Raw genomic sequence first — 72089 nt, forward strand, 5'->3', positions numbered from 1 at the left:
CCTATAGTTTCCACTTATTAAGTTATTGATCCCTCCTGAAGCAACACCCAAATCGATAGAAATTATAGGGAGTAGGGGCAAAAATCTTTCTTGTATTGTTTTACTTAGTAAGCTTCTCATTTATTTTAGTCCCCATTGAGCCCTGGATCTGGTTTTCATATTTGGCAGCTTCCGATATCTGGAGTAATTTGTATGATGTTCTTGGTGAGCAATGAGTTTGTCAAAACTCCCACAAATCTTCAGAAGTTCTTTTGTAGTAATTTTAGATGTTTTGGCACAGCCAATCAAGGTAGTCAACATCAAGATTCCAGTCAGACTCGGGAAATGGTCACAGGATCATAACTCATGGAATTGTAACACAAAGCACAAGATTTTAAAAGATTTATAAAATCCAAATATATGCATATAATATATGAATCTAAAATACTATAAATAAGAGGGAAAAAACCATTATAACACATGGAATACTTAATTAAACTTAAATTCGTAATTATAAATTCATAAGCATAATAAAGTCAGTAACTAAACTCCATACTCCAGACAGAACTGAAATGAGCAACAAAACAACTTAAAATATTGCACTGCAGCAGCAAAACAGCTTTAAACACCTTGTTTAGAGTTTAGACCTCTAACTCATAAAGACTAAAATAGATCATCCAAATTAACGGACACCATGCTGCCAAGGACACCAAAAAGCTTTGACATTGCCTCAGTTTGCAGTTCTTTGCTGTATTGAAAGAATTGCTCAAATATTCTTTAGTCAGCAGTCTTCTTTGGAGCTCATCTGGGATCAAGTAGTTTTTGTAGCTTCTATGAGGTGTTCTGCTAAACTGCTAATGGTCTTTTTAAGGTAGTGTCTTTGTTATATCTTCAGAGATTAGCATGCTCTGTTTCATGGTTCTTGATCTGTGCTGTCTTGGCATTTTTTTCCCTTTATTCTTTACTTTGTTGCCTTTTTTCCCCTTAAATATTTTTTATCCTTTACTATTGTATCTTTCTCTTCTCTCAATAAATTCTTTGTTTATTAAAAAAAAGGGTACTTTAGTGGTCCCATTTTTCCATGAAGAGATAGGCCTTATATTTTTCAGTTCAATTGTATAAACCAAAACCCAAATGGATGTGAACTATAGGGACTAAATTCATTTAAAATTGTCAACCTAACAACAAAATCCTTACTGTGTTTTAATATTATTGAGATCCTATATCGATTAAGATGTGGTCAATGTAATCCTTATAAGGTTCAAGCAGACTTCAACTTACAAGCTGGTTTTTGTAGGGTTGACTTAGACCCTAAATCTAAATTATAAATTTGTAATTCGATGTCAAAGCCCGGCCTAAATCCATTATAGGGTCAGCTGTATTTGTCTACATTCTAAATGTCTATTCCTAGGCATGAGGGGTGTTGTTACACAGGCACCCACATTTGTCCCAGCTCCACATGTCTAGTTTTGAGCGTGAAGGGGTGTATTTAGATCCCACATCAACTAGATATGTGACCAATATAGTCCTTATAAGGTTTGGACAGTCCTCAACTTAAAAAACTGGTTTTTGTAGTGTTTGGCAAGCCATCAGAATGGGTCAGCCCTGCTTGCTGGTTAGGGCTGCCTGCCCTTACAATGAAGTGTCTCACTCTAACACCATATGAAGAGCCTTTCTGGTACAAAAGAATTTAGTGTTTTAGAAGACTCAAAGTAACAATTATTTTGAAACACAGGGTGTAATTGATAGCTGTAAATAACATAACATGCCCAATCATCTAAACAGCTGAAGGTTACACTAAAGGAGGGTAAATAGTCAAAATATATGAATTGTCATTGTCAGGTGTTTGGGACTCTAAGCAGCAGCAATGAGACTCCATTGGGTTCATGGAAAACATCTGCTTAATTGCCAGCATTTGGTGTATAACTCTAGAAAGCATATACTTTTTCCTGTTACCAAATTCGTCACAAGGCACATCTAACTTCGTGAGGTGGCAAAATGGATCGGCTCCTCGTGCTGTTTGTGGTGCTGCCCTGGCCCATGCCTATGGCATCTTATGCAAGCCTTTTTGGTTCACGCAAGGCATGCCCTATCAATAGCTGGAAAAAATCCAAAATGTACAGCCATCTAACTTGTTAACTTTGTTGCTAATTGAGTTAACTTTGATGCTAATTGGGCTGAACAGTCGGAACATCAAAAAAAAAAAATACAAATCATCCGGTCTTCGGCGCCTTTTTCCATTAGACATGCAAACAGTTGCCGCCTTTCTTCCAATACACATGTAAGCTAAAGTATTGGCACATTTCTTCTGTTCCATTAGACACGCAACAATTGGTGCCTGTCTTCAGTTAGATATGCAAGCTAAGCTATTGGCACCTTTCTTATGTTAAACATGCAAGCTATCAAGCTACCCACGCCGCGCACATCAAGGCGCCAAAACCCCCTAAGGTCTCAAGCCAACCTTAGAGTGACCACCCTGCTTCCTGTTCTCAAAAAACCTACCTCCTCAATCATATACCTCAATTCCTTTTCACCACCACATATAACAACAAGTCTCTCTCAATTGAACCACACAAACAGCAAATCCAACCCTCACTCAACAGATTCAAAATGTGGCCATCTACCACGCCCTAATTTTTCTCATTTGGAGAAATTATCAACATTAACATCAACACAGAATCACGCACGCACACATGCAAAAAAGTGTCCCACAGGGACGCATGACAACAGACACAAACTTCAAAATCAAAAAATCTGAAAAACCTATGGGAAGTTGAAGTTGAACAAATCGAAAAAGAAACTGTAAATGGAGGGAAAAATAAAATAAAAAAGCGAATAATGCGGCAGTGGAGGTAGTTAAGGCATTGAAAATTGAGATCTGAGAAAGCGTAAAGAGAAAATGGAAAAGGAGAAGACTCACGGAAGCGGAAGAGGGGTGGCTAGAGTGGTGGATTGTGAAGGAGGGTTGAAGAGAGCATTGTTGTTTGTTCGTTCGATGCTGCTGCTATTATTATGCTAAGATGCTGCGTTGCGTTTTCCTTACCGCTCTATTCCCTTTGCCACGTAATTCCTTTTCTTTTCTCTCTTTCCTTCTTTCTTTACCATTTTCTCAAAATAATAACAAAAATAAGAACAATGTTTTTTCATTTTTTCATAATTTATTTTAAAATATTAAAATATAATTCATAAATAATTATTAGTTAAAAAGTTAAAAATCTCTAAAAACATTCTGGAAAGAAAAATTCTTAAAATAGTTTTAAGATAAAAATTTATATTTAATATTTAAGAATTGATTAAATATCAACATTTTTTTATAAAAGTTTTTTTAAAAAAGAGTTTAAGATAGATTTTTAAGAATTTTTTAACTTATTATATAACTTAATTTTTATATAATAATTATGAATTAAATTTTGATATCTTTAAAATAAATTATCAATAAATAAAATTAATATTACACTATAAAATAAATTATTTATCATAATATATACATAATTTATTATAAATTTTTATTAAATATAATAAATATTTAAGTTGTGAATAATACAGTTTAAAATACTAATATTTTGAAAGTTGAAGGAGAAAGACCAAGATAGAAGGATGAAGATTTAATTTCAGTTCTCAATATCTGTAATATTTTCTACGAATAAAATAAAATATTTAATATTTTAGAAGGCAAAAAGTGCAACAAATGTACACCTTACACATTTATATTCATATCTTCCTACAAATATGCTTTCCATACAATAATTCAACTAATTTTATTTTACAAATGATTAATAATTAACTAACATAATCAATCTCTATATTAAAAAATATAAACTAATATATTGTAAGAGAGTAATTTTAGAAATTTTTCTTCAACAAGATAGATTTTAAGGATTTTTTTAACTTTATATCTAATTTAATTTTTATTTTTTATAATTATTTATGAATTAAATTTTTTATATTTTATAATGAATTATCAATACATAAAAATAATATTATGCTATAATATAAACAGTCATCATAAATATAAAATATAATTTATATTTTAAAATAATTATTTATTCAAATTTTAAATATAATTTATTTATTTATATACATAATTTATTTTAATTTTTAATTTTTATAATAAATATTTAATTTGTGCGTTACACGTACTAAAATGCTAATTGTATATAATTACAAATTCTAAATATTAATATGAATAATATTAATCATTCATAAGACCATATTTTGAGAAGAATTAGAAGAAGAAAAATGTTAGGGAATAAAATTCCATAGCATGGATTAACAAGTTAAAATTATTTTCATATGTAAATTAATGGTTAAAACTCTATTTTGGTCCCTTATAATCTTTTTTTGTTTCAATTTAGTCCCTCATTAATTTTTTTGTCTCAATTTGGTCCCAAATTAATTAATTGGTTTCAATTTAGTCCTAAATTAATTAATTAGTTTCAATGTGGGACTTTCCGTCCAAATTGCTCTAAAGGTGTTAACTTTTGGCCACGTGGACGCCACGTAGATGCATACGTGGCATCCACGTGGATGAGAATTTTTTTGAAAACACCTGGACCCAGAATGGCCCGTTCTGAAACCGGAACGGGCCGTTCTGAGTGCACTTTTGGTGTGTTAATTTTGCATCCGGAACGGCCCGTTCCAAGTGCAAAATTAACACAACCAAAATGGCTCGTTCCAGTTTCAGAACGGGCCGTTCCGGTTTTATTTTATTTTTTTATATATAAAATATTAATAATTTTATAAAATATATATTATTAATTATATTTTAATTATGTTATTATATCCAATAAAATAAATATATTAATATTTTTTTTTATATTTTATTTTATTATGTTTATCTTATTAATTTTTATCATTTTATTCCTTTAATCTTAAATAAGTTGCAAAAAATTATAAAGTGATATTCCTTTTATCTTATTAATTATTATATTTTTTAATAAAATTAATTAAGAATATTGGTTTAATTGCATTTTTTATCCCTCAAGTATTACAATTGTACAGTTTTGTGATCTCCAAGATTTTAATTGCATAATTTTAGTCCTTAAAGAATTGCAATTGCGCGATTTTGGTCCTTCAATTTTTAATTGAACAATTTTAATCCCTCAAATATCATAATAGTATGATTTTTGTTTCTCCCATTAAAAATTAATAATTTTAATATATATATATATAATGTTTTAAAATTAAATAATTATTTATCTATTCAAATTAACGTATATTATAATTTTCGATATTATATCAATAATATTATTAATATATTTATAGATAAACTAATAATTTGATAAATATAACTTGTTATATATTAATATACTTTTACAAAAATATAAGTATATTAATTAGAAATATATATCTGATCTTATATATTTATATTTTTGTAAAAGTATATTAATATATATTAAGTTATATTTATCAAATTATTAGTTTATTTATAAAAAGGGTAAAAAATATTATTGATATTAATTTATCAGTAATATTAAAATACTAATAATATATAAATTTTATTTATTTAGTAATAGTAAATATATATCATTTGATACATTAAAAAAAATAATATACGTTAATTTAAATAAACAAACAATTATATAGTTTTAAAACATTATATATATATATATATTAAAATTATTAAATTATTAAATTTTTAATGAGAAAGACTAAAATTCCACAATTATGATATTTGAGAGATTAAAATTGTTCAATTAAAAATTGTGAGACTAAAATTACACAATTATAATCTTTTAAGGACTGAAATTACTCAATTAAAACCTTAGAGATCAAAATTGCATAATTATAATATCAAAAACACAATTAAGTAAAGAATATTTTATTCACAGTTCTGGAACGGGCCATTCTGAAACCAGAACGGCCCGTTCTAATTTCAGAACGGCCCGTTTTGAAAGTAGAACGGCCCGTTTTGCTTCACTGGTGGTGTTTTTGCAACCAGACGGCCGGTTCCGGTTTCAGAACGGGCCGTTCTGGGTCCAGGTGTTTTCAAAAAAATTCTCATCCACGTGGATGCCACGTATGCATCTACGTGGCGTCCACGTGGCCAAAAGTTAACACCGTTAAAGCAATTTGGACGGAAAGTCCCACATTGAAACCAATTAATTAATTTAGGACTAAATTGAAACCAATTAATTAATTTAGGACCAAATTGAGACAAAAAATTAATGAGGGACTAAATTGAAACAAAAAAAATTATAAGGGACCAAAATAGGGTTTTAACCTAAATTAATTTATCTATCAAATTCAAAAATTCAAAGCCAAACATAAAAATGAGAAGAAAAAAATTGGTAATGTAAGCAAACAAAAGAAAAGCACAAAATAACTAAAGTGGAATGTAGCTAGTGTGTATAGCATCTCCATGGAGCGTTAGGGAGATACTTGGAGGAGTTAATTCTAGAATCTCCAAGCCTTCATCTTCTACAAATCCCATTTTTGTTGAAATGTCAAAATGTGTTGTCTTCTACTAGGGACAGAATATTGGCAAGCCAACCAAAGAAAGAATTTAATGTTTTCAGACATTCTAGCCTTCCACAACCATCTCCAGGATTGGTGGTTGCTACTTTCATGGCTCTCTTCTATATTATCCCAAATGAGAGTATCTGGAGTGTTGTCGTTTAGGTGATATTTTCTTTCTTTCAACTCAATTACTATTTGATTTGGGAGGTGTGTATACAAATGGGAGAATTGCCATTTCCCATTATAGTATAATCTCTTATTCTATAGTTGGAATTAACAATATACACAGTCTACTTTGTTACAAAGTGGATCCATACCTGACCAATTAACAAAACATAGGGAGCTACCTACATCACCAATTTTATACGAATATCCCTCCTTAAAGTTTTATCAATAATATCACAATTTTTCTTTGGAATCTAGTTAATTTGCATACTGTAGGACAAGATTGCATTAAGCACTAAGGAGGCCAAAATTAGTCGACCAACTTTGTTTAACAATTTAATTTTCCATGAGGTGAGTTTAGACTAGAGCCTATCCACAATATGTAAGAAATTAGTATTCCAAATGCGACCCTTCCAAATTGGAAACCCAAGATATTTTCCCAAAGTGGTTGTACTTTCAATGATGATCAAGTGGATTTTGTTTTGCTTCCTTCTAATTATCCCTGTTGGGAACAAGGCTTAAAATTTAGCAAGATTAACATTGAGTCCTGAAACTTCATTGAACTTATTCAACAAATCTTGCAATATCTTAATTAGCTTGTGAGTTGGATGCCTTTTGGAATATAAGAACATCATCTGCATAAAAATAAGTGTGATTGTTACTTTCAAGGGCTCCCAAACTCTCATATTTACCTTCTTTTGGATAATAAGTGAGAGTTTTTCCATACACATAACATAGATACAAAGAGAGTGAGTCTCCTTGCCCTTATCCCTTTAAGGCTGAACTTGGGTAACCTCTTACTGCTCTAGAGAAGAGATAGGGTTGAAGATGTTACACATTCCATAATAAGCTTTATTGTATATTGGAAAAAATCCAAGTCCCACATCGACTAGAGATTAGACAATTGAATAGTATATAAGTGGAAAGCAACCCTCACCTTACAAGCCAGTTTTGTAGGGTTGAGTTAGGCTTAATCCACTATTCTAACATGGTATCAGAGCCGATGGTTCGACCAAGTGACTGGTGATCGGCTCAGACGAGTATTGGTTGGATCTAAGAGTGGGATCCTAAATGGAATTGGCAGGAGATCCAAGAGTATGATCATCCCTTGTACTGAAAGTCTCCCTAGAGGTGTGGAGGACGTGTGTCGTTGAAGTGCAACGATAGTGCAAGTAAGGCCACCATTAAATACTCGTGGACGAAAGAAAAAAAGCTTCTGCTTGAGGAGGAGTGTGACCATGTGGAAGGGATTCACACTTGAGGGGGAGTGTTGGAGTTCAAGTGTGAAGTGAAGTCCCACATTGGTTAGAGTTGGGCATGTTGAGTAATATATAAGTGAGAAAGACCCACCTACCTAATGCCTTAAGGTTTTAGGTTATGTTGTGGTGTCAAGCTCACTTGTGTGACTTACTCACTACTCACTATGTGGAATGCTCCCCAGTGTTCTAAACTCCCCAACATGTTAGAATAGTGGATTAAGCCTAACTCAACCCTACAAAACTGGCTTGTAAGGTGAGGGTTGCTTTCCACTTATATACTATTCAATTGTCTAATCTCTAGTCGATGTGCGACTTGGGTTTTTCCCAATACACCCCCTCACGTGAGGGTTGCTTTCCACTTATATACTATTCAATTGTCTAATCTCTAGTCGATGTGCGACTTGGGTTTTTCCCAATACACCCCCTCACGTCCAGCACTATTGGGCTTGGTACGTGAATAAATGGTGGGTGACCCTTTTTTTAATGATCTAGGATAGGCGGGAGTTGGGTTTTTCCCAATACACCCCCTCATACCTATGAGGCATGCATCAATGGTGGGTGACCCATTTTTAAAGTGGATCTAAATGGCTCTGATACCAATGTTGGGGAGTTTAGAACACTGGGGAGCATTCCACATAGTGAGTAGTGAGTAAGTCACACAAGTGAGCTTGACACCACAACATAACCTAAAACCTTAAAGCATTAGGTAGGTGGGTCTTTCTCACTTATATATTACTCAACATGCCCAACTCTAACCAATGTGGGACTTCACTTTACACTTGAACTCCAACATTGTAATAGGAGGAAATCCAAAGTCTACAAGGCATTCATGCAGATATGACTAGGCCATATTATATGTTTTTTCCAAATCAAGTTTATATGCTACCTCCCCCTTATGCTTCTTAGATTTATGCATGTTGTGCATGTTTTCTTGAAGGACTAAAGCATTGTCGGTAGTTCAATTCCCCTTCCTAGGAGAAAGTTGTTTTAGAAAGTAAATGATTGTTATTGCTAAAGTTAATATAAGAAAACAAAAAAATTTAAAATGAATAATATATAATTAAGACCAGCTAATGTTAAATGAAATAATTATAGACAAAAATTAATATAAAAATTAAAAATAAGAGTAAATTATGTTACATTCCCTAAGAAATTAAATTATTATATTGTCTTTTCATTTTGTGTTAAAATCATAGTTTTAAAAACGGATCAGTCATCAAATTGGTTTAGGGTACTAAGTCAGTAGGTTAAAGGTTGAACTGGTAGGTCATTAATTGAATCGTATGATTCGATTTTTATTAATTTTTTTTAAAAAAATATTTATATTAAATATATTTTATACTTATAAATTTCAATAAATTCGTATTCTATCTTAAATTTTAATTTTTATCTTATTTAAAATTATCTTTATTTTTATTTTGTATAAAGAAATACATAAAAAAAATTTGCATGTTAAACTATATGTTAATACAAATTAAAAATATAAATAATATGCATATATATAATATACTTGCAATTGATATCACTTATAGATATTATATTATTAAATATATAATTTAAAATTAATAATACTATAAAAATTATTTAACTTGCATATATTACAAACAAATACATTAGAACAAATGGTTATTGTTATGTTTGATAAAGTTTTTTACTAATGAAATAAAGTATCAAGTGATTTTCAAATTTGCAGACTTAGATCTATGTATTAAGAAGTTTAAATTTATATATATATAAGAAAGTAATATTGTAATCAAATGTAAGAATCTTTATCTTTTAAGAAATTTATATAAATATTCTTAAGAATCTTTATGAATTATGAGTAATCATATGGATTTTAGTCTTTTAAAAACTCCTTCCTTACCAAACGCTTCCTTAATTTCTCACATTTGGTTTATCATTTAAAAATATCACTTATAAAAAACATAGTTTTTCGAAAATGTTTTTTCTACATATTTTTCACTCGATTGTTTTCATAGGATTGTTTTCATAGGGACGATGAGAATCTAACATTCTTGAGTTAAAATGAATATTTTACTATGTAAAAAAATATTACATTATCTTGATTTGCCTAATTAATATAGTAAAAATATTTTAATTTTTAAATAATATTTATAAGTATTTTTAAAATTATTTATGACTAATCAAACACATTTAACCATTGATAAGAATCATGATTTTCATTATTTATGATTCTTATAATCCCTGATATATAAAAAATTCTTCTACAAACACCCTCAAAAGTAATTATAGTATATTTTAACCTTTTAATGTCTAAAACTATTATTATAACTAAAAAATTTACAATAAAATGAAAGAAAAAAACACCAAACAAACATGAAAAAGGCATGTTGCTAGGTTTTTTTTTTCTTTTACAGGTGACATGTTGTTAGTTGTTCTAACAACTTTAAACATGAAAAAGGCATGTTGCTAGTTTTGTTTTTCTTTTACCGGAGACATGTTACTAGTTGTTCTAACAACGTTGAAGATAATATTTCATTATTTGAAAGAAAAAGATGACTCAATAGAAAGAAAAGAAAAGAAAATTGATGTAACATTTGCGAATATTGGGGTCAAATATAACACTGTACACACCTTATATATTTTTAATTCATAAAATTTAAGATAAATTAGACTTTTAGTTTCTTTATTATATTAAATATGTAATTTAGATTTTCAGTTTTTAATTTTATAATTTTAATCCCTCAATTTTATAAAATCTATAATTTTAATTTTCTCACTATATATTCATTGTTAAGAGATAAATAATACAATAACTAATATTTAATAATATTTCAGCTAAATTATATTTTTATATAATTAATTTAATTTAAAAATTAAATTATTAAATTTTAATATAAAATATATAGACTTACTCTAAGTAGATATTACTTTATATATATATATATATATATATATATATTTTTTTTTTTTTTATTTTTTTTTTTTAAGATACTAATGTATTTGTTTTTATTTAATATTTTATTTATAATATAGAAAGAGAATTAGTCGCAAAATTTATAGAAATATATAATATTATTATTTATTAACCATTATAAATATAGTATTCTCAAAAACATCTTTTATTATGTTAAAGGAGTCAAATTCTTTTACTTTTAATCTTCTTGTGAGTAGTTGAATTTGCCAGATTAGTTAAAATTAGTTTTTCTAAATTATTTAGAATTTTGTGTTCCGATGCAAAAATAACAAAAGTAAAAAAAAATAAAAAAAAAATAGCGTATATACATATAAACATAGTGACTATGGCCTTAACTCTAGGTTGTTGTTGATTATTTGTGTTTCCCAAATACATTTCCCAAGAACACAAGATATTTTGTAGTACTTTATATTTATGGTGTAGTGTCTTATTCTTTTTTTTTTCTTTCCCTTTCAAATACTACATTGAGAGAAAATTGACATGTAGCAGGATAGTAAAATTCAATGAAAAAAATAAAACATTCTTTAATCGTACCACCTTCCATTTTGGCATTGTTACAAGTGTATACTATCATCCTATATTTGAGTGTCAATCCTGTTTATGATAGAAGGGAATGAACAATTAACTCTTGTGATCAAAAGGAGGGAAGTGCCACCATGATGTCACGAGAGGTCAAGTCAAAAACTAAAAGGGCTTAGATACCCCTAATAGAGTCCATCAATGGCCAAAATGTTTTGTTAGACACCCTTGTAGTGGTTAGGATTACACCACTCCTGCAATTCATGCCTCATTTGTCTGTAAACAACAAAATGATTTATACGTATGCATCAGTAGTTCACATGTAATGTTATTTTAAACAACAAAAAGATTTTATTCACTCCAAAAATGGGGTAAAGGTTGATCATTTTCAATTTGTTCACAATACTTTTGTATGTGTGACATTGCCCCAAATATTAAAATTATATGTTTTACCTCTTCCAAATCTTGATTTTCGAGCTGCGCGCCTTATACCATTTTCATTCCATTGTTCGTCTCTGTTGGCCTAAAAAATTTTCGGTAAAAATCAATATGTAATTTGATACAAATAGAATATTTTACATTTAAAGTAGCATAGTGAAGGTTATTTTCAACTATTATTCAAAAAAATAGTTCAAAATTTTGCATGCACATGCATGTCTTATACAAGAAATTATTACATGGTTTAAGACAATCATGTAGCTATGTTCTAGCTAATTTCTACAAGATATGTAACTAGCCTTTTCGATTTATGAGAAAAAGTTGACTAAATTCGGTTAAGTGTCACGTGCAGATTGTTTGCAACCATAGTCTTGGATCATGTTATAATATACATGTCAAGTGTTAGTTTCCACTATCCAAGCCTGAAACTTATGTCAGTTTGTGTTTGACAACTAGTGGCAATTTGAGTTTAATTTGACTAATGGTAACCTTGTGGTTTTGTATGATGAAGTGATCTAAAACATATGTTTATATTCACCTGAGGACTTCATATTTACCTGAGCATTTATCAGTTCTGCGGGGTCAAAATCCATTGTCACCCTTTGATTGGTTAAGTCATATGTGCCTTTTGCAAAGTGCGGATCCAATGCACTAATTTTACTTCTTGAGCCATCTGATAGTGTGGATGATGCATCTTGTTTTCTCCTTTTTGCCCATGTAAAGTCATTAGTAGATCCTGGGTGTACTGGTACACTATAGCCATTACCATTAGCAAGATTCATGATTTGGGAGGTCTCAGACATAGCATCCATTGTAGGCTTTGTGTGCATGGCTCCTCCTTTTCCCTTTGTAAGATGTGCATTTCCATCATCTCTACGAGCATTTTGAGGAATGTTCTGCATATCATTCAAAGAAGGTAAAATAAATATGTAAAAAAGTAGTGATGTTGTTTAGCATTCCATTGAAAACGGAGTACCTCTTTTGAAATTGATTTGCCAAAGTTATTTGGATCTTGCAAAACCTTAGGGACTCGTCTTTGCTGCCTTCTTGATGTTGCAACCTCTCTAATTTTACCTCCACTCTTTTTCCTGAGAGTAAATATTTAGACTTAATAATAGAAACAAGAAATGAAGTAGTTGATTTGATCAGAAGCTCATGATCAAATACACTATCCTATTTTAATAACTTGCTCGGTTCAGATGAACAAACATGGTCCAAGTTAATGGTTTGAATGAACATTCATAAGGATTAAAAAAAAAAAAAAAAAAAAATCAACTCTCATTGTTCTTCCATGTTTAGGCCCTGTAGATTAAGCAACCTATTTGATCCATAGAGTCATAGACCATAAGCACATGTTGGAACAACACAAAAGAGACTCAGGAATATGACTCAAAGGTAACTCCCGGGTGGGTAAATGTACACAATAGATCATTTGGTAAGGGAAAATAGTTTGTTTCCTAATTTTGAAAGTTTATATATAATAAAATTTTGTTTTCACCATTTCTTGTACAAACTTTTGAAAATAGGAAACTAAGTGAAAATAAGTTAATATTGTGACTAAGAGTGAAAACAGAAAATGGTATCTCAAAGTAAACAAGCCTATTCTCGCAAAGGAAAAGATTTTTTTCAAAATTTTAGACCATGACCCTTCATGTCACATGGTAGTAACCTTACAAAGCTACAATTGCATCAAGAATAGAATTAAAGTTGGAGAAAATTCAATTACATAGACAACCATCCCCATGGCAATTTTTAAGAATAAGAAAGGCCATAATAATTTACCTGGAAGAATCTTCCTGACATTTGACATCCATTTCTTTGCTAGGTGGATATTTTGGCAGGCTTGATGGGCTACAAGCATATGGCTTGACATTGAAATACTATAGAGGGAATACCATGAAAATAAAAATAAAAAAATCCAAGTTAATTATACATAATTGGACAACATTAAGCAAACGTCATAATAAAGTAACATCTTTAGAATAACAACTATGAAGTATATGCACAAAGATTAAACAAAGATCATAGCAAATTAACATGTTTAGAATAATAGTTATGAAGTATATGCATAGAACATCAATTCTCTATCACAATATAGGATCATATATAAGAGTCTTCTGAAAATGAAGGGTACAAAATACATTAAAAAAAATGGAATTTACCTCAGACATTAGGGCAGAGGAGGCTGTCCCCCTGTTGCTTGGGTCAATGGACAATAAAGTCTCAAGTAGGACTACAGCAATTACAGGAAAATCTGCACACCTCTCCCGTAAAGAGCTTTCATAATTAGTCTGAGGCTTAAACATTGTTGAATGAGGAAGCTTATTCTTTTTCCAGAACTCCTCAGGTGGAGAACCACACAACTTAAAAATTTTGTGTAATTGTTCAACCTGTAGACTCAAGAAAAAAACATATAATATGTCAAAGTACAGAAGTAAATTTCAAAATTAGTGAAGGAAATGAAACGGTGCATGGTTTGTGCTATTTTTATAGTTCTTAGTTGTCCTATTTATGCTTTTCCTAGGCAATAGTTGGTAGCACATTCAAACTAAACACATTTATTTTCCACCAAGAATTTCAAACTGAATGAAATATGCGTGCATGTCTACATTTGTAAATAGAAGTACTACACAACACAGATTAGATACATCAAGTATGAGGATTACCTCAGTTCTCCCCTTAAGGATAGGCTTCCCAAGAAAAAGTTCAGCAAATACACAACCAACACTCCACAGATCCACTGACACTCCATAGTTGGTCGATCCCATCAAGAGCTCAGGAGGACGATACCATAGAGTCACAACACGACTTGTCAAATGATGTTTGTTATTTGTGCTAATTGTATTTGCTAATCCAAAATCTCCTATCTTAAGAACACCTTCATTGTTCAATAAGATATTTGATACTTTGATGTCTCGATGCATGATACCACGCATATGACAATGCTCAAGTCCACTTAATAACTGCCTCATGTAACATTTTATCTGAGAAGGGAAAACAGTAAACATGCATGTAACATGAACATCAAATGTATATAAGTGGCCTATGCCTAACCAACTTTTTAACACCCAAAATTAAATAAAATTGAAAATAAAAATAAATAAATAATCCTTTGATCTATATAGTTTTATGAACTTTATGTTTTAGTCTCTATAGGTAAAGACATTCCGTTTTAATTCCTATAAATATCATTTTTGTTTCCTTTTAATTTTTGTCATCTATTATTATAGAGATAAAGGTAAAATTTGTGAAACTAATGATTAAAAAGAAACAAAATCGGTATGTATAATGACTGAATGTTTTAATTATAAGGATTAAAATATAAAGTTCATGAAACTATATGAACCAAAAGAGTATTTAAAAAAAAAAATAACACGAGCAAAGTTTTGTAGCATAACATGAATGTTATTGCCAAGTGCAGGTTTGGATAACCATTTTGAATGTACTTTTGGGTGCTAAATGGTAAACATACTTTTGTAGAACAATATTCTCTATATCTTTTATTATGAATGTACTTCTAGAAGGGGTGCAATGATTATCCAAACATGCACTTGACCCTTATACACACAAAGTTTATAGCTTTAATGACACTAATTTATCATAAATGAGATGCTAACAAACCTGTGATTCAGAGAACACAATATCAGGACGTGATACTAGGCCAGCAAGATCATGCTCCATGTATTCAAATACAAGGTATATGCTGGTTGACATACGAGAAGTGATTATGCCCTCCAATTTCATGATGTTTGGGTGGTCAAGCCTGCGGAGAATTGTTATTTCTCGTGCCATGAACCTAATGCTCTCGGGTTGTAAATTGTCAAAGCGCACCTTCTTCAAAGCAAACATCTTCCCAGTTTCAACTTCACGAGCTCGGAACACACTGCTATATGTACCTTGTCCAATCTTTACAAATGGAAACATTGATAAACAAATCATAAAATCCAAATTGGTTTAACCAGATGCTGACAACATGATGTAGCAAATACAATAAATTATTGCATAATATGTGACTATATATGCTTTTGGTCAATCTTTACCCGACACTCAATCACATTTGTCAATTTACGAAAAAAATTAAGAACGTGTTGCACGGAGATTGGTTAAACCACATGGTGTTGGATCATATAATAATTTTCCAGCAAATACAGTTTACTAAACATGCAATTACTCATTGTTAGTGAAATAATCTTTTGTAGCTTATGCTTAATCTATAGTTTGGGACATCTTCATTCAAAACCAAATACTCCATAAACATAGCTCACTCAACTCAGCTACGTTCAATAGTTTAATTTTTTTAGTACTTAAATTAACAATATCAACGAATACTATTATTATACTTTAAGTTTCATATTACCTAAATTTCTAGAGTATTTCATACAATGATCAACTTTTTTTTTTGAAGGATTGTAAAAGAAGACCAAAAGAGAGAAAGTAAAAAAATATATATATGATGGCAACAAGAAATAATGACATTTGTTTATACAACGGACTGATAGAGTGACATAAACATTAGAATCGAAAACCAAGTTGACAGTTTCAAAGTTAAAAATGAACTGCTCCGCCAATGCTATTAGGGAGGACCTTTCCTAATAGCTTCAGAAAGTTACAAATTAAAAGTTAAACATTACATTATCATCATTTATATCAATTTCAAAACAACATATCATTCAGAAGAAAGAGAGAGTGAAAGAAAAATTAAAAGAAATTTTGAAAGGAACAGTACAAAATGCAACATGCAACATAGGCACCAAACAAAACTAAGTACAATATTTTAGCTTGTATTTATCTTATTCTTCTATTAAAATTAAAAGTTCTTCTCTATAAACAAGATAGAATAATATCATAATAAATGTTATCATTAAAGGTTGGCTTCATAGTAAAAATTACTAGATAAAAACACTAAAAAATGAAAAATTGTTATATAATCCCACATAATCTCCGCAACTAGTCCAACTGAGCATGCATGAGTTATTACAATATCTTTAGCGGTATCGATATCAATTTCAACAGATAACACACAATGATCTCCCCATGACACAATTGAATTTATTTAATAATACTCTCTTAAATTGAAAATATTAAACTTAGTGCCTTTGGAATGACGTTATTTACGTTATACTCAAATAACACGTTAGAATTGACAATAAATGCAGAAGCTACAAATATTTGCTTCTCTGAAACGAAGATCCAAGTTGACGTGATTTAGTTCCAAACACATACTTAGTTGTGTCTCGTGAAGATTAGTGGACATGAACACATGTTACAAGGTTTAGCTAATAGCATGTTTACCTTTTCTAGCTTTTGAAAGGAATCAGCTTTGAGGGGGATCCACCCTTGAATGGCTTCAGCTGCGACACCAGTGAGCCAAGGAGGCCAACCAGCTGCATTCTGTTCAGCCTCTGCATACCTCTGAGCCAACCCAAGCCTGAAGCCGAAAGAAGACCCATTACTCTTTCTTGAAGCATTCTTCTTGAACTTATCCTCTGAACCCCTTTTGGATTCGGGTCCCAGCCACGCCGAATGGCCCTTGGAGGAAGCCGGAACCACCTCCGAAATGACCATCTCCCCCGGCGACGGAGAATAGGCTCTGGCAACCACATTCTTCGAGTTAATGCAACCCATTTGGTTAAGAAGAAGAAAACAACAATGGATGATGGTGATTGTAGGGGAGAGTTTCCCCTACATCAGCACCCCCCAATGCGGTTGCTGCACCCAGCACAAGGGGATTCAGAAGAGAGCGAAACGAGACAAACACACAAACAAGGGCATTCAGAATTGCAGGGGAAAACGGAGCCTTTGTTTTGGAACAGAGCAACCTCTGTTTTTTTTTTAATTTTTTTCTCTCTCTTCCCCTGCTTGTCTCTGTTCTTCCACGAAATTGGACGCAACCCTTTTGGGGGTTTTCCCAAGAGGGTGTGCGAGACCCGCGGGAAGAAATGGAGGCTTTGTTAAGGAACAGAGCAGGTTAATGAACAACCCTTTCTCTTCCTTCTTTCTCCAGCGTTTTCTCTCTCCTCCCCTGTTTTCCTCTCTCTTCCTTCCCCTGTTTCTATCTCTGTGCCAATCCTTTTGCGAGATCCGTGGGGCAATGGGGGGTGGAGGAGTTTCAAGCGCGAAAGGAAAGGAACAAAACTTCGTGGGTCTGAATTGGGTCATGTCATATTTGTTGTTGAAAATTAAAAGAAAAAAAAAATGGATGTGACAGTTTGGATTTGGAGGGTGTGGTGGTGGGTTAGGAATTATGATTTGATTTTTCTGTTAGTTGCTTTCAAGTTTTGGTTGGACACAGAGTGAACAAAGTGGCAATGAGAGAGTGGGGTGTGTCGTGCAATGGTGGCACTGGTTGCAGCCAATGGCTCCACTCCATGCATGAATGTAAAATGGAAGATCATCAAATTTAGGTGCATGTCTCATTTTTGTTAGCATTTGTATTATTTTACATATAACTTTTAAAAATATAAATATATATTATAATTAATTTTTACAAATTTTTATATTTACGATTACGAGTAAGGATCAAAATAAATTAAGTCAGATTATGTTATATTATAATTTAATAGGTTTAAACTTAATTTTTTTTTTAAATACATGTCTTAAATATGACTTATTTATCTATCATAGACATTTTTTAAATGTTTAGTTAGAATTACAATCCTAAAAATATACTTTATAATAATTTAATATTAATAAAAATATAAAAATAAATATGATAAATTATATAAAAAAATCAAGTTTAATTTATTTATGATATAAATATATTTTTATTTCTAATATAATTTTTCAGATGATAATTTATTTCAAAAAATATTTTATAATAAAAATTCTTAATAGAATTTAAATCTTCCAATATTTCCTATTCCAATATTTCCTATTTTGAATTTTTTAATCAACGTATATAATTTTACAATCTTTACTATTTTAATTTTTTTAATTAATGTATGCATAAATAGAAAGTACAAAAGATAAACATACATGTTGTAAATTTTATTATATCAAAAATTAAACTTTTTAAAAAAATTAGTTTGTTATTAAGGAATATTTTTTATCACATATAAGAATGAACCTCCTTCGAAAGATTGATAAATATGAACAACTCTTTTAAATTTATATTTTATACATATGATAATTTAAATATATATTTATTTTATTAGAATATAATATTTATTTTTAAAAAAATATATTATTTTTTTATTAAAAAAAATGGTAGTGGAGGTAAGTAGCCACACTCTCTTATACATAATCTGTCGCTGGAATTATTCAAACTATAAAATATTTTCATGAGAAGAAAAAGGTAGGTAGAGACAAATATAATTAAGTAATGGATAATACGATGAGAAGAAAGAGAGTCATAAAGTTTAAGAAATGCTTTTTTTTTTTTTTTTACACCAACAAGTTTAAGAAATGTTTAGAAAGAAATAAACAATAATAAATATTATATACTAATCTTGAGAATTTAACAACAAGAATACAAAAATGTTAGTAGACTCCAAATGTTAATTGACATTTAAATATAGAAAAAGAAAAATAAGTGTAAGTACAATAATAGATATAATGTGATAAAAAAAAATTATTAGTAGTAATAGTTATAGTTATTGATAGAATATATAATATGTGAAAATATCCGCATATCATTACTCTTTATAATAACTAAAAATGGTGAATGTGTCTCTTATAATTATAGATAATCAAAATATTAAAAAATTTGTATGTAATTGATGTAAGAGTTTTTTTTTATATCTAAAAAATATAATGATTTATTTAAAAGTGCAGATTAAAAACAGTTACATACTTCAATATCCTGTATAAATAAAATGAGTGTCAATCATAAAAGTTAAAATTTATTTATTTTTAATTTTAAATAGAAAACAATATAAAATATTTAAATATTTACATCTAAAATTTACTTTTAGCTAATTTGTTAATGTTAAATATTCACCAATTGTCTTTTCGTCACCTACCATGCAATATATTTTCTAATCTGCATGATTAGATATAACTAACTTCTTTACTATTGAATAATAGTAATTTTTACTTTTAGCCTTTGTCACTTTAATTTTGGGTTGAGTCGTTAATGTTATTATTCACCAATTCTCTTTTTGTGACCTACCATGTCATATTTTCTAATATGCATAATTGGATATAACTAATTTTTTCTATTGAATAAATAGTATTGGACGTATGACTAAGTGTGTTGTTAAATATTAAAATATAGGTTTTTTTTTTAAAAAAAATGAGAATGAAAAAACATATTTTAAAAAAAAATCTTGTTTTTCGCAAACAACTGTGAGATAAAAAAAAAAAAGATATATTTTTCAATTTTGTTTTCTTCGTCACTGATTACTAATACCACTTGTTGTTAATAAATACTTTAGAATTATTTAACAAGTTTTAGAAAATCAATTAATCTTTATAAATTTTTTAAATTTCTATTCATATATAGTAAGTAAATATTTTATATTATGGTTTAATATATCCAAAATTTCCACATGGATATAAAGTTATTAAAATTAAATTAAATATATTTTTAGTCTCAACAAAATACACAAGTTTTTGATTTTGATTCTCATAAAAAAAAATTCCTTTATTTTCCATCCATCAAAAATTTAGAATTCTTATTTTTACTTTATGTTATTATGTAATTATTTTTAATTACTTGTTTATTTATTAAAAAATTAAGTGATTATCTTGAGTATTACTTGCAACTATTAGTAATATCTTGTTAGTGTATTATATTTCAAAAAAAATTATAAGTTCTTAAAATAATTATTATTTTTATATCTTAAAATCATCATCAGAGTAATTTTAGATTTAAAAAATAATTAAAAGTAAAAATATTTTACATAGACCAAAATCTAAATTTACTCATCTTATAGGGAAACAAAATATTTTACAAGAACTAAAAATAATGTTTACCAATTTTAGAAGGATTAAAATAAAGAAAGTTTTTACAGAGATTAAATTCAAAACTCGTTCATTTTATATAAACTAAAAATATATTTAAACCTTAAAATTATTATAACAAAAAATTCAATTGATTAAAAAATTGAGAGTTTTCATGACGTGAACTTCAAAGAACATAAATTAAGAATTTAAAAAGTTTAAATATTTGGTTCATTTTTCTTTAAGTAATTAAAATGATTTAATGAAGAATAGTGAATATCATTTTTTTCTCTGTATTTTATTTTGGTATAAAGAATAGGTATTTTCTTTACATGAGACAATTATACTTTTTTTTAATATTTAACACAATTATATATATATATATATATATATATATATATATATATATATATGACTTAAACTCAATCACTAATCAAATTGAAATAATTATCTGTCAATTGATTCATGTAATTGGTAGTAATATCATTATATTTAATAGAGAATACTGAATATTATTTTATTTAATATGTATCTTTAGACACCATGATACCAAAACTATAAAAAATAAAAAATAAAAATAGCGTGGTGAAAGATTTGGGACACACAAGAAAAAAAGAAAGAAGATGGGGGACTTTGCAATGAAATTGAAGGAAATGTGTGAAGAATTTTATCTGTATATGTAACATCACTGTGTCTGTAGTGCTACTTACAACCACTGTTACAGTATTGAATTACTACTAAGTACTAAGCAATGAAAGGAGTTCCATAACATAGAAAGGACTTCAATCATGTGATGCCAACTTTCCCATTTTCTTTCTCAACATTCTATGGCTATCCTTGCATCAAAGACTAGACAAAACCATGAAATGCCATAATTATTTGAAATATTGGTGGTGAAAAATTAGGATAGTGTGCGTAATATCTTAAGTTAGAATCTTATATCATTGTAATATTTTTTTATGGTAACAAAATTATTTGAAATAATAATCTTCACACAAGTAAACAACTTATACAAACAATTCCATAATTTACATGGACAAAAGAAACATTCACACACATAGAACCTACAAAACAATACACTTATTCACCAACTACAAAGTTTCATAGCTATCTTGGCACCACAATTTATACAGTTCTCTCAACAACCTTGCATGTCAAGATGGGATACTAATTAAAGTAAAAAAGGATGAACCAGATATTAGTGGTAATGGCTTTGATTTTATACTATAATTTGCACTTGTTTTAAGCGTAAATTCACTTTGGTCATTATTTTCAAAATCCATATCTTTAAGCAAAGGATGCATTTCAGGCACTACTTTATGTGGCTTTAAAGGCATTGAATTGTAAGAAGCAATATTGTGGCTGCTGTTTCTAGTGGCAGGCACATCATGATTATGCTTTCCCTCGTAGGTTCTTACCAATCCATTGAAGCTCTCTCAACATGATTTCTCATATTACATCATGCACTTTAAAGAAATTGAGCATAGGACAAATTAAAACATTATTTGAAAGGCAAAATAGTTAATGGAAAGGTTCAAACTAAACTGCTCATTGAGAAAGGGGTGGATTCTTATGTACAAAAAATGATAAATTAATAGGGAGGAGATGATATGATAAACTAGAAAGTGCTTACAATTCGGAATAAGTAATCAAAGCAAGGTATAATACAACGAGCAAGTGCTTCATGGAAGTTATAAACAATCTCAAATAAGAGTGTAATTAAGTAATTAACAATGTCATAAAAGAGAGGAAACACACTGAATTTACGTGATTCAGCTGATGTAACCTACATCCATAAGCAATCAAGAGATTTTACTATTTTTTACACTAAGAGAGAACATAACTCCATTCCACTTTCAAAACCTAGCTCCATTCCACCTTCAAAATGAGAGAAAAGAAAACAATTAGAGTCAATTTCTAAAAATAGTTACCATTAGTATGTTTTCAATTTTTAGAAATATTGTTGATCTAGGGTTTGTTTGATTTCCTTCTCCCTTTCGGGTTTTAACTTTTTACAATTATTTTTTTAAAACAATGTCACACTATTTAGCAGTCAATTTCTCATCCAAAATCTATTAAGCTATAAAATTTATCTTTAGACCAAGTGTTTCAAAACCAATAAAAAAAAAACTGATAGATGTTTTCCTTTCCCGTCTTGTTGAAGTAGGGAATTCATCTGTGATTCTGGCCATTCTTGTAGGCATGCCCTGAAGGTTCTCTTGAAAGTTCCTTCCAGGTAGTGCACACAGGGTTGTTTCTGTTGTAAATGTTTTGGAAACAATTTTTAACTTAATTTGAGAATAAATGTATCAAACAAGTTCTTTTATGTGACTAATCAGGTTCTCCGATAGATATTAGCTTTCAACTAAGGTGGTGGATACTTCACATCTATAACATGGTGACAAAAAAAACAAGTTCTTTTATTTTTGTTAGCTTTTGAGATTCTAAACAGTTCTTGAAAAGAGAAATCAGACGCAGCCTTAATTTGTTACCTTCTGTATTCGGTTCAGAAAATAAAAATTCTAAAAACACGATTGATGTATCCATTTTCAATAAATTAAAAAAGAGAGCCAGTCTTTTCAACATTAATAACAGCAGAATTCGCCACATTTATTTTCGTAGTATGAAGGTAGTGCACACAAGTAAAAACTTGGCTATACACTCTCACACATCACAATGACAAAAACAAGAGAAACAAGATCTGATTTACCTGGGAATATAGACCATATATGAAGAGAACCCCAAGGAATTGTGATATGATGATAGAAACATCCTGAGTGATTAAATTCAATAGGTTGTATTCCATTTCTTTTTCATCACAAAAATGTAGGTATAGAGTGAAGCAGCAAACACAAAGGAGATTACCTGAGAGAGGTGGCTTGTAGCAGAAGAGGATTTAGTGGATGAATTGTATGGAAGTGATTGGTGTGGATCTTGTGACTATAACAACAAAGGCAAATGATGATTGAAATCATAAAACTTGAATCTTTTAAGTGTGTTAAAAATTGACAATTAAGGCAAAGCAAAAATAAATGCATTTCTAAAATCAGTAAAATAGAAAGTTGAAAATTACCAGCAAATATATAATGCAACTGATGCCAAAACCATCTAATGGCAGTTTGAAAAGTTAGAAAAATGACACTAACATTTTTTTGAATAAACTTTGCAGTATGCATAAAGTTTAATAGCTTGAATTCAAATTACAAAAGCCTTCCAAAGGGAAGTCTTTAGTTGAATTTTTACCCCATGGAAGACAATAACACCAACAAGAAGTCTTTTTCCTCTAAGCAAGATCGGCTACATGAATCACACAACACTATTGATCTTGGTTAAAGACTAAATTCTTAGAGATATAGAACTTGTTTAGATACAAGTTTAGAAAAGCTTTTGAAAGCTTTTCTACTGAAAATAAAGAGTTTTTTTTTAGTAAAAAAAACTTTCAAAAGTCCTTCTAAACTTGTATCCAAACAAACTCATAATTTGCTTCTACACCATGGAAGACAACAAGGAAAAATTCTTGGTTAGAAATGATGTACAATGTAGACTTTGCACAAGTCTACATGATCAATACAAAACTGCAAAACAACATGAATTTTAAGTCAATTAAAACAGTTTTCCATTGTCTCAGAGAAAGGTGGTCAACATGAAGTCACATAAAACCTGGAATGCTATAAAAAGTTTAGAAATGGGTTGTAAACAAAAGCAATAAAATCCTCATATCCACATATAGTTTCATAATCACGAAAAACCTTCGGCACACTAAAGCTTTAGTATGGAACTAGTACTTTTAACTCTTTCATGCACAATTCAGGCTGCCGCACAATGTATATTTGGTCGCCAACTGCATTTTCTTTATAATTATCTTGATTTCGGTGCCAAGTCCATAATGCATATGTCGAATTCACAACCTGCAATAAAATATATAGGATGGTAAAGTTTTTAAGGAAAGGATTAATATCATATTGAAGAGAATTCATGGACTGTATCCATGTCATGAACAAAAAAGAAAACTCAATGAAATATTATAGCCACTCACAGAAAAGGTTCGTCCAAAATATAGCCAGATTTTTCGGTGTTTTAGTATCTTTGTGCACAACTTAGAAATAAATTTGTATATATACCTAGTTACCTACAGATGTAATTGTATAGTAAATTATTAAAACAATAGCTGAACCTCAACTATTTTGAAGGTAATAAGAAGATTCAACTCTCTGAAGGATAATGTTAATTAACACATTTTCATATTATTTGTGGGATCAATTATAGCAATCTCTGGACATATTTGGATAAACTTCTTCATAAACACATATAAAAGAAAAAAAATTAAAAGGAAAGATAAAATAAGCTCCTTTATAAGCTGAAATTTACTTATGCATAACTTAATAATGAGTTTTTGGAGAAGCTAATATGAGAGAGCTTTTACAAATTAGCTTATGGAGAAACTTATTGTATTTTTCTTACCTATTTTTCTCTTTTAAAAGTGTTTCTAAAGGAGTTTATCCAAACAAACCCATTATACAAGAGTAACAATATTATTCACATTCCAGTGGAAAGGCAACACCACCAAGAACAAATCATTTAGTGATTGAGCTATCTGAACTTGTAGGCTGGTTACATAGCAATAGAAACAAAAATAAAAAGGTTCATAATCCGAAGATTTTACCTCGAGTATCCCATGTCCAAAACTGCTTTCTCTAAATGCACTCCACTCAGGTTGTTTGTTCCAACAAAAGTTGCCTTTGGCAGGACCAGAGGTAAAATTTAAATGGCAAACTCCTCCAAATTCTGGTACGTTATCTCCAGCAGAAGGACACTGTCCAGGGTCATCTGCATGATCAACATCTACTTTCTCAATATTTCCACCATCTCCAACAATTATGTAAACAGGTCCACAAGGATCCAATGTGTAATTATAAACTCTATTCATCCGCTCATAAGCATGAACCTGCAAGATGGACAACACGTTACACTGTTTATGTAAATAATAGGAAAAAAATTACATCTAAAATAAGCTTAATTTAAGACAACATATCTGCGGATAATTCTATCCCAAAAGAATATATTCAACTGGAAATAACTCTCACCACAAAATGTATTGCATATTCAACATTTTTAGGTGCAGAAATGATATAAGTATCAAAGCAATAGTGCAGATCTAAATTCTTAGCAGCAGGAATAAAGTTAATAAGCTACAAAATCCAATGCATTTGGAACTAAATGTGCATGGACAGGATTCAATTATCAAACCGGTACATACATCACATCTAAGTATTTTAAAATTCTGTTCACCTAAAATGATTTCATACAACTCAGATTCTGAATTCATTCAAAACCCCCTCATGATGGCACAGTAATTTATTCATAACGAGAACCATGACTAATAGGACAACTCTAAGGCAAAAGTATTGCACTCAGATGATTATGGTCACGATATGATTATTTGAAAGGTTCAACTACTTAAAGAAGGAGTTACCACTGACTGGAATGTCATATCCTTGTTCTCTTATAACTGACTAGATATTAAAACCCCAGCAAAAATCGGTTGCATCAAGTGTTACGATCAATATTGCATATTAACAGACGAATAATTTAATTGAAAAAACTGTATGCAAAATTAGATATCATTGCCGGAAGAAGGTTTATATCTTTACATATTTTGATGAAAATTTCCTTGGTATAAATAAGTGTTACAGATATTGTGGATATATTACAGATATTATGGTTATTATTCTCACTATCAATTAGGGATGTGATTATATTAGTTTTCATAATATTAGAGATTAGTATCTCTATCATTTATTATATTCACTCTATAAATAAGATTGGTATGTGTACAACAATACACACAATTCCTGAATCACAACAATAAGTTAACAAGAAAATAAAGCAACATCCATGGATTAAGTTCATATCCTTAAAAGCTCTTGTTTTAGATTTTTAGGCTGCAAATAATTTATTTTTTTTCATATTTACGTAATCCAATAATATATTAACAAAATAACTCAATCATAAAAGAAAACATATGTAAAACTGAAGAAGAGAAATCTTGGATATTTTTAATGTTCTAAAATTGATACAATTTTTTTTTAAAAAAAATAGAGTAAATTTAACTTACATGACCATTAAAAACAATGTCAACCCTGTATCGATAGAGAAGTTCTTCCATTTCTAATCTCATACACTCAAATTCTTGATAGTGTGAAGCATAGCTGTTATACCAAGGAGAATGCCATGCAGCTACTAACCAAGGGGTTACACTACGGTCTATTCTTTTCAGATCTTGCTTCAGCCAAGCAAACTGTGCTCCTGGATTGAAGAGATCCAGTGAAACATTAATTTTTTCAACCATCTAAAATTATATGCATTGACTGGTTTACATGAGATAAAATAAACTGTATCAGTTATTATTTACCAGTACTATTGTAATCAACATATGCTCCCAACATGATAAAGTGTATGCCCCCAGCATCAAAAGAGTAGTAGAAGTTACTTTTAGAGCCACTTTCTTCGGCAGGAACTGCAAATCGCGTCAAGTATGATTTGAATGTGATCCCACCAGCTTGAGGTTCAATCTCATGATTCCCTTCAATAACCATCATTGGAACTTCTGAGGTCAAAGGCTCCATAAACCTGATGTATCAAAAAACAATTTTTTTTTTTCAACTAAATAGTGGTTTGTCCATCAACTATTTGTGTAAGAGATTCTAATATTTCACTACCATCCCCTCCCCAATATGTTTGTCTACTGAGCATATGATGGATATTATTATTAACATTGTTTAGAAATAGACCTATCAAACAAAGTAGTAATAATGTAGCATTTCACAAGCCCAACAACATACAACTAAACGAAAGAAAATGCAGAATAATAACAAAGCAGAAGAAACATTTAGCAAAAGCTAGTAACTGTTCACTAATATTTTTGTGCCACCTTCAGGTGTGTTTGGGAACCAAATGGGGTTGAAAAAAAAAAACTACAGTTACAAGATTTTACTTTTTTTTTTTATCGAAACACGTGTTTTTCGTTGAATATGGTTTTAAACTGGTATCCAAACATACTCTTAATAAATTAGGTTGCACAATTATCATTTTCAAAATTAGGAAGTAAAATGCCTATTCATCCCCAAGTTTAGATGGAGCAAAGTGAACTTTGTTAAGTTATTGTTCTGTTCAATACTTTAATATACAAAAAGGTCAGTATGCTTCAGCTAAGACTTTATTACATAAATTGTCATAGAACTCAGAACTTCAGGTAGGTTACCTTCCCCACCCATCCCATCGGGGTTGATATGTCTCTCTGATAGGAGCATCTGGAAATGCACATGAAAAACATGAAGCTCCTTTTCCACCCGTTGTAAGATACTGATTTGCATATGTTAAATCTCCAACCATTAGAATCATTGAAGGATCATTGTAAGTGAGATGATCAATAGTTGATGTAGAATTGCTTGTGAGGCCCAAATCTCCAATAACTGCTATTCGAGCTGGATAATTATTTGGACTTGGTTTTGGAAAAGTCTCAAAAAAATGCTCTTGGCTCATGGCTGGAATAGAACTATCCCCACACTTGTAATAATATCTGGTTCCAGGCTCAAGACCTACACCAAGAAAGAAACAAGTACCATTAAGCATTTCAGATTCTGATACTTTATTTCAAATTTTATTTTTAACAATAAATGATTAGATTTTGTTATATGATAGGGGATATGATTAGAAGAGCAATAAATGAAGAATGTAGATGGTTCCAGAACTGAGAAGTCTGAAACTGCAATGAACAAAGTTATACATATACCACAACTTTTGACTGGAATGCGTAGCATACAGAAAGAAGCAGAGATTTGGAGACCATAAAAACAGCTTTCCATTAAAAGAATTTTATCAAAATAAATACCTTTCACAAATTTATCGGACAAATAAATAGGAGCAAATTCATCTATCCAACAATCAATTATTATTTTGCCAATCATGTCACAAGGCAAACATCAAACTGAAGTAATGCATCCAAGAACTTAATATCACCAACAATAACAACAACCAAGCCTTTTCCCACTGGTTGGATCGGCTACACCAATCTAACCATGTCATAAATTAAACCATGTCTATATGAACACATCTACATAGTTTCTACAAAATCAACCAGTGGTATGTCCTTTGTCAATAATAACTGCTTCCAACTCAGCACCAAACAAACACTACCTTCCATTTCAGCAAAAGTTTAAACAAGAAGAAACTCAACGTACCTTCGAGTTTCACATGGTGAATGATACCAGAGGTGTAATTCCAGAGGCCTTCAAAGGGATACAACTGACTGTAAACAACAGAATCACCTTTCCCAACACCTGTGTATTTGCCACTCTCTTTCCCATACCACACCTCACTTCCAACAGATGCAGGATCCACAGGGGTCACATTGAGGCCAATCTGTGCATCCCCTTATCCAAAACCAAACAACACAACCATGTAAGAACAACTTGATGCTTTAGAATACAACACCATAATCATCAACTAAAAAAAAAAGTTTAATTTCTATGTATCGACAATGCTACAACTTGTATACTATCAACCAATCAGAAACCATGGTTAGGATGAACACACAAGGATTTGTGATAAAACTATTAGACGAGAGTGTAAAATTCCTTTATACTATAAATGCATATACTTCTGTATAAGACACAGACTCGAACACAGTCTCGAATCATTCATTAAACTGAAACAATCCTTTACCAGTTGATCTACATGCTCATAATTGTAAATGCATATACTATTGAATCTTTAAAAAGAACAAAAGTTTTGGAAATTCTGAGGAGAGGAGATAAAGTACCAGTGACCCAAGAAACCCACATAGAAGTTGGTGAGGAAATTGCAAGAGCAATCTGTTCAGGGAAATTTAAAGTGACATTCTTTCTGAGCCTTGGATGAGTCATGGGCAAGTCATCACTGCCCCGTCGCAGTGATGGGTCGAACCGGCGGGTCACAGGATCAAATGGGCCATCCAAAGTGGTGGGAATGTGACTCTCAGTCACTGCCATGATGATGATTATGTTGCTCATCATCACCAAAACCATGGCCAGTGACATGCCAAAGGTGAAGGTTTTCATTTCCGACACAAAATGAATGAACCGTTCTGTTTCTGAGGATGTTGACGTGTTTAAGGATAACTAAACTAGATTATTAACGAGGTTGATCATCGTGGTGCTACTGTGGATACTTGAATTTGAAGTTAAGTAGTTCAATGTCATGTGCTGTTGCCATGTTAACATCGGCATCTCCGTTATTATATTGGAATATGCTGATTCTTCATTTTGTTTCCGTCCGATTTATTCTTAAAAATGTTTCAAACATTGAAATTTGAATTCAATAGGCATGTACTAAAAAATTACTATCATCACTACGCGCGATTGTGTATTTCATTTTGTGTAAAATTACATTAACATATTTTATATGTAGGATATAACATATAAATTTATATTCTATTGTGTCATTAGAGTTAATTCTCATTCTGATAGATCCATCCTATTGGGAAATACTACACAAGATGCAATGCACGGGATTCTTAAAATTTATTAAAAATACATTTAATTATCTTTTTAGTGTTTATAATTTTATAAAATAGTTTTAAGAAGACCGATAATGTTATTTACTTTTTTATTTTTGTTAAAGAAGAATTTTATAAAAAGATGTAATTATAAAAAAAAATTAATGAGACAGAATTCGTTGATATCAAGTTTAAAAATTTACATAAAATCTTATATTTTCAATAATTTTTTGTATAATGTCAAATAAAATGATTGAATCGTTAGATTATATGTATATTTAAGAACATGTATATCAAATTTTACATTATTTGAACTTTTCTATATATGTTATCCTAAAATTTATATTTACACATTTTAAATACCATATTATATATGTTAAAGTAAAATAATGTGATGAATCATTAAATAATTTTGGAATCATGTGAAATTCGATATATATAATTTTAAAGTATAATATCACATAATTTAGTGGTTAGATCGGGTAAATTTGCATTGAATAAAAAATTATTAAAATTATAAAATTTTGTTTCAATCTTTAGATCTATACATGGTACTAACATATCTCAACTCATTTAATATATTTTTATGATTAATATATCTATTTTATTAATAATAGATTTATGTAAACTGAAAATTTTTACTTCTTATAAATGATATAATGTAAGTATTTTATGTATTTTTGTGTTAAGTATTTAATTCAGTTGATGTAAACAAATATTTGCAAGCTAGAACGATTACCTTCTTGTTTCCTCATTTCAAACATGTTCTTGTCTAAACATGATCTTATATGATTGAAAAGTAATGGGTGCTTTTAGCATTTCTTTTAAAATAATTTGTGTAGCGTGAGAAAATCTTTACAGGTTTTTATTTTTGTTGGTTATCAACTTCGTGTTAATAAAAATATATCTATCAGCAAAGTCAAGAGTTGATATTTTTTATCTCTAAAATAGAAAATGTTATATTTAAAAAAACAAAAAAGCAATAAATATTTTTAAAACATGCTAACCTTAGAGTTTTCAGGAAAAATATATTCAATCCAAACTATTGGAATATAAACAAGTCTCACATCAATAAAATAAGATAAGAAATTATAACTTATAAAACACAAGCATACTTCAATGATTAAGAAGCCTTTTAGGTGATGACCAAAAACAAAACTGTGAGGGTTTAAGCCCATCAGTGATATCAGAGCCACAAGGTTGGATTCAGTGACAATCCTTATAACTGATACAAACAAGTCTCATATCAATAAAATAAGAAAAGAAATAACATGTCTAAAGCGGACAATATCTAATCATTATGAAGTTATGTGTGAAATAACCTTATAAAAATAACACTTATAAAATATCTCCTCAGACAAATATCATAAAATAACATCATCACAAACTACTATATCATTATATTATTTCTACATTATTTTTAGTACGTATCAAATTAAATTTTGTTGACCGTGACTTAAAATTTGTATTCAGTCTTATATGGATCATTTTTTAGTTTTATGGGTAGTTGATTTCGTCTTAGTTTGATTGTCATCCCTACCCAAGGGTAATATATTATATCAACTTCGTCTAAATACTAGTTAAAGGTAACCTGTACTTTTTTGCTACGCAGTTTTTGGAATTTAACTGGAGTTTAGGTAGAAACTAATTGTTAAGAACCCAGCTCCAGTCGTTTATAAAATAATGTGTAATATGGCAAGCAAAGGAACAAGTGTTCAATAATGCATTTATGCTCTTGAGACAATTTTTATTTTGAGATTGTTCTGTTATGGAAACTCCTCTCTTTTCTCTCTCTTTTTTTCACTTGAATCTTCCGTTATATTGGGTTTTTTGAAGATTTTTTTCCCTTCTCTACTGATACAATATAAGTCATTTCAAGAAAAGCTTTAATTACCCTTATGCAGTACATGCTATATTTCATATATAACTACTGGCATTTTATTTTGTACATCAATGAAAATGGTGTTTCTGTGTTTGCATTTGAAATTGGAGTTTTTAAGCTTTTCCCCTTCCTAAGTATAAAAAAATTTAGTTTTATATTATCAATCAATAGTAAATTATCATATTTATGACTTTTAAATAGTTTTTATAGAAGTAAATAATATTTTATATATTTCTTATACTTGGAAAATTTTAATTAAAAGTAGCTAATTTTCTTTTTGGGTTCCATTAGTAGGTTGCATGAGAAGATGACATGTGGCAAAAGTTTCCATTTGACTCTCCTTTATTTGTAGATTTGTAGATAGTATAATGGTGTGTTTGGATGAGGAATTTATATAGGGTAATTCATTTATTTGAAGAATTTCAAATTCTTTGAGGTGAAATGCTTTGTTTAGATGAGGAATTTACAAAGAATTTGAAATCCAAGCATTTGTAAATTTCCTTAAAATAGTAGAATTTCAAATTCTCTAAAAAATGAGAGAATTTGAAATTCCTCATATTTGTTTTTCTTATTTCACCTATATATTTTATCTTATCTCTTCATTCTTTTAATTATTGGATATTCAAAAATATTTTTAAAATTATTAAATATTATCTTATATTAATTTTTAAAATTATTAAATATTTAAAAATGGATTAATATTTATTTTTATAAAATTTAATTTAAAAATCTCAACATATAAATATATTTTTAAAATCAATTTTACTATGATGGAATCAAATTATCATATTCAACCTAACAATTTAAAATTTAAGAAATTTGAATTGACTCATCCAAACAAAATATTTTAAGAATGATAGAAATTGAAATCAAAGTAATTCAAATACCAAGAATTTAAAATTCTTTGAATTTGTAAAATTCCTCATCCAAACACACTATAAAAGTATATAGATTTGCTCTATATAATATTCTAATTGCAAACTGTTTTATGAGGTAACATCTATCATTTGAACCGAGGTTGGATTTTTAATCTAAAATATGACCTCAAATTTGGTTTGATCAAGTTTACCAGTGTGTTGGATTTTCTTCAACCAAACTACATTCCACCGGAGGCTCAATAAATATATTAACTAATATTATTCATTCAATGGATGCAAAAAAGAAAAATATAGATACACAATCAACTCTCTGAACGATTTTAGAGAAAAAGCTAACATAGGATTCACAATTTGGTCTCAAAAAAATAAGTAGATGAGACAGCCAAGCCTTGCACATCATATGTTCGAACAAGTCTTTGCCTCTTGTCAGGTGTCTCCAACCAACAGAACTCCAAATGGAACGATTTTGATTCTGCCACACTTTTTGCTACATCACAAGGGCACCCCATGTACATACCACCGGGTAATAGTATCATCTGATAACCTCCATCAAATGTAACCAAATAGTCTGACACTGTGCCAGTCCAATGCACGTTGGTAGTAACATTTTCCCCTTCAGATGTTGAAGTAACATCCTGATATCCATTCCAATAACAGCATCAACAACAAAAAAACTCTAGTATTGAGAAAGTAGTATTAATTTTAAGCACAAAACGTAAGTATAGTACCATGGGTACTGTTTGTATTGTTTTCTAATCAAAATTGAAATCTCATCTTGTATTAAATGTAAATGTATATTACTGAAGTAAAATTTTAATTTTAATTGGAGAACGACACCAACAATGACACCAACAATACCTATGGTACTATGGTTCAGTGCCTGAGTTTTGTCCTAATTTTAAAACATCTTGCGGTCCACAAGTCCACAACACATGAAGGTAAGGGGAAAGGACTTTTGTGGAGACAAATAGAAGAAATTGCTTGTTTAACAAACATTAGTACATTACTCAAATCAAATATATACCAACAGAACCTGAAATGGTGGGGTGAGGAAGTAGACAGAAGAGAATGTCACTCAATAAAGATTCTATATGCCTCACATAGTAGAACTAACAAGGCAAAAGAGGCAAAGGGCATAAATAAACTATCTTGCAATTAAAATTTTGACTTTTCCACAAACTATTTGCAAAATTGAATGCTTTAAGAATTCTGTTAAACTACAATTTCACTATGTCAATGCGACTTTTCTTATTAAGTTGTAAAATACCTGAATAAGTTGGCCATTGTCATCCATCTCATGTAAAACAACAGTATCTGCATTAGCAATTGTAGATCCATATACACCACTTCGTTTTGTAATGGAATGGCCCTTCCATTTACCAAGAAAAGGTATAATCCTACTCTTCGCATCCTGACATCAATTCAAAAGGAATGGAGAGGTCATAAGAAACTTTAGACATAAGATCTTGTCCTGCTGCTGTAAAAAGCTGGTAGAACTCTTGAAGTAAAACTCCTTTACAAAAAAACTTGCACTAGCTTGGGTGGGGACTGGAAAATCTGCATTAGATATACACACCAAAAGAGAAAGTTACACATCTAAGTTAAGCTCACCCTAGAACTGTCAAGTAGAGGAGGAGTCCCATCACTTCTTTCCTCTAGGAAGATGATAAGCATATCAACAGTGCCTTTTGGCTCCAAAATGTGAAAGGCTCTTGCTCGCATATCTCTCTGTAGAGAGTACAGGCAATTCTCACATACAACAGAAGGTCGCCGAGAGGGAAGCTTGAGATTTCTGCATCATTAGGAAGTGTAAAGAATCTAAGATATAAAATATAATGTATAGAAAAGTAATTTAGTATGCCTTTTATTTTTTCATGCTGGAACTCACAGGTCAAATGACTCAATAAAAACCCATTTATCCAAACGGGAAGAGGTTCTTGTTATTAATTTCATGTAGTAAATGTAACAGTACTAAAATGGAAAAGAAATCAGAATAAAGGAAAAGGCAAGGAATGGCAGTGATTGTATTCTTCTATCAGCAAATAGGTACCAATAGTAAAGGGTGAGTACAGAATTAGAGAATATGAGGTGAGAGAGAGAAATCAGAAAAATACAGATGAGAAGAGAAAGAGACAATTCATCATTCTACACTACTCTCACTAAAGGGCAAAAGTTGTTATTATACTGCCAGCCTACTTTCCTTGCACGAAATCTCTCAGCCTAGTGTTGGTCATCTTAGTGCGTGTGCTCCTCCTGAGCAAAGCATTCTCTGGAAAGGCTGCCACGTGTCCTTCCTCAATAACTAACTTATCATTTTCTGCCTGAAGAGGAATATTCTCCTCTGGGCCCATGACAATGCTTCCCCCATTGAAAATAACCTTGTCCTCAAGGTTGAAATTGGGATATAGGTGGCTCATGTCCTCTGCATTTTCCCAAGTAGCTTCAGAAACCTCTTGTCCACTCCACTGAACCAGGACCTGAGGAATGAGTTGCTCTCCTTTAAGAATCGTACGTCTGTTGAGGACTTGTAGAGGTTGCAGCATGATACCTTCTTCATCAATAAGTAATGGAAAAGGAATAGTTGTTGCAGTGTCATCTCCCTTGAATTCCTTTAGCTGTGAAACATGAAAGATAGGATGTATTTTAGCATTGACTGGCAGCAGTAACTTGTAAGCCACCGAACCAATCTTAGCAAGGATAGTAAAAGGGCCAAAGTATCTCATGCTAAGTTTTTGATTCTGTCGCAACTGAACTGAATGCTGCCGATACGGTTTCAGTTTCACCCACACTTTATCACCAATCTGAAAGTGTTTCTCAATCCTCTTCTTATCTGCTTGATGTTTCATGTACTGTTGGGCCCTGAATAAATTCTCCTTAAGCTTGTTCAACAAAGCATCTCTGGCTAGTAAGGAATCCTTAACTGATTGGTTATCAGATGGTGACGGTTGATACCTCAATAAGCCAGGAGGGTCTCTGCCATAGACCACTTTGAAAGGAGTCATGCCAATGCTATGATGGAAGGAAGTATTGTACCAATACTCAGCCCATGGTAAAAAATTGACCCAAGTCTTAGGTGATTGTGAAGTGAAACACCTTAGATACAACTCCAAGGCTTTGTTGACAGCTTCAGTTTGCCCATCTGATTGGGGGTGATAAGCTGTACTCATGGCCAATGTGGTGCCTTGTAGTTTAAACAATTGCTGCCAAAATTTACTTGTGAAAGTCTTATCTCTATCAGAGACAATGGACTTAGGCATGCCATGAAGTCGAACCACTGTATTGCAGAACAGGTCAGCGACTTGAGTGCTTGTATAATCTGCTTTCAAAGGTTGAAAATGGGCATATTTGGATAACCTGTCCACTATGACCAGAATCACAGCAAAGCCTTTTGAAACTGGCAGGCCAGTGATAAAATCCATACTGATATCTTCCCATATCTGAGAAGGGATGGGCAAAGGTTGCAACAGCCCAGCAGGTTGCACAGCAGCATATTTGGCTTGTTGACAGATGGAACAATGTTGTACAAACCTGTGTATTTGTTCCTTCATTTTGGGCCAATAGAACTCTGCTTTCACTCTGGAAATCGTCCTTGCAATTCCAGAATGACCGCCAATGGGAGAGCAATGATATTCTTCTAGGATTTTGGATATCAAGGGAGACTGCTGTGGAATTACCAATCTGCCTTTCCAAAATAGAAGTTGATCCTTACTAGAAAGATGAGGATTCTGATTGTTACCCAGCTCACAATCCTGTAACTGCTGTTTCCAATACTCATCCGTGGCAATGTCGTGTTTGAGCTCTTGCAAAAACGTTGGCTGAGTTTCAGACCAAGCCATGTAAAAAGATCTGGACAAAGCATCCGCAGGAATGTTATCTTTCCCAGGTTTATACTCAATTTTGAAATCATAGCCAAGAAATTTGTGAAGCCATTGTTGTTGCTCAGGGGTTTGAATTGTCTGATCTGTTAGATGGTGCAAGCTACGTTGATCAGTTCTAATTGTGAATTGGTGGCCCAATAGGTAATGCCTGAATTTAGCCAATGCCTCTGTGATGGCATATAACTCCCTGGAATAAGCAGATTGCTTTTGCATCCGAGGGGATAGCTTTTTGGAGAAAAAAGCAATAGGGTGTTTGCCTTGGCTGAGTACAGCGCCTATACCAGTCCCTGATGCATCAGTTTCTAATATAAAAGGCTGATTAAAATTAGGTAAGGCAAGCACTGGAGCTGTGGTAATGGCTTCTCTCAAGCTCTGAAAGGTCTTTGATGCAATGTCAGACCAATGAAAAGCATCTTTTTTGAGCAGGTTTGTTAACGGTTCAGCAAGAGCAGCATAATTCTTTATAAACCGTCTATAGTAACCTGTGATGCCTAAGAACCCTCTGAGCTGTTTGAGATTTGTTGGCTCTGGCCAGTTTAAAATAGCATGCACCTTTGCTTTGTCCATAGAAACCCCTTTCGCAGAAATGGTATGGCCCAAATAATCTACTTGTTGTGTAGCAAAAGTGCACTTAGACAACTTTGCATACAAAACATGAGATTGTAGAAGCTGTAAAACCGCTTCTAAATGTTGGAGATGAGAGGACCAGTTGGGGCTATACACGAGGATATCATCAAAGAATACAAGAACACACTTTCTCAGTAATTTCTGAAACACCCGATTCATTAGTTGTTGAAATGTGGCAGGGGCATTGGTAAGCCCAAAAGGCATCACCAACCATTCATAATGGCCTTGATGCGTTCTGAAAGCAGTCTTGTGTCTGTCCTCTGGCTTCACAAGAATTTGATGATATCCGGACCTCAAATCCAACTTTGAAAAGAATTGTGCACCAAAAAGCTCATCAAGTAATTCATCCACAGTTGGCATAGGAAAATTATCCTTAACTGTGATGGTATTAAGGGCCCTATAATCAGTGCAAAATCTCCATGATCCATCTTTCTTCTTGACTAATAAGATTGGAGAGGAGAAAGGACTAGTGCTGGGTGTAATTATGCCTTCAGCGAGCATATCTGCAACCATCTTTTCAATTTGAGCTTTTTGACTGTGAGCATACCTATACGGTCTGACCTTAACAGGATTACTGCCTTCTATTAAAGGTATGGAATGATCCTGAAACCGTTGAGGTGGTAGACCTGAGGGTTTGGTGAAAACCTCCTTATAAGTATGCAACAACAAAACAAGTGTAGGTTCCAAATTTTGAGGTATTTCCTCACAGAATTCAGACTTGTTGTCAGATTCTTGTAGCTGTATAGAAAACACTTCAGCAATGGCATGAGTTTGATGGAGCCTTTTGATATGGTGAAACTGGGCTAGCTGAGGCAAGTTCTGTTTTTCACCATATAAGGTGATAAACTTACCATCTAGCAGAAATTTGAAGGCTAGAGCACTGTAATCAGCCACATGAGGGCCTAAGGTTGCCAACCATGCTGCACCTAGCACCAAGTCTGCTCCTGCTACTGGTAACAAATAGACAGGAAATTGGAGAGTGTAGCCTTGCACCTCAACTTGCAGGTCAGAAATAAAGCCTTCAGCAGACATTGAATTTCCATTTCCCACCATCACTTGGAAATTTGGGGCTGGTTCGGTTGGTAATTTCAGAAAGTGAGCAATCCGTGGCTGCAAGAAATTATCAGAACTGCCACTGTCCAATAAAATGTTTACTGGACAACCATTAATTCGACCCTGGAACTTAATGGTACCAACTCCACTATTGCCTTTTAGAGCATTGAAAGACAAATGATGATCAGTTGCATCCTATGGTAAGCAGTCTACAGAATCAGTCTGAATCACATTGTCCTCATGGGTGTACTGCTCCTCATCAACTTGCAGGATCATGTAATGCTTGTTAGGACACCTATGGTTTGGGGAAAAACGTTCATCACAAGTATAGCAAAGGCCTTTTTCGCGCCGAATCTGCATTTCAGTGGGTGTCATTTTTTTAATAGGATTGGCCGGTTGGGCGAATGGTTTAACTGTGGGGGTAGGCAAGAGAGGGGGTTGGGAATTTTGTAGTTTAGGATATGTGTATGGGGTGGTCTGTGTGTAAGGTTTATATGGTGGTTGAGATTTTGGTTTGGGAATGTATTTTTCTTCAAAGAGTTTGGCTAAGGACACAGCCTTAAGAATGGAAAGTGGGTTTTGTGCTATAACTTCTCGTTTTAAGTCTGGTTTAAGGCCACTAATGAAGCAATCTAGGAGGGCATCAGGACTAAGGCCATAAACTCTATTAGCTAAAGACATAAATTCATTATAGTAATTACTAACAGAATTTGATTGAGAAAGCTTAAAGAGTGTAGATCTAGGACAATCATAAGGTGAAGGACCAAACTCTAATTCCAAGGCTTTTGCAAATTGTTTCCAATTTTGAAAAGGTTGAGTTCTAGTAATCATCTGGAACCAAGGGATCACATCCTTTTCAAAATGTAGGGCAGCAATAGATAATCTATGTTCATCAGGTGTCCCATAAAATTCAAAGAATTGTTCTGCTTTAAACAGCCATTGCAAAACATTTTCACCATCAAAGCGTGGAAAATCAACCTTAACATTTCTCACATGGTATGGAGGTTTGGGCCCAGGAGGTGGATCTGAGATGTTTGTGCTTACCGTGCTAAAAGGAGGTGGAGTATGAGGTCCTTGATGAACCAGAGTAAGTCTTAGTTTCTCCAAAGCAGCTTCAATTCCATCCAAACGGGTAGCAGTTTGTTGATCTCGAGTGTCTAATAAGGCAGCAAAGTCATTGTCGCGTTGCTCTAACAGCTCTACAACTTTCTTCAAATCACGAATATCTGAGGTCACCTCTTTCATGCGAGTATTCTCAGCCATTTGCAGAAAAGTTGATGTAGCAGAATGAAAGCACCAATGTAACAGTACTAAAATGGAAAAGAAATCAGAATAAAGGAAAAGGCAAGGAATGGCAGTGATTGTATTCTTCTATCAGCAAATAGGTACCAATAGTAAAGGGTGAGTACAGAATTAGAGAATATGAGGTGAGAGAGAGAAATCAGAAAAATACAGATGAGAAGAGAAAGAGACAATTCATCATTCTACACTACTCTCACTAAAGGGCAAAAGTTGTTATTATACTGCCAGCCTACTTTCCTTGCACGAAATCTCTCAGCCTAGTGTTGGTCATCTTAGTGCGTGTGCTCCTCCTGAGCAAAGCATTCTCTGGAAAGGCTGCCACGTGTCCTTCCTCAATAACTAACTTATCATTTTCTGCCTGAAGAGGAATATTCTCCTCTGGGCCCATGACAGTAAATGGTGTAATTTTGCACATTAGGCTGTTAAAGATTAAATGGGGAAGAGGAAAACTGGAAAACTAAAGAAAACCTAAGGAGAAACTATTAAAAATGATCTTCCTCTAAATGGTTTTAGTGAATGGCATCAATTACTCGGTGTGCAGAACAACCTAGTCGAGTAAAGTTTGGTTGTTGCTGTCAAGGTTGTTCTAGGATGTTCCAGATTAATCAAAGTGGCATTCAATCCCAAGGCTTTGACGCAAACAATTGATAATATTATTAAATATAATTAACAAAACAGGGTTTGTAAGTTTTCTTTACCTACTTTGCCAGAAAGATCATAGATAATACTAGCATTAAGTCATTACTTGAGTTAGTCCCACCTCAACAATTGGACAGCATATAGGAAAATATGTTGGTAAAGCAATATGATGTAAATAATCAAGCAACACTATTGAGGCAAAATGATGTGGTTCCTCAAAATATTGATAGCATGAGTTAACAGGGCCGTAGAAATTAGGATTTAAATAAAATTTAATTGGTTTAAAATGGACTTGTTTCGACTAAAGCAAACAGCTCAAAGATTTCATTCTAAGTCCTGTTACCGCAGGTGTATAACACAAACACACAACACGCCAAGGTAAATCATGTTTTAGAGAGAAATCCCCAAATAGCTTGTAAAAATATTTATAGATGGCTTCAGTCGTGAAAGCTATAATAGCATAATTTTTTCACATAACAGAGTTACAGAAATTATAATGTTTGTTAAATTTACCAGATTAAGCAGGCAACTGGTTTAGCTAGTGTATTCTACTCAGAGATTTCAATTGAGAATTTGAATTTTCCATTATGTTTTATGATCACTAATATAGTTTTTATCTTTACCTTTTTCCAGCTTGAATTACTCACATGTATCCATATTGTAAATTATTTTTCAACCCTTACACATGTTACTTCACATCAAGTTGAAAATTACTATCATCAAGAGCAGTAACTGCAGACTCACATTTCAATTTTGATGTTTAATAATTTCTTTCTCTTTTTAAACTGGCTTTTGCAAAGTTATCTTCCTAGTCTTCCGTTACTAAGAGTAGAACCAAAGGTCTAGCCTACCACATGCCTCAGATTAACACTTCAATTAGGCATGTTGCCAAAATGATCTGACATGTAATTAGCAAGTATCTCTACAACATGGCAATACAAACATGTTAGCCACATTCTATTACCATCTCCAACAAATGCAGCCCTGATTTCATTCACTAATGCATGATAAATGTTTATAGGACAGCATTTTTACCTAGGTGATTCTTCACCGGTGTCATCTTCTCCAAGAACACCTTGCCTTAGTACCGTTTCCAACATGCCAGCTGTTTGGTACCTCAGCGCAAATGCTCTCTCAGATGGGAAAAAGCCTATCTGCAAACTAATTGTGATAAATATTGTAAAGAAGCAATGGGATTACAAAGAAAGAACCCAAAGGTTCTAAAAAAATTAAATGATAGTTTACACTTCAGTTCAATGTTCCAGCATAAAAAGAAAATCTCACTTGTTGATATTTGTCGACAGTAAACATATTGGTTTCTTTAATCTTATACTCTGCCCATTCTGCATCATTCTCATCTCTATTAACTGCAGTACTTGATGATGGTTGTTTAATATACAGCCTGAAAGGTGCAACAGCTATACAATTTAAAATTTGAAAAAAAAAAAAAAACTACAGTAGTAAGCAACATAAGATGTCTTTAAACCTTTTAAGCAAGCTGATGATGAACAAATATCACTCAGATTCAAATGATTTAATATAATGGGGTTAGAGCTTAATAGATTCAATCCATTCTCCTTTTAAAGGATCACATCATAAAGGTTATATATTTAAGGAACTGACAAAATTTCAGATGCATTAGGTTTATTTTAATTGATATGCATTTACTAAACATTAAAAAAATGTCATTTATTTTAAACTTTTGTCATGTTTTCCAACATTTATAAAAATAGAGGGGGGAGGGGGGTGAAAACAATATTTTGTTTTTGCAAATTCTGAAAAAATAAAAGGGAGAGAAGACCTTTTATCACAATTTTTTTCTATATCAACTGAAAATAAAAGTAAAAACAATCCATGCGCATTGTTTACAATTCCTCAAGATTTATAATTGTGTTGCACTGTTTTCCCTTGATTTTTTCAAAAGAAAAGAAAAGACGCATGTTGCCAAGAGTGAGAGAAAGGTTGGTTACGTTTGAATGAGACTCATGAGCTCATCTTCCCCATAAGAGCTAGCAGAAAGCTTGGTATTCAGTTGTTGCAACATATTCCCACATGAATCGAATTGCTGCAAAACAAAGAGGAAAACAATGTTATCGAAAACTTAGGCGTGGTTATTTAAGTACTTTTCCTATTGAAATTTATTTCAACTATAACAATCTTTACAATTTAATTTGTATACGCTATCAATATAAAAAATAAAATAAAATTACACAGTCAAATAATCATAAATCATGATAACTACAAATTTTACGATAATTATTATGAAAATTAACAAACTTAACATACGTGGCAATAATGATCAGACAACACTGGTAAACAACCTCTACATTATCATCATTCACATTAACTATTTACTCTAATATTTAAGAGTTTAATTTGTACCGATTATTAGCGCAATAAGTTAACACTACCAACTAATCAGAAATGATTATAGATATGAATTTTACGATACTTAATGTAAAAATTAGCAAACTTAACATACACGTCAATTTATCGTAATAGTTATCACTGTTAAGATAGTTAGTGTAAAAATCAACCAAGTTAACTTGCATTACATGTCAAATAGGGATAGGAAAATAGCACTAGAAACAATCAACTAACAAATAAGTATAACTAAGTTTTGTTTGTCCGTAAAAAAAAGAGGTTTGAAATGTTACATAGAAAGAACCGTTCCACTTTCCGGAATTAAGGTTGATGAAACGTCGCAGGTTGTCGATGCTCATAGCGGCTTCTTCAAGAGTTTGGGAGGAAGATGATGAGGCTCTGAGTCTGGTGAGGGAAGAAGAGAAGGGAACGGAATTAGGGTTAACTGAAAGGAAGCGAATGGTGTTGTTAAGGTTGGGAAGTGAAGGAAGCCAAAGAGAAGAACACTGAATTGAAGCCATTGTTATGTACTGTGTGTCTCTTCTCTTCTCTAGTTTACGCTAACATATCTTATCTCTCTCCCACCAAAAGTCACTGTTATTCGTATTTTGGGCCGGGCTCCACCATTGGGCTTAAAATTTAATGTAGCTATATATACACCTCTTTTTTATTTTTATTTTTTATATTTTTATATAAGTATATCTTTATTTATTTATTTTTAAAAAAAAAAAGAGATTTCTAAAATATTTATAATTTTTTTATTTTTTATTTTAAATTTTACACCTTCAATTTTAATTAATTTTTTTTTTCACACATGTCTTTCTTTCTCTCTTTTAGTTTTTACATGCATTATTTTATTTTTCTCTAATTTTTCACTTATCTCAATAAGTAATTTTAGTTTTTATTAGTTTTTGCATTACTCTCTTCTTTCCTCACCTCTTTCACTTTTTCACATGCACTCAGACCATAAATCTAATACATAACAACATTGTAATTATGTATGATTTCCTTAACAGTTTTTACTAAACTAAATACATTTTTTTTTCAACACTTCTCTCTTTTTCATCACTCTAAACACAATAACTTTAATATTCCAAAAAGTATTTTTTGACAGTATGTTATTTTACATAATTTCGAAAAGTTTTTTCTAGAACAATAAATTTAATATTTCGAAAAGTATTTTTTGAAAGTATGTTAAAAGACTCAATTACAAAACATGATTTCAGTAATATTAATATTACTATTTCGAAAAGTACTTTCTGAAACACTAAAATTATTTGACGTTGTATTTTCTAGATGTGTAAATTGGAGAAGTACTCAAAGAAAAAAAATGCACATTTGACTTGACACTTTTGATGCTGTTGAGAAAGTCACACACATCTATAATGTTGTCGAAAACTAGTTCTACATCCTTGGCGTGTGAAAAAAAATAAAACCGGGAGGGAGAAGATAATAGTAAAAAAACTAAAAGAGGAAGGGGGAGAGAGTAATATAAAACTGAAAGAATTAGAACTATCTATCAAAATAGGTGGAAGTGGAGGTGGAAAAAAGATAAGGGAATGCATGTGAAAACTAAAAATATGAAGAAAGGAAGTGTGTGAAAAAAATGTTGGGGTGTAAAATTAAAAAATATAAAAATTAAAGATATTTTAAAATTTTAATTATTTTTTATAAAAAAAAGGTGTACTTATATATATGAGGAGAGTTCAAACGACACCGGTGTAACTTTTATTAAGTGTTACACCACTCAATAACTTTATATTAATTGTGAATTTTATAAATTCAATTGTTAGATTGAAAATTCATATCACTTTATATGTGTATATCAAATTTTGTTAAAATTAAACAACAATTTAAAGGAGATCTATCAAAGTGTTCATATTTTAGTATATTTTGAAATGAATATATTATGTCAACTTTGTTTTATAAGAATGAAGTATCGAATTATCTTGGATTAATATAAAATTTTGTATATATGATCTAAGTGATATAAATTTTTAATCTAACGGTTGGATTTACAAAATTTACATTTAATATAAAATTATTGAGCGGTGTAACACTTAGTAAAAGTTACACCGGTGTCGTTCAAACCCTCTTCTATATATATATATATATATATATATATATATATATATATATATATATATATAAAAGGTGTATAAATCATGAAACTTTAACGTAACATAGTTGCCTTTTCTTTTTCTTTTTTAGTTGCATCATTTTTAAATATTTTTTTAATAACGTTCAAATATTTATGAATAGAGATGATAAATCTTCATCATAAAATCTAACTGGGCTTTAGTGAGATCTCACTCATTATTTTATGTTTATAAACTTCACTTTTATAAATTAATTTATAAATCATGTTTAGAAATTAATTTTTCAAAAACATGTTTAATATGCTAAATTAAGATTCTGAGGAAAAAAAAACAATGTTTAACAAATTAAAATTTTGGAAAGGTTTTTAAATATACTCTTCCAAAAATTTTAATTGTGAAATATATCAAACATTATTTCATAATTAAACTTTTGAAAATAATTTATAAATTCTTTATTACATTAAATAAAAAATTGAAACGAAAAGTAAAAAAAGGTTTAATTACATTTTCAATTCCTCAAATATATTATAATTGTGTAATTTTTAAGATTTTAATTAAATAATTTTAGTCTTTTTAGTATTACAATTATATAATCTTTTTACCTATTTAAATTACATATATTAAATGATATAAATTTATTATTACTAAAATTACTAATATATATAATTTCAATAAGCAAAATTTTGTATAATTAAAACATTTGAGAGACAAAAACTATACAATTACAATATTTTAAAAACTAAAATTGCTTAGTTAAAATTTAAGAGATTGATATATATAAATTAAAATAATATTGTTATAATTTATAGTCTAAAACCACGCACATTTTAAATTTTAAAGTACAAAATAATATATTCCTCAAATTTTAAAAAAGTAAAAAAGTAATTAAGGTTATAATAATAGTGATTAATATAATGTGCAAGTAAAATTATCATTTACCACAACCAAATTAATGAAGCATCTAGCTAGCATGGGCTAGTTGAAGTAATTAACATGCATGCAGAAAGTAAGCAATTACAAAGCCATTTTATGGTTTTCATCTTTCAAAGGCAATAACAAGGCACTCATTCATATACTCTAGCCCATCAAAACCAGCTTGACATGAGCAACCATGATCCAAACACCGGTGACGATGGAGGGCCAAAAAGCAGGAGACACGGCCGCAGACGACGGAGCCGGAGACGGTTCGGCGGGTTGCTGGTGTTGTTGGACGTTGACAGCAACCTTCATGCCGTGAAAACAGTATCCTCCGGCGGAGAGGAAGTAGTAGGTCTTTGCCTCTGTCAACTGCACCACGTCGCGGCCACCGCGCGTCACGTTCTTCATGAAATCCCTCTCTTCGCACTTCTCGTAGCTTGTCTTGTTCACTTCCAGAACGTTGAAGTAACGTTTGTCGAACATGAACACTAATAATAATAAAATACAACACTCACTATTATCACTGAAAGCATTGGCTATTAAATATACTTATTCCTTTTCAAAATACATAATAAATAAATGAAGAATAATGATAATTTAATTGAATAACTATAGATCACTAGGGTTAGCTTAATGGTTAGGTAGGGAAGGTTGAGGTAATTAGAAGTATGAAGACCTACGTTTAATCCTCATTGCGACTATATTTGTAATCTTTTCTATTTTTACTCAAAAATACAACAGGTGATAAAAACACAACAGGAGATAGAAAGTTATGCATTTTAATTCTGTTGAATAAAAAGGTGATATTAAATAAGAAAAATAAGAGAACTACCACACGATGGAGTTATAGTAGAATATATATGTAAATCTTAAATTCAAATTTAATTCTCGTAATTTTTATTAATAAATAAATAAATAAGATGATGTAATATATTCATTCAATCACATGTACGCCAATCACTATCTAATGGTAAGTAGTTACATAAATTAAGTTTGTTATTTATTAAAATAAATATAATAAAGTTATAAAAAAAAGCTTATCCAAATTTAAAGTACCTTTAATTTTATGAAGCTTCCAATTGCGTTTAGAAGTTTGTCTCCGATTTGAGAGTTTGCTTGTTCAATGTGTGATTTTCTGCTAGCCAATAGTCAGTCTTCGTTCTTTAGGTTAATTAAAGCTTTCATTCTCAACGTTTTGAAAGGAAGATTCTTTTTCTTTTTCTTTTCTGTTGCGATCTTATGTTTCTCTTCACTCTACCTTTAACTTTTTCTTTTTACTATATACTTATTATATGACTGTACTTTTCAAATTTCAATAGTATTACAACTTCCAACTTCCCTTATCTGATCTTTATCTTCCCTTTCTAGATCAGGAGTTAATTATATTAACGAGTAGTATTGCCACTTAATTAGCAAAGTTTCTAAATTTAACCAAAAGAAAAGTAAAAGGGTATACCGTATCTTTTCTTTTATTCTCTCTTTTACTAATAAGAGTAGTATCCTTGGCCAATACTCCAACCCACGTAAATAAATTAAGTTTCTGATATTGCAATTAAACCTTTGACAACCCTTTTAAAAGGAATTCTAGATTAAGACGACAAGTTAAAATTCCAAAATGTAATTACCAATTTGAAGTCTTATGAAGGAGCTCATGTGCTAATTAATGTCTAATTACAACTATCAACAACTATTAATTATTTATTAGGAGTGCTATAACACATTTTCTAACATACTTAAAGATATTTTTTATTAGTTAAAATTTATTGAAATAGCGATTCATTAGATAAAACGTGAAATTCACTTTAATTTTAAATAAATTTCAGCTAAATAAAAGCAAAGAATGAGTCTAAAATAATACGTTTGATGGTTATATTGCTAGCATTAATTATGTTAATATGTGAAGAAAGAAAGAAGAAAGGAGTTTTGACATCCCTATGCAGAGAAAATGTGTTGGTCATAATTGTATATGCAATGGTTTTTTATCAAATTAATTACTATTATTTTATTTTATTGCACCTTCATTAGTTTGTCTCTCGGAAATCAAATATCATCAGAAAGACGACAATATTGATCCAAAAAAAAAAACAGTCCACATTATTAGATCATATCTTAACGCTTATATATCTCATGAAGTTCCAATCATATAAAATTTTGAGAGTTAATATTATATCATACCATAGCTATTTGATGAAACAAGAAAACAAACGAAGATACATATAGAAAGTGATGAAGGATAAGGAATTAAATTAAAAATAAAATAAAAAGTCGTTAATTAAAAAATATAATAATTAAAAGGTGTTCAATCAAATTTTATAACAAAAATTAGTCATCAATATATACTTAAACAATATGATATCAATAACATGGTTAAAAATTAAGAAGAGAAGATGAGTATGTACTTACAAAGCCAATCTCCAACATAGACATGCTGTTGAGAAGACCATTCAGTGTAGTTGACATCATGATCAATCCAACCTCTTGATCCTCCCACCTTATGAAGCACCGGACCTCCCATGACCACCAACAACAGCCACCCCATTACCGCCGTGCTCGCCGCTAATGTCGTCGTCGAAACACTCCATTTCTCCATCACTTGCCAAACAAAACAACAGCAGAAAGATCGATAGATAGATAAATAGATAGATACAAGTATCTCAGGAACTAGCTATAGCTATATCTCTATCTCAAGGACCATGACATGAACATGTGAATGTATGTAACGTGTGAGTTAAATAGTGGGGGCATGAACTAGATGGAGCAAGGACTCGTAAAGTGGTGTGCCTCGATAATGGCACCTTTAAAGAAGGGGCTCAGTGACAGCTAAACGTAAAGGCGTTTCGCATCGATCACAACACGCTATTCTTGTTCTTGCCATGTTATAACAAGTTACAACAAAATTAGGATCCCACGGTTTTGTTCATGTAATCAATGTTAACATTTTCACACTCTCGCTCATTATTCTTGTCTTTTAATGCAATTTCAAGTAAGTAACTGCCAACTTCTGCACATAATAATAATAATGATAATAGTTAATGATGGGTACACATGATAATGATGAGTGTTGTTTATGCAATTATGCTATATATTGCTATCAGACGTTTCAATGCAGTCAGGCTAAGAATGCTTCAATTGCGCCTTACGGGTAACGTTAATATATACATTGATCGTTTATATTTCATTAATATTAACATGATATAATAATATTGGGTATGAGCCGTGAATTCTCATAAAATTATCTCATAAATTTGAAGATTGTTATTTTATTTAGCGGAATAGAAAAAATTTATTATGTTTTTCTACTAATAAAAATTATAACAATGACAACAAAATTCAAATTTAAAACTCAATCTCTTATAAGTCAATCCTAGTAATTTTTATTAGGGTTTTTACAATCACATGCATGTAATTTTCTCTTACTTGAATTGTGATATAGTGATGAGCTTAAACTAGGGATAATATTGAGGAATTTCATCACTGTTATGTTGAAAAAGTACTTTGTAAGGTGTAGCACATAAAAACATGCAAATGGCGTGTCAATTTTTTTTTTTAAGCAATAGCGTTTCTTTTTTTAATTAAAAAATGGCCTGATTTTATTACTAAGAAATAGCCCACAAAAGGTCATACAAAATCAAGGTCTGAATTTAATTTGTGTTTTTTTTAGCCCAACTTGTTGTAAGGCATGACCCATATCAAGTTTGAAATCGGCCCGGTATCAACTCAATAAAGTATATGACTTCAACTTTAAATTGTGTGCACATAGGCCTTTACAACCTATTATGATCATGTCTTAATCTAAGATTAATTTACAAAAATTCTGCAAATTGAAAGCCTTGAACTTCATTTTAAAAACTCAAATTGAATAATATTTTTTTATTTGACTTGCTATAGTCTATATAACCTTTATTGAGCCCAATTGGCATGAAATGTTGAGCTTGAACTGTAAATTTTGATTTTTGAATACAAATTGACTTTATATTTTGAAAATAAACTATAATCATAGTGTAAACTTTAGATGTTGAAGTTATTGTCTCTTCACTTTGACTTGTGAAATACAACATTGGAAAAACTACTATCAGACTCTTTCTTTCTCTTTTAAAAAGAGAAAAACTCTAAGCAATAGAAATATATGACAATAATGGATCAACTAATGAGATTTTAATGACTTTATTGTTAATTTGTTATGCATATGTAAGCATTGTATCATCATAGTGTTAATCGATCAAGAGAATCTAGTTAGCTAGTTAAACAAATTGTATGTGTTAATCTAGTTAGCTAGTTAGCTAGTTAATGACTTTATTGTTAATTTGTTATGCATGTGTAAGCATTGATAGCAAGTTCGATTCTTACCCATAAAAAAATAATACCAATGAAATCAATTTGACATCTTTAATTCTTATTAATATATTCTAATTAAATTTGTATTAATATACACTTTATTTTGAGAAATAAATTCTTATTAATATATAATTATTAAAAATTACTTTTTAAAAAAAATTAATACTTGGTCCTATTGTTATCAAGAACATAAATCAAAAGAAAGGTCATTAAAATGAATTGTTCAATGTATTAGAAATCTTGTAAGAACTACATTTTTGTTAATCCAACCTAACTTGTTGGTTTGTCAAATTAGGTTTAATTAATTTGTTTATATAAATCTTGAAATATTGAGTTCAATAGGTCCAATAGCTTTTAGGCCTAAAATTCACGAGCCTAACTTGACCCATATGATATATCAAGAAAAATCAATTTATTCAATTCTTTTTACATTACTAATTTGAGATTTTGATTGAGACTAATTCATCAAACTATCGGATTAGTTAATGAATTAAATCAAGTTTGACAGCTCCATCTATAAGTTAATTTTAAAACAATAGATCTAGAGTATAAAAGATATTAGTCAAGATCAAGATTAGTTGGCATCTTTTGTTATAACAAACTTTATTATTAGCTTTATAAACTCATATCTTGTATTTGTTTTAATACATCAATAATAATTTTTTCTTCAATTTTCTTCACATGGTATCAGTATAACCTCTCGAACCTTAGGGCTATGGTAAAAGCTTCCGTATCGCAACCCTTTCTTCCCCAAATGTTTTCTTCTTCCATCTCCAACAAATTGAGCGATCATAACTTCGTTACCTGGTTTGAACATGCTGAATCAACGATTAAGGGCCACAAATTGAAGCAACACATCATTGGTGCAAACGCAATCCCTCAAGAATTCCTATCGAAGGAAGATGAAACCAAAAATAGGGTTAATCCTCTCTTTGAGAACTTCGAACAACAAGATTCTCTTCTCAAATCATGGATGTTAGAATCCATGGAATCCTCATTCAAGATTCGAGTGACAGGGTGCACCTAGTGTTACCAGATTTAGAGTGTATTGAAAACGTATTTTGCTTCCCAAACAAAGGCAAGGGTCAAATAGATCAAGATTCAACTTCGCAATGTTTGTAAAACGAGAAGGATGAGTCAATACCTATTGTAGATAAAGCAATTAACAAAAACATTGGTAGCGATTGGCTCTCCAGTGTCTTTGGAAGAGCACATCAATTTTATTTTCGATGGATTGTCGGAGGAGTATGACCCTTTTGAAACCTCGTGTCTAACGAGGAGCAAGCCTTATACAATTCCTTAGATCGAAGCTCTCCTACTTCATCAAGAAGAGAGGCTTGAACGTCGCAAATAGAGAGAATCTAAAACGATTCAAGCAAATCTTGCCCAAAACTCCGAAATGACAAAGAGGGGAGGATCAAACTCTACAGGAGGAAGAGGCTTTGGTCGAGGACAAAATCGAGGAAGGGGCCGTTTTGCAAAGCCAGGATACAACAATGGAGGACGTGGTCCCAAGATTCAGTGCCAATTGTGCGACAGGAATGGACATTCGGCTTTTTACTCCTGGAGATGATTTGATGAGGATCTTTCTGATCCAACCACGCAACAAAACACAACAATTAATCACAACACTATAGAGAGTCAACAAGAAGCTATGTTGGCCTCTTCTCTTCATGCACAAGTAGATGACATGTGGTACCCGGATTCAGGAGCATCCAATCACTTGACAAATGACATTTCCAACCTGATTACAAAGCAGGAGTACCAAGGTAAGCAACATGCTCTTGTAGGTGATGGTAATAGCCTTTTAATCTCTCATATAGGACATTCTAAAATGCATAATGTTAAACCAAATATTATTTTCTCATTGCCCAACATCATGTATGTTCCTAACATATCAAAGAATTTGCTTAGTATATCAAAATTCACTAATTATAACAAGGTATTTGTAGAATTTCATCCTAATAAATGCATTGTAAAATCTCAGGAAACAAAGATGGTTCTTCTCAAATGGCATCTTAAAGATGGATTATATGTCTTTGATGATCTTTGGCCCGTTCACACACACACTGAATTTGTAAAACCATCGGCATTATCATTGCTCTCTATAATATTGTATCTTGTAATGATGTGTCAATCTGGCACTCTAGGGTAGCACATTGTTCCTTTAAAGTACTGAAACGTGTAATGACATCTTGTAATATTTTTGTTTCAGAGAATAAAATGTCATTTGTTTGCTCATCTTGCTGTATTGGTAAATCTCATAAATTATCTATTTTCAATATCCAACATTGTTTACAAAGACCTTCTTGAAATGATCTATTATGATATTTAGGGCACTTCACCTACACCAAGTAGAGATGGATCCACGTATTATATAATATTTGTAGATGCCTTTTTGAGGTTTACATGGTTTTATTTCTTGCATACTAAGTATGAAGCTATAAATTGTTTTATTTAGTTTAAGAATATGGTTGAACTTCAGTTAAACAAAAAAAATAAAAACCTTACAAATTGACGAAGGCAAAGAGTACATTATTTTTTCTAAATTTCTCAAGAAAAATGATATTCAACATATATTTAGTTGTGCATACACTTATGAACAAAATGGCTCAGCTGAGAGAAAACTTACGCACTTGACTGAAATTGGGCTCACATTATTAACTGAGTCTGGTTTATCTTTTCAATTTTAGAGTGACGTTTTTGTTGTAGCAGTTTTTGTCATAAATAGAATACCTTCATCTGTAATAAAATGGAAATCCCTTTTTGAAATGTTTCATAAACCTCCTAATTATACTCTCTTTAAGCCATTTAGTTATGTTTGTTTCCCTCATTTAAGACCATACAACAGGATAAAAATGGATCCAAGATCTCAATTGTATATTTTTTTAGGGTATAGTACAACTCATAAGGGTTATAAATGCATGACATCATCCGGAAAGATTTATGTCTCAAGACATGTGATTTTTGATGAAAAAACCTTTCCTGTGAAAGAAAACAATTTTTTCAAAGAGAAGCATGCTACGCATAGCCCTGTGAATACCTCTTACCCAACTATACCTATTGTGCACAGTGTTCCACATCATGTTAATGACATAATTGTTATGGATGAAAATCAAACCACCATACCTGAAAATACCAACAACTATCAGGTAGCAAGTGGTCCTTCTTCTCATCATAACATATCTAATAGTATAGATCAACATATAACTAAAACACACATAATATGATAATTAGGTCCAAGTCTGGTATATTCAAACCTACAGTCTTCATTGTTGAAACCGAACCTAGTACTGTTGCTTTAGCTATACAAGATCCAAAATGGTTTAATGCTATGAAAGAAAAGTACCTTGCTCTAACTAGGAATCAAACATGGGATTTAGTCCCTCTACCACCACATCGAAAAGCAATAAGATCAAAGTGGATATTCAAATTAAAATACAAACCTGAAGGAACGATATCTAAACACAAAGCTAGACTTGTGGCTAGGGGTTTTAGTCAACAAAAAGGCCTAGATTATACAGAAATTTTTAGTCCGGTTATCAAACCCGTAACTATAAGAATAATTCTTTCTATTGCTCTCACAAAAGGATGGCTAATAAGACAAATTGATGCCTATAATTCTTTCCTAAATGGTTCATTAAAAGAAGATATATATATATATATATATATATATATATATATATATATATATATATATATATATATATATATATGAAACAACCTGAGGGGTTCAATATTCAACATCCTACTCTTGTCTTCAAGCTTAAAAAGGACATATATGGTCTTAAACAGGCCCCTAGAGCTTGGTTTGCTAAGCTAGCTTCTACTTTGATCACTTTTGGTTTTAAACCAGAAAAGTGTGATAATTCTCTCTTTATTCTTGTTAATGTTATTCATACAATATATATATATATATATATATATATATATATATATATATATATGAAGTTTAATGGAAAACACACAGAAGGGGGGGGGGTTGAATGTGTGTGAACGAAGGATTTAAAAATGTCTTTGCAAAGGTGCTACTTTCCGTCAGAAAATAATATTTCAACTACGTAAGGAAAGTGCAAGATTGGTTAGAAAGAACTTTGCATTTGAAGATCTATCGTCTATTTGAAAATGTTTCCTCAGTCAAAAAAATATAAGTTCGTCTAAATATTGTTTAGAAAAATAGACAGTAGTAGACGAAGTTTTTCAAAGTGATAAGTTAATGTGAGTAAAGCGGCATTTCTAAATCAAACGACAATGAACATAGTTTTTATACTAGTTCACTCATTCTTGAGCTACGTCCAGTCTCCTTCAACTGAAGAGTTCCACTAATCACAACGAATTACAAGTATTCTTAACCACTTCTGGTTCGTCAACCTCACTTGCTGACGCTAGTATTCTTAAACCACTTTTGATTGTCCAAGTATTCTCAATCACTCCTAGTTCGTCAACTTCACTTGCTGACGCTAGTATTCTTAAATCACTTCTGGTTGCCCAAGTATTCTCAACCACTCCTAGTTCGTCAACTTCAATTGTTGACGCTAGTATTCTTAAACCACTTCTGGTTCTACAAGTATTCTTTTGCTAGCCTCTTCAGGCTTTACAGACGATAGTTGTTTTGAGTGTGTTTTTAACTCTCACAAAGAGAATGGAATGGTTTCGACACTCACTAAGGTTTTCAACCTTAGTTTTACAAGAATGTGTTTAGAGTGTGTATGTAACTCTCATAGAGAGGATAAAATGATTTCTACACTCACTAAGCTAATCTATCTTAGTTTTACACGGATATTCAACTTTTGCACAAGAAGAGAGGTAAGATTGTTTTGACGCTTGTTTTTACTTATTGCTTGTTGCTTCTTTTCTCTTTCTTTTCTTCTCAGGTCTTGTTATTTATTGTAACAGCCCAAAATCCCTGGGCCAGAGACCCAATTGATTGCTCGGAACAGGCCGTTTCAAAAGTGAAACGGGCCGTTCCGAAATAAGAAAAATGCCCAAAATTGAAGAAGCAGAACGGGCCGTTCTGGTGGGAGAACGGGCCGTTCTGCTGGGATTGAGAACGGGCCGTTCTGGTTTTGGAACGGGCCGTTCCAGTTGAGAATTTTGTGTAGTTTCGAAGGGTCCAGAACAGCCGTTCCACTTTTGGAATGGGCCGTTCCGGTAGGTGAGCCTGAAATCCTATATATAGCGCCCCTCACCTGTCATTTTCACACATCTCTCATTCTCTCTTCCTATCATCTTCTGTTCTCTTTTCTTTCCCTCTTCTTCTCTCTGAAGACCAAGGGGCACTTAGAGGAGGAGACCAAGAGATCCCTGTTTTAGTTCAACTGCTGTTTATCCAGGTACGGGGGAAAAGGGATTATTTGTATGCAAAGTTACATGAGGGAATTGGGTAGAAGAGGATTATGAATAATTTTATAATTATTTCTGTTTGGAAAATTATTGGTCTTATGTGATTCTGTATGTATTTAGGACTATGAATATATGATTAATTTGTAAAAATGACGCTCTGGGAGAGAGAACGAAATTATAGAAAAGTGCATGTAAGTTAGGTTTTGGCAAAAATTGGATTATTTCTGTTTGAGAAAATTGATGATCCCATTAGATTTTGTATGTGTTGAGGACTAGAAATATATATTTAATTTGTAAAAATGATGATCTGAGAGGAAGAACAAAACAGTAGAAAAGTGCCTGTGAGCTAGGTTTTGGAACAATTGGGGGTTTTACCGTTATGTTGAAATTATATTAAATTGGTAATTCCGTTGAGTATTATATTAATTTATGAATATTATTGTTATATTACTTGATAAAAATTGATGATTTAGATGTGAATTGCTTGATGTGTATGAAACCCATTATTTTGGACTTATTTGATGTGTGTATGGTATTGAGCAATGAGATGAGATGTTGTATGCATGTGATTATGATTGTGGTGCCTCACATCAATGACCAGGGATGGCACGGCCCCTGGGTAAGTGATGCTACAGGGAGGGCGTGACCCTGGCATGGTGTGGGATGAGTAAGACGATTAACACGTATCACTTATGTCAAATATGGCAGCCCTGGCATAGGGTTAATTGCAAGAGATTTTGTGGATTGTGATGTGATGATTGTGGTTCCTCACATCAATGACTAGGGATGGCACGGCCCCTGGGTAAGTGATGCTACAGGGAGGGCGTGACCCTGACATGGTGTGGGATGAGTGAGACATTTAACCCGTATCACATATATTAGTTGTTGCGTGGCCTTGGCATAGTGTTAATTGTAAGATTTATGTGGATTGTGATGAATTGATTGTGATGTGATTGTGGTTCCTCGCACTAATAACCAGGGATGATACGAACCTTGGGTAAGTGATGCTACAAGGACGAGCGTACCCCTGGCATGATGTGGGATGTGTGAGGTAATTAATACTTATGTCAGGGGTGGCACGACCTTGGGCAAGAGATGCTATAGGCGTGACCTTGGCATAAGGTTGATTGCAAGATTTGTGATGATTGTGGTGATTGCGAATTGTGACGTGATGATGATGCACGATTGATAAAGTTATGATACATTGAAATGTTTATGAATATTTCGTTGAGTATCGAGTTATAATGAAATGATATGTTGTGTGTTTGTATGTACTTTACATATAAATGTTTTCTTTTCTCACCGTACAATTTTGTGGATGTTTTAGGTGATGAAGATTCGGCTGCGAGTGGCATCTAGAATGCCAACAGTTAAATTAGGGGTATGCTCTGATATTGTGACATCGGGGTAGAGGACTTTTAGAATAGAATTTTTATATGGATTTGGAATTGTAAATATCATTTTGAAAACAATTTGTAAACTCTTGTGTTTCATTTTCTAAATCTTTATTATTGTGCTTATTGAAGAACGATTTTTGAAGTTTCTCATGTGAACCCTTTTACCTTTTTTTAAACATTTATTTGTAAAGTTACAGTATATGTGTTGGGGTAGTAAGGGTGTCACATTTAGTGATATCAGAGCAGGTCGATCCAATCGGCCGTGAGTTATGAGTCTACTATGCTTGTTTGGTAGATGAATGATGAAATGAATTGTGGAACTGATTGATGTGCTAATGATTAACGACTATGTTTGTTGTTTATTTAATTGTGTGTACTCTAGCAATCTTTTGCTTTATGATGAAGATAATGATAATGATGATGATGTTTCCCTTGCGTTGTTAGTGTTGTGCTTGCACTTATATTGTTTTCTCATAGTTTGGCTAAAAGACATGATATAGCTTAGTTGATGCTATTCATGATTGCTTATTTATTTTGATACTTCTTGCTTACGTAAAAAGTAGTGGTTGAGTGGTATCGCTCGTGTTGCGAGCATATGTGCCAGTAGTAGTAGACAAAGCCTTGATAATCAACTAGAAAATATTGGGACCTTAGATTTGGGTGAGACATTGATTTGTCGAGAGTTTACGGTTAATGGAATTTCTAGAATCTATAGTGGTAGCGATTGAATCCAAGGAGGTTGTATCTGAGAATTTGAGTTTTGATATTTAATGAGAGGTTGGAACGTTGGAAATTTCCTTAAGTATTGGTGCTTACATGTTAACCATTTATAGTTTAGGTAGTATGTGAATTTTATTCTCTAAGTCCTTTGTAATGAATATGTGAGCTGTTTTGGGTTAGGATTGTAGTGGAAAGCTTGAATATGAGTTTGAGGTGGAAAGGAGTGAGTTTGGAAGAGTTGAGGTATTTTTGTGGCCTTAGATATATTGATACACTATTGCTGTTTGGTGTAGAGGATATTTTTGCTGCAGTTTTATTGTGCCAGTATGAGTACCGTATTGACAGATTTAGATTTTATGATCTTCACAAAAGTTGTAGCCTTAGACGTTATCTTTTCAATGGAACTGAAATCAGGTAAAACGGAGGTCTAGAACTCCAGTTATAGCTACTTTGGTGATCAAAGGTCTAGCTGTAAGCGCCGAATATATCTGTAGAGGTTTTTGAAATTTTTAGCTAAGAAAATGATTTTTTTGGAATCTTATGAGTTGTAGCTTATTCTCTTAGCTTTCTTTTGAGATAGGTTTGAGATCATTTGGATGAGTATAACTCTCTGTGTGTCTTTTGCTTTGACAGTTGTTGAAGGTAGGTATATGCTTTCATGATGTTTTTGAGTTGTTAGGCATAGCAAGGATAAAAATAGATTTGGATATGATGTTTTGAAGTTTTTTTTTATTGAGAGGTTGTTTAAGATGATATGATGCTATGTGGTAAAGTTGGTTCATGTACGTGCTATATGGAGTAAATGGTGATTGATTCATACATGCTTAGGAATGGTATATATGAAGGTTTAAATAGGTATTCTAATATGATTTGATATGCATGTATGTGGATATGAGGATAGATGACCTTATGAATTAATTAGTGAATGGTTGTGTGTTTAGTGAGATTGACCTTAAGATGTGATATCATCATATTAGAGTTAATTATGAAGATATATCCAAGATAGATTTAGGCTAAATTATCTAAGTATGATTTTTGATTGTATGAGATGAGTGTTCTAGGCCTTGTAATTTCTTGTGCGGATATAACGTAGATCTACCTATGGTAGAAGTTGTGCTTAAGTGGGAGATATCAAAAGTTAATTAGTGAGGTTAGGAGTTTTATTGGGATAATTTATAGGAAATTTATTGAGTAAATTTTTAAGATAGCGGTTCACGGTTTAGGCTGCTCTCGTTTCTCTCGTCGCTACTACGGGAATCGCTGTTGCTTTCTTTTCCTCTGGTTATTAAGATGTTTCAGTTCACTAGGTTGTATCTTGCCTACCCATGGATTCAGCAGCAGTTCGAAAGGTTAATCTATATCGGGAATTCCTGGACCTATGCTTATTCTTTAACTCCCCAAAACATTTCGTCGCTTACTTCTCTAGGCCGCTTACTATTACCTTTGACTGGATTGACTAGGAAAGAGTTGCCTTTGTATGGTATAACAAATGTGAGAGTAGTTTTCAAACTCTTAAGGAAAGATTGACTAGTGTTAATACTACCGTATTTTAGTAAGTATTATGTGGTATATAGTGATGCTTCTAAGATGGGTTGGTTGGAGTATGGATGCAAGAAGGAAGGGTAGTAGCTTATGTGTCTAGGTAATTAAAAATTCATGAGAGGAATTACCTTACCTATGATTTTAAGTTAGCAGTTGTAATATTTAGAGACACTTATAGACACTGCCTATATGATTCTAAGCTTGAGGTATTTATTGATCGTTAGAGCCTTAATTATCTGTTGACTAAAGGAGTTAATTATGTGACGAAAGAGATAGTTTAATTTCTGGAGGACTAATATTTCAAACTTAGTTGTTAATTGAGTAAAGTCATTGTGGTGACCGATGTTTGGTGTATGAAACCTTTATATTTATCTTCCCTTATGATCAGAGAGATGAATCCTTTTAACTCAAATTAAAGACTTAAGTTGGGCTTATAAGGTTACCTTTAGTAGTGTGAGACTAAGTATAACTTGAGTAACGAATGGATTGTTGAAGGAAATTGGAGAAGCATAATTAGTTGATTCATTTTGGTGACAAGATATAAGGCTATAGGATAAGGTGATGGATAAGAGTTTGACTTGGGTGTAGATGGAGTGGTGAAATTAAAGATCTGATATGAATACCGAGTGTACTTACGCTTAGGTGCTTGATCTTTAGAAATGATCATAGAAGTAAAACCAATATTGTGGCAGATACCTTGATTATGATGACCTCTAATATATCATTTTTGATGATTTAAGGGTTGGATTTGATTGAAGAATTTAAAGACTTATGCTTGGTGTGTGAGATTATCCTTAGGAGCATTGAATTGATTATGTTGAAAGTGACTAGTGAATTAATGGATGAGATTAGAGAAGCCTAGGAGTCAGATCCTTTCTTAGGGAACCAAGTGGAGAAGATTGGTAGAAGTATAGATAAACATTTTTTAGTAGAAATCGACATTGTTTTGAGGTGCAAAAACAAACTTGGGTGCGTAGTAACCTTGAATTAAGAAAGATGATTTTAGAGGAAGGGCATAACAGTACTCTTAACATATATTTAGGAGCTAATGAGATGTATCGGGACCTTAGGAGGATGTATCAGAGTGTTGCAGCGGAAGCATGGTGGCCTAAGGTGAAGAGAGGAGTAGAGAAATTGTATACTCGTGTTTAGTATGTTAGAAGTCTTTAAGAATTTTGTAGCACTTAGACGTCCCATTTTGGAAGTAAGATGATGAGTGGATAGGCCTTAATTATAGGTTTGTCTGAGACGCTTAAGAGGTTGATTCTATTTGTGTTTTAGTGGATAGGCTCGCCAAGTTTACTTGTTTTGCCCTTATATATCTTTTGGTGAAATTGATAGAGTTGTACATCAATAAGGTAGTGAGGTTGCATAAGAATTAGAAAGTAAGAAGCGAAGAGTCTACCATTGCAAAAATTTCGGGGACGAAATTTCATAAAGGAGGAGAGTATTGTAACAGCCCAAAATTGCTGGGCCAGAGGCCCAATTGATTTCCCGGAACGGGCCGTTTCAAAAGTGAAACGGGCCGTTCCGGAATAAGAAAAATGCCCAAAATTGGAGAAGCAGAACGGGCCGTTATGGAGGGAGAACGGGTCGTTCTGGTTTGGAGAATGGGCCGTTCTGGTGGGAGAACGGGCCGTTCTGGTTTTGGGGTAGTAAGGGTGTCACATTTATAGCCTTGTGATAGATCTGCCCATTATTTGAATTTGAATGTGTCCATTGAGGCAGAGCTTTCTGTTAGTGCAGATAAAACGTTCGTTCATGGCTACACAGATCTTTTTCATTTAATGCATTTGATTTTGCATTAAATGTTTTGCTTGCTTAATCTGTGTTACGTGAAGTCCTTTGCATAATTTGTCTCCTTTTATTTCTGACTTCAATCATGACCTAGGTATGTTTGTCCTTTTTTTGGTCATTGTAGCTGCGGAGGCGTTGCCTTTCTTTGAAAAGTAGGACACACGTAGCTTTGACTTGTGAATTTCCGCTCTTGCAAATTTCTTCTTTCTTTTCGTATCTTTGATAACTCAGTGCGCTTTTCTTATGAATGGAGATGATGTATGATCTTCTTCGTTGTAACTAGTGGACTCTAGACACTTTTCATCATGCTTCGTTTGCGTCTGGAAAATTGAGTCTCTGTCTAAGAGTTAGACTTTGACTTTTTCATCTCGTCTGATCAGCCTTGAGGGTGAATAACTCTTATTTCGTCTGGAATGTTTCTTCGTCTTGTGTTATCCAACGACTGGTGATTGTTTTGTTGACTTAAATATATATGGTTGACCCTTGAGCTTTGTCTGATGTTTATTTGGTGCTTGAGCCAACTTTGTCTTGGTCCTGCTTTGCTCTTGTCTCTGATTTCTTATATTGTGCTCTAGATTGTTCTTGACGTATCTTCGTTTAGTATTCATCATCTTCTGATACGCAAGCCATGATCCTTCTATTATTTGGCTTGTTTTGTCTGTTCTTATACATATCTAAAACACTACTACACAGATTAGTAATAACAATATGTATTATATTTTTCATATTCAAAACCTTGCTGGGAATTGCCTCGTTTGACTTATAAAAAAAAAAATATATATATATATATATATATATATATATATATATATATTAGTATATGTGGATGACATTTTGATTACAGGGAGCTCTCAAGCATTAATATAGAATCTCATTAACAGATTGAATACTCTGTTCCCATTAAAAGATTTGGGAAAGTTACATTATTTTCTAGGATTGCAAGTTGACTATGACACATAGGGAAGTATGCTTCTAACTCAATCAACATATATAAATAATTTGCTGACTAGACTTAATATGCAGGATTCAAAACCAGTAAAGACACCTTTTCCTCTTAACTGCAAAATGCCAACAGATTCAATAGAAAACTTTAACAATCTCGGTCTATACAGAAGTGTTCTTAGAGCTCTTCAATATGCCATTATGACACGACCCGACATAGCTTACTCTGTAAAAAAATTGTGTCAATTCATGCACAAACCCTTGGAATTCATTGGAGATGTGTAAAAAGATTTCTACGATACTTGAGCGGCACAAAAGACCAAGGATTAACTTCCATAAATCACCCAGTCTGACAATAACTAGGTTTGGAGATTCTGATTGGGTAGTTGATAGGACAGACATGAGATCTACAACAGGATACTGTGTGTATTTGGGAAAAAATCTAGTATCTTGGATGGCTAAGAAGCAACACAGAGTTTCAAGATCAAGTACAAAAGCAGAATTTAGGAGCTTGGTTGCCATAGTAGCTGAAATTACATGGATTCAGTCTTTATTAACAGAATTGCATGCAAAACACACCAAACCACCATTAATTTGGTGTGACATCTTGGGTGTTGTCCTCCTTACTACAAATCTAGTGCTTCATTCCAAGTCAAAATATTTTGAACTTGACTTGTGATTTGTAAGAGAAAGATTAGCTCAAGGTCTCATTGAAGTCAAACATATACCTTCACAATTTCAAGTGGTTGACCTTCTAACAAAGTCTCCTCTTAAAACCCAATGTTGTTTTCACAGACAAGTTTAATTTGAAGGGGGGCTATAAAGGATATTAGTCAAGATCAAGATTAGTTGACATTTTCTGTTATAACAAACTTTATTATTAGCTTTATATACTCATATCTTATATCTGTTTGAATACATCAATAATATTTTTTTTCTTGAGTTTTGTTTTCTTCACATAGAGAGTGAGTTCGGAAGAAAGAAAATGAATGACTAGAAAATAATGTTTTTTTTTAAAAAAAAATTATGTTAAAAAGAAAAATAGAAAGATGATTAAATAATTTATTAAAAAAGGCATATTTATTAATAACGGATTGTGTGAATATTATTTACCTTTTGATCTATTAAGGGTATGCTTATTCAACTTCTCTAATTTTTTTTCACTTAAAAATATATTTTTAAGTTAAAGCTAAAAATAAGAATTAAAAAAAGTAGATATTATTTGTTAAATTTCATTTATTCATACTTCTAAAAATTTTCAATCTTATTTCTCTTCTATCAAACAATTTTGATGTGTATCATTTATATATATACAGCACACATGAATTTTGATGTGTATCTTTTATATACAGTTTTGGATTTGGGTTTCCCAAAATTGAACTCTAAACCGATGTTTTTAAAATTTTAAAATTTAATTATATTGTAATATAAATGAATAGAGTGAAAAGAGTATACTTATTGTATCTAAGTTTTTAGGAGGAGCAGTTAGTAATATTAAAAGGTGCAGGGACGAGGTTTGTAAAAAAAAAAAAAAGAAGAACTTTCCGAATTACCTATTGTGTGTTCCATTTCCCACGAAAACGGTGAAGTGGTGAAGTGGGAGGAAAATCAAAGTAGTGGAGCATGAAATTCAAGGCATTCGTAACCTCGAACGGCGTGAAGCTCCTGGAGAAGAGGTTCCTCCCGGCGCTGGAGAAGATGGGGAAAGCGTGCCACCTGTGTCTGACACGGGACCACGCCATGTTCCTCCACAACCTCCTCAACGGCGACGGCATCCAGTCCATAGCGCAGTTCCGGAAGGAGTCCCTCTTCCACGAGTACCGCATCAGCAGCCAGAACGATGACCGCATCGCCTTCGCCCTCGACCTCTCCCTCCTCCTCCGCGCCCTCCGCAGCGCCGTCGCCGTCGCCTCCCACTCCTCCGCCCGCCTCGAGATCAAGCTCGTCAAGAAACTCCCTCCCAATTCCACCCAGCCCATGCCCTTCCTCACCCTCGAGACCCGCGCCTGCAAGTCCGCCGTTATTCAGGATATTCCCATCTCCAAACCCTTGTCGCGCGCTCTCCTCCTCGACCTTCAGACCGCTCTCCACGTCGCCCAAGACATTCCTCAAACACTCGTTCAGGTAATTCTGTACACAAAACATGTTGCCTACAACACAAGGTTATACTCGAAGTGAGGGAGATTTGTTAAAAATCCCACATCCTTTAAGAATAAAGTCATACTAATACTAGTGTATATAAGTTAGAAATAATCTTTACCTTATGTGTTAGTTTTGTTAGATAAGTTACGGCTTATCAGGCCACCGCTATTATGATGTCTAGTCTGCAAATTTCATGTCTGAGATGTCCAATCCTTGACCTAAGGAGGGTGTAATGGAGATCTCACATCATTTAGGAATAAATTCATAATAATATATATAAGTGGGGTATAATTCTCATCTTACAAATTGGTTTTGTAAGATTAAGTTAGGCTAAGAGAAGATGAATCAATCTAATTTCCTTTTCCAATGCAGGTGCCTGACTTGAGTCAATTGCTAAACCTGGTGGATCGGATGAAGCTGGTTGGCGATGTTGTGAACTTGTTCATAAGTAAGCATGGGGATTTCAGAGTGCAGGTTTCGACCACACTGATCAGCCTGGGTGCTGAGTTTCGGAGACTGCCTGTAATCGGAGAGAAAACAGATGCTCCTGCTGAAGATCAGAATCTCAGTGCTCAGACGCGATCAGCAAGGTCCATTTCTAGAGGAGATGGCCAATCTGTGCAGGTGAGTGTGAAGCACTTCGCCAAGAGCCTCCACTGTCACTTAGCCAGACCAGATTGTGCTTTCTATGGGATTGCTCCGCAGGGAAGTTGCCTCACACTCATATTTCAGTTCTTCCTTCCCGGTTCTGATCAGACCGATAAATCAATCAGCTTGCATTGCAGGCTTCCTGTTCTTGACCCTGGTTCTGCTTAAACTCGAACAGTCTTCTTCTTATGTATAAGTTCTTTCTTGATCATCTTCCGAATGTGATATTGACTTTTTGTATGTTTGACCAAGTTTAGATTACATCTAATATTAATGATAATGATATAGTTGAGTACTGTGACAGATGTATGGATACAAAGTTTCTTAGTTACCCTGATGTACAAGATGGGATAAGGTCAGATGGCAAAATGAGGCTATTGAAAGTGTTAGCTTTTTGAAGTCAGAGTGATAATGTGAAATTGAAACAAACTGCAACCTAGAGTAATTAGATTTTAGAGCAATTAGTAAGGTTAGGTGTTTGCATATACAGGTCATTCCATAATAAAGGAAAAAACGCAGCAACACATTCTTTTGTATTTGGTTAAGATCATTGTTTAGTGATGTCCCAATGTTACTCCCTAGTAAAGAGTGGATAGAAAAAGTCTATTAGAGAATGTTGTTGACATTTCTTTCAGCAAAACTGAAATCGATGGCAAACAGGTAAGTATTTCTTGAATATTGTCTGTGTAATAATGTGTTTGGGTTGTTAACTTCAAGTACATCCAAAGTTCAAGACCCATTTCTATCGATGCAACTTGGCTTCCTATAGCCGCACCTTGTACTTTAAGAATTACTTTAGGTCTTGATTATATAATTTATTATTATGTATTTATGAGTTCATTTAGTTTGACTACTTGCTAAACCAATTGAATCATGAAAATAAAACTTACTCAAGAACTATCTTTCTCTTTAGTTATTCTGTTGAATCAATATTTAAAATAACTGGTTTTTGGCATCTTGGGCATAGTATATAGAATTAAAGTAAAAAAAGTAAAGATTTATCCTGAGTTAATTTAAAGTCAGTTTAGATTACGAACTACTTTAACACTATCCATTTAATGTGGGGTTGATAACTATATCCTTAAGAATGCAAGAAATGAATATGACTAAGTGGATAAATATATAAAGGAGAATAATCAACACTTGGCACTGCTTAATGTGAAAACATCACCCATGGATGATCCATTTTGAGGTCAACAATCGCCTCACCGATAATGCAATAATTAGCTTAAAGAAAATTTCTTTGAGATTGTTTTAGGATGTGGTCTGAGATGTCATTACCAGTTAGCAGAAATAATGACTTAATGGATCCCATGTAGAATTAACCTCAACACGAATGCTATCTTCATGCCACTTTAGCAGAAACCACCGTCACTGACAAAATAGTTAGTGTGAGTTACATTCTGTGGATGATCATATTTGCTAGTTTCGTAATCAGTAGCAAACTAGCATGCTCTTTTTGTGCCTAACTTTCTATTATATACAAAATCTGTGAAAACCAGAGTTATGGTCAGGTGAAGATCAAATAATAACTTGGAAACTGCCCAATTACATTGTTGGATTTGAAGTTCAATAATCAACAATTTGCTCACAGCCACACATGCCAGAAAGGGAGGTAGATAATTTTTGAGTTTGCTTAAATGCTTGTCCTTGGCCCATGTATGTAGTTAAACGTTGGTGCTCTAACAATATTGTCTCCTAACTCTGGCAAACATAACAAGTACAGTGCAGGCTAGAAGAAGCATTACCATCGGTGGTGAGCCTGACCCCAACATCTCCAATCTCCATGGCTGTTTAGCACAAAACCTCTGCAACAAACACTCCTATTCCTTCTGTAAGGGCATAGTTATGTTTTTTTACCTTTATATGAAGTGTGAAACCCCTTCTTTCCCCTCAAGACTTTCCTTAAATGCTTAATTCAATTTCAAGTTGTAAAAGCATTTTGACAATGACAAGCTATTCATGTTTTCCTTTCCAAGTATGTTTGGAAGGAAAGGGCGACAGGGTTTAACTTCAACTCCTCAGAGTTTATCAAGATCATTAAAACTATTGCGATCACATAACAATACATTATTAAAAATCACGAGGGAAAAACCCAGAATGAAAGCACCATTATTGTCTCGGAACACATCCCCACAAATAGGTTTAAAAATCACGAGGAAAAAACTCACCTCCAACGTCTAAATAGGTGGCTTGCATAATACTGAGAGTCACTGAAGGCAAAGACTAACCTTGGCTGGTAGCCATTGAACGGGGGAGACAACTTGGCTTGCATAGATGAAGAGTGAAGAATAATGAAAGAAAAAACTAAATTCCATCTATTTTGTATTTTTGTTGGGAAAAAATAAAAAAAATTATATAATTTTGTGACAATGATTAAGTTAAATAATATTAATAGAATATGTATTTCGACAACCAAATCATTTTTATTATTATAGAATAATATAGACTTTTTGAAACATTAAAAGGTTAAGGGAGGATGAAACAGAAAAAAAAAATTTTTATAGGGATTAAAAGTGAAAATGCACAATTTATAAGGACAAAAATCATATTTAAACAATTTTCATTCATAATTTAAAATGAAATTTGTTTTTCAATTTTTCAATTTTATTATTTTATTATTTATATATAGTTGAATAAATATGTTTAAATAAAAATTAAAATATTGTCAAAAATTTGATTTATTTTAAAAATAGATTATAGATTAGTAAAAATTACATGAACTTTTGTACGTACGTGTATTTTAATGATTGCAGTTAATATTATTTAAGTGACTAATATTTCTTTTAGTATTCATTTACTAATGTATTTATAATTAGATATTTTAGTCTCCATATATTTCTATTTAGTTAACTTAATTTACTAAATTTACCTAGTTAAATTATATTGTATTAATTAATTAAATTTTTGTGTGTAAAATAATAGGATTAGTAATATGTAAGTTTGTAGTTATAGATTTTAGATTAAGACATTGGTTTGTGTAATTTAAGTATTCACACAAATTCACCCATAAAATTCACAAGAATCGTATCATAATATTCTCTCAAATTTATTAAAATATTTATTTTCAAATATAATTTTTTAATTTCTTTATAATTCTTCTTCGTCTTCTCCATTTGTTACTAAATTATCTTTTTTTCTAAATACACCATTAGAGATCGTTAATTTAAATGGTTGAATTCATATACTTCGTAATGTTTGAATGGTTATACTTCTTAATTAATGATCAAATATTGATTTTTAACTTGAGCAACTAATTGCATGCTAGTATGTAAAATCTTATATGATAAAACAGTATTATAGCTTTTAGAAAAGGTGATCTTATCAAATAAAAATGTTTTAAGTTAGTAGTGATGGGACAATACAGCACACTGACGGTGTGACCGTAAAAAGTAAATATGAGTTTGATAAAAGCAGTATAGCGAGTAGGAATAATTAGAGAATCTAAAGTGATTTAAAATTGATTTAATGAGTTTGAATTTAATTTTTTTTAGTGTTTGAATTAAATCTAATTTAATTTAATTAAAATTTAATATTTTATAAGTTAGATAATGAATTATATATTTTTTAATTCATGACTTAATTCGATCTAATTATATATAATAATAAGAAGAATAATTTATTTTATATTAATATTAATTGTTTGAGTTAATAATAATTTAATAAATTAATAAATTCATTTTATATCATTATTTATTTTATTTATTGATAATAATGTATTTACAATAAAATATCAAATAATTTATCTTTTTATAAAATATTAAAAATTTTGCAAAAATAATAAACTTAATTATTAATGTAATTGAACCATCCCAATCAAACTCGTTTGTCATCAAGATGGATTGTGTTAAATTTAAAAATAGAATAGGCAAATCTAACTCAGCCCAACCGTTAAATTTTTATTAGATTAGGTAACATACTTATCTAAAATCAGTCTAACGCAACTCATATATATGGATATACTCCTATTTGACAACATAAAATTACTGCCATATAACTTAACATAATTATTATTTTAAAGGCAAAATTTATGGTGAATCTAGGTTTTATATGGTTCACATGTAAACCAGTAAAATAATATGTATTTTTCATGTGATTCATGAATGAAGAAAAAAAAAGTATTATTAAAAATATAAATTATTAAATTGAACAGTTTAAATTTATCTGATGATAAATTTTTTATTAATGTATTAATTTTATTTTTTTATGATAATTCATCTTTTTTTATTTATTTAAATTATTTGATCATGTGAGGTCCCGTAAAACCCCCTCTCTTTCTCTTCTCACTCACTTCTTCTCTCAACTCACTCTCACTCTCTCCTTTTCCTTGTGGCTGATTATTCTTCCTTGTGGTGACCTTGGATTTGAAGGTGCTGATCAAGCTTAGGTGGGGCTAGCTAAAGTTGTCTCTCTTCCCCGTTCGTTTTCAAGCTTCTTCTTCTTCTCTTTCGTTCTCCTATTCCCGGAAGCTCGGATTCTTCTACCGAGGTAAGGGAAGCTAGGTTTTTCGTTGTTTTTGGATGAAAATTGAGTGCTAGAAACTCATTATCTGTTGGTATTGGTTGATTTTGGCTGAATGTTAGTAAAAAATGGATTTTTGGAGTTTGAGGGTTTTGGATGAAAATTTGGGTTTTCTTGATTTAATGGTTGCATGTTGAAAATGAAGGGTTTTTCGTGATGTTTGATGAAAATGTAGTACTTTGGGCCGATTGCATGTGGTTTTTCCTGGTTATTTTTGCAGGGTTTGAAGAGATTTTTCGAACTTAGTGAGTTGCTGCTGGGTATCACGTCGGGCGCAGTTCTTCACGCTGGGCGCATGACCATCAGAGGGCTTCATTAGGCAAGCACGCTGGGAGCAGTGGTGTATGCGCCGGGCGAGCTTGAGAATGTGAGCCTCTAGATGGCCTATGCCGGGCGTAGTGAGAAGGCGTTGGGCGCGATATCAGTAGATTACTCAAGTTTTGTGGTTCTGATGTGGCGCCGGGCGGGACTTTGTCACGCCGGGCGTGGGGACTCCTTGGGAGTCTCTGCCATAGGTGGCGCTAGGCGCAATTTATATTGTGCCGGGCGTGAGACCCTGGGAAGGTCTCTACTTACCTTGCACCGAGCGCGGGTTTGCACGCCGGGCTTATGAGACCTTGTGAGGTCTCTGCCTCCTATCACGCCGAGCGCAATAGGAATTGCGCCGGGCGCGATGATCCCTGGTGCTCTCTGGTTGTGCCACGCCGGGCGCGACCATGAGTGCGCCAGGCGCGGATGAGATGATGATTTATATGCTGAAAATTGCTGACAAATGTAGATATATGCTGAACTAAGCCAAACTTGATGAATATGATGTGCTATTAGAAGTTATTGCTAATCAAGGATGTTAGGTTGTGCTGTGAGCTGTGTTTAGGTGTTAAGCTGAGTTGTGTTGTATGCTGATTTAAGTCGTATGTGATGTATATTGCTGTGCTGTGCTGAGATGTATGTTGTTATTAGCCGCTATGTCGGTGCTGTTATTAGCCGCTATGTTGGTGTTGTTATTAGCCACTATTGTGGTGCTGCTGTAGCCGCTATGTCGGTGCTGTTATTAGTCGCTATGTTGGTGCTGTTATTAGCCACTATTGTGGTGCTGCTGTAGTCGCTAAGTCGGTGCTGTTATTAGCCACTATTGTGGTACTATAGCCGCTATGCCGGTGCTGTTATTAGCCACTATTGTGAAACTGTTATAGCCGCTATGTCGGTACTGTTGTTGCTGAATGTTGTGATATTTAATCTAATGTTGTTAAGCTGGCTGATGTGCTGATAGCTGTAGTTGTTTATCCTTCATATTTCATATATGTATGATGATTATTTTCACTAGCTTACCCTTCGCTGTTTCCATATGTTTGAGCTGCGATGATCATACTTTTGTGTGGGAGCAAGGCAGGGTTAGGTTGATGTTTTGCTGAGGAAGGTCTGCAGCTGGCAGATGAAGTTTATTTCTTTTGATGTATTTATCTACTTAGTTAGCAAATGATGGATGTATTTTGTTTTGTACACTCTAACTCTAGTCGGATTGGGACCTTGTATATATATATTCTAGATCCTATATTTATATACTTGTTCTTTTCTGTCTGGTGTTTCCGGTGTGCTGTGCTGTGTGTAGTGATCAGTCGGGTCGTTACTGATCATCTCTTTCATATTCAATACTTCAAATTCAATTTTCAATATAAAAATCACTATTAACTGTTGTATCAAATTGGCGGACGCAAGTCGTATAAACCTGGAACCTGAAACACTGAACAACGGCGTTAGTAAAATTCTCCCTGAGGCGTGTGATGGCACTGACCTTAAGGACTTATTCGCGGTATACGCGCAAGCCCCCCAGGATACAATAGGGTCGTCTCAGTAACAAGGAGCAGAACTGGCAGTCGAAGACTATGAGAACTCAGAGAGAGGTAGAGAAAAGCATTCAGGTTCTTCTTAATTAAAATTGTCGTGTCCTGTATATATAGAGTCTCAAAAACCCTAATAGGATCTGACCGTTTAAAGTAATTAACCCGAATTAATTAAAATAATAAATCTGGATAATTAAAGAAAATTAATTCGGATTTGTAACGGTAAGATTTTAATGACAGAATCAAATTTCAATTTGAAATATGAAAAACTATCTTTTTCAGATAAGGTTTCCTTAATTAATTAAATTAATTTAATGTAATCAAAATAACAATATTTCTAGATCTCATTTTATTTTGGAATATCATATATGTACAACAATCCCCCACATATTTCAAAATAAAATACTTTATTTTGATTACATTAAAAATAAGAGATAAAGAAAAGAAACTGAGTTCTCATATTGGCTGTAATACATTGGACCTGGTATAACAAGCTATATGAACCAGTCCTAGATTGATAATACTTAACATACAGTGAGATTGGTGTAGCAAGCTATATGAACCAATGCACTTGATGTATATTAGTGGTTTTATCAATCATATTACACCCCCACAATTCACTGCCGTTATCGTTGTTTTGCGCTACTAGGCCATGCGCGTGCCCGGTATTCATGAGTGCTCTAGAGATCTAGCCAAGATCTCATGCAAGCGGCCCCACTTGACACTCATATAGGTGATTTCATCAAGTGTATGCTGCAAATCATACACCACCCATAAGGGATATGAAAATTATTAAAAGTTTTATAATGTGTCAAGCTTTCTCATCATAAAGCTTAACAATAAAACTTACCATCTCAGTAATGCAGCTCTAACACTTTCTCATATTTTAGGAAGGGATAAAGATGTAAGAAATTTAGTGCTAGCAGAACTAACAAGTAACTTGTTCTTACCCATATGAACCTTATTCATGGGATCTCCAATCACAAAGGTTGGGTTACCATCACTTGTTTGTTTTCAATTGGCTTAATAAAGTCTCATTCCCCTTG

General features: G+C 32.2%; 6 protein-coding genes across 8 annotated transcripts in view; 1 reads left to right on the forward strand and 5 right to left on the reverse strand.

Annotated features, from left to right (window-relative positions):
• The window catches only part of LOC109804804 (SNF1-related protein kinase catalytic subunit alpha KIN10), a 16061-nt gene extending 13006 nt beyond the window's left edge, over positions 1 to 3055 (reverse strand). Inside the window, exon 1 of one of the 2 annotated variants that reach the window (XM_020366665.3) lies at positions 2900 to 3055. The gene's annotated coding sequence lies outside the window, so the exon portion shown is untranslated. The remainder of the gene's footprint in view (positions 1 to 2899) is intronic. The other variant, XM_020366666.3, reaches the window with a different exon arrangement.
• Positions 3056 to 11299: 8244 nt separating this feature from the next.
• On the reverse strand, positions 11300 to 17860 carry LOC109805052 (cyclin-dependent kinase C-2 C). Its single transcript, XM_020366998.3, has 9 exons — positions 17050 to 17860; positions 15379 to 15663; positions 14424 to 14741; positions 13920 to 14147; positions 13540 to 13637; positions 12734 to 12845; positions 12315 to 12653; positions 11773 to 11842; positions 11300 to 11595 (listed from the first exon to the last, which is right to left on the reverse strand). The coding sequence occupies exons 1-9, from the start codon at positions 17380 to 17382 to the stop codon at positions 11588 to 11590; spliced, it is 1791 nt and encodes a 596-aa protein (XP_020222587.2). The 5' UTR covers positions 17383 to 17860; the 3' UTR covers positions 11300 to 11587.
• A 4391-nt stretch (positions 17861 to 22251) lies between these two features.
• On the reverse strand, positions 22252 to 29856 carry PAP23 (purple acid phosphatase 23). 2 transcript variants are annotated; one of them, XM_020366566.3, is made up of 10 exons: positions 29462 to 29856; positions 28881 to 29072; positions 27902 to 28238; positions 27053 to 27270; positions 26756 to 26946; positions 25304 to 25585; positions 24426 to 24548; positions 23506 to 23580; positions 23351 to 23413; positions 22252 to 22518 (listed from the first exon to the last, which is right to left on the reverse strand). In XM_020366566.3, the coding sequence occupies exons 1-10, from the start codon at positions 29736 to 29738 to the stop codon at positions 22504 to 22506; spliced, it is 1773 nt and encodes a 590-aa protein (XP_020222155.2). In that variant the 5' UTR covers positions 29739 to 29856; the 3' UTR covers positions 22252 to 22503. The 2 variants fall into 2 exon arrangements, with proteins under 2 accessions (XP_020222155.2, XP_020222156.2); XM_020366567.3 differs by lacking the exon at positions 23351 to 23413.
• A 3323-nt stretch (positions 29857 to 33179) lies between these two features.
• On the reverse strand, positions 33180 to 43364 carry LOC109805088 (glutamate NMDA receptor subunit epsilon-1, putative (DUF3598)). Its single transcript, XM_020367043.3, has 7 exons — positions 43092 to 43364; positions 42405 to 42499; positions 41719 to 41836; positions 41470 to 41588; positions 34547 to 34727; positions 34203 to 34346; positions 33180 to 33570 (listed from the first exon to the last, which is right to left on the reverse strand). Exons 1-7 carry the CDS (start codon positions 43317 to 43319, stop codon positions 33280 to 33282), a joined length of 1176 nt encoding a protein of 391 aa, XP_020222632.2. The 5' UTR covers positions 43320 to 43364; the 3' UTR covers positions 33180 to 33279.
• Positions 43365 to 45807: 2443 nt separating this feature from the next.
• LOC109805180 (early nodulin-like protein 20) lies at positions 45808 to 48784 on the reverse strand. The gene is made up of 2 exons (XM_020367181.3): positions 48219 to 48784; positions 45808 to 46303 (listed from the first exon to the last, which is right to left on the reverse strand). The coding sequence occupies exons 1-2, from the start codon at positions 48403 to 48405 to the stop codon at positions 45975 to 45977; spliced, it is 516 nt and encodes a 171-aa protein (XP_020222770.2). The 5' UTR covers positions 48406 to 48784; the 3' UTR covers positions 45808 to 45974.
• A 14652-nt stretch (positions 48785 to 63436) lies between these two features.
• LOC109794075 (Hus1-like protein) lies at positions 63437 to 64984 on the forward strand. The gene is made up of 2 exons (XM_020353537.3): positions 63437 to 64015; positions 64406 to 64984. The coding sequence occupies exons 1-2, from the start codon at positions 63515 to 63517 to the stop codon at positions 64847 to 64849; spliced, it is 945 nt and encodes a 314-aa protein (XP_020209126.1). The 5' UTR covers positions 63437 to 63514; the 3' UTR covers positions 64850 to 64984.
• Positions 64985 to 72089: the final 7105 nt, after the last annotated feature.

The sequence above is a fragment of the Cajanus cajan genome, chromosome 2 (assembly GCF_000230855.2).
Source record: "Cajanus cajan strain Asha chromosome 2, NIPB_CcT2T_4, whole genome shotgun sequence".
Lineage (NCBI taxonomy): Eukaryota > Viridiplantae > Streptophyta > Magnoliopsida > Fabales > Fabaceae > Cajanus > Cajanus cajan.

What these genes read in the sequence shown, in the direction of transcription:
- LOC109805052 (XM_020366998.3), bottom strand. Translation starts at nt 17,382, where the DNA reads ATGGGTTGCATTAACTCGAAGAATGTGGTTGCCAGAGCCTATTCTCCG. An exon ending in CCTTTCAAAAGCTAGAAAAG is followed by an intron (nt 15,664 to 17,049) that starts GTAAACATGCTA and finishes CCATTTGTAAAG; the next exon opens with ATTGGACAAGGTACATATAG. An exon ending in TGTCAGGAAGATTCTTCCAG is followed by an intron (nt 12,846 to 13,539) that starts GTAAATTATTAT and finishes ATTTACTCTCAG; the next exon opens with GAAAAAGAGTGGAGGTAAAA.
- PAP23 (XM_020366566.3), bottom strand. Translation starts at nt 29,738, where the DNA reads ATGAAAACCTTCACCTTTGGCATGTCACTGGCCATGGTTTTGGTGATG. An exon ending in TCACCATGTGAAACTCGAAG is followed by an intron (nt 28,239 to 28,880) that starts GTACGTTGAGTT and finishes TTCTTGGTGTAG; the next exon opens with GTCTTGAGCCTGGAACCAGA. An exon ending in CTACAAGCCACCTCTCTCAG is followed by an intron (nt 23,414 to 23,505) that starts GTAATCTCCTTT and finishes TTAATCACTCAG; the next exon opens with GATGTTTCTATCATCATATC.
- LOC109805088 (XM_020367043.3), bottom strand. Translation starts at nt 43,319, where the DNA reads ATGGCTTCAATTCAGTGTTCTTCTCTTTGGCTTCCTTCACTTCCCAAC. An exon ending in AGTGGAACGGTTCTTTCTAT is followed by an intron (nt 42,500 to 43,091) that starts GTAACATTTCAA and finishes TTTGTTTTGCAG; the next exon opens with CAATTCGATTCATGTGGGAA. An exon ending in CTCATGAGTCTCATTCAAAC is followed by an intron (nt 41,837 to 42,404) that starts GTAACCAACCTT and finishes TGCACCTTTCAG; the next exon opens with GCTGTATATTAAACAACCAT.
- LOC109805180 (XM_020367181.3), bottom strand. Translation starts at nt 48,405, where the DNA reads ATGGAGAAATGGAGTGTTTCGACGACGACATTAGCGGCGAGCACGGCG. An exon ending in CTATGTTGGAGATTGGCTTT is followed by an intron (nt 46,304 to 48,218) that starts GTAAGTACATAC and finishes TATTATTATTAG; the next exon opens with TGTTCATGTTCGACAAACGT.
- LOC109794075 (XM_020353537.3), top strand. Translation starts at nt 63,515, where the DNA reads ATGAAATTCAAGGCATTCGTAACCTCGAACGGCGTGAAGCTCCTGGAG. An exon ending in TTCCTCAAACACTCGTTCAG is followed by an intron (nt 64,016 to 64,405) that starts GTAATTCTGTAC and finishes TTTCCAATGCAG; the next exon opens with GTGCCTGACTTGAGTCAATT.